Source organism: Rhinoderma darwinii, chromosome 2 (genome assembly GCF_050947455.1).
Source record: "Rhinoderma darwinii isolate aRhiDar2 chromosome 2, aRhiDar2.hap1, whole genome shotgun sequence".
In the NCBI taxonomy this organism is placed as follows: Eukaryota; Metazoa; Chordata; class Amphibia; order Anura; family Rhinodermatidae; genus Rhinoderma; species Rhinoderma darwinii.
Genome location: NC_134688.1, coordinates 37,659,443 through 37,731,531, shown reverse-complemented (window position 1 = coordinate 37,731,531; position 72,089 = coordinate 37,659,443). Strand labels below are relative to the sequence as shown.

At 44.2% G+C, this 72,089-nt stretch overlaps 1 protein-coding gene across 2 annotated transcripts; it reads left to right on the top strand.

The window, feature by feature from the left end:
- The first annotated feature begins 28,073 nt into the window (after positions 1–28,073).
- Positions 28,074–57,238, top strand: DCUN1D5 (defective in cullin neddylation 1 domain containing 5). Of its 2 annotated transcripts, none has more exons than XM_075851536.1 (10): positions 28,074–28,182; positions 29,476–29,535; positions 38,900–39,018; positions 39,129–39,217; positions 42,421–42,491; positions 44,001–44,092; positions 52,171–52,279; positions 53,424–53,528; positions 53,829–53,931; positions 55,139–57,238. In XM_075851536.1, exons 3-10 carry the CDS (start codon positions 38,948–38,950, stop codon positions 55,195–55,197), a joined length of 699 nt encoding a protein of 232 aa, XP_075707651.1. In that variant the 5' UTR covers positions 28,074–28,182; positions 29,476–29,535; positions 38,900–38,947; the 3' UTR covers positions 55,198–57,238. The 2 variants fall into 2 exon arrangements, with proteins under 2 accessions (XP_075707651.1, XP_075707652.1); XM_075851537.1 differs by lacking the exon at positions 28,074–28,182 and adding an exon at positions 28,217–28,305.
- Positions 57,239–72,089: the final 14,851 nt, after the last annotated feature.

Below are 72,089 nucleotides of genomic sequence, written 5' to 3'. Positions count from 1 at the left end.
TATATAAACTTTATTTAACTATGTTTTACTTTTTTTTTATTGGTCCACCTAGGGGACTTGAACCAGAGATCGTTGGATTGCTTGCACGCTATATTTCAATACTAATATAGTGCAGTATATCGTGATTTTTACACACTCCTATTAAGGCAGGATTTAAAGAGAACATTTCACCTGTCCATACATGTGCAACTGAGTGCAGCATGTAATAGGCAAGGCTGCACAAACCCTGGGGCACTTTAAATTTTTTTTCCTACCCTCCTCCGTTATTTAGATATCGGTGCCGTTATATTTGGCGCCCGATATTTAAATAACCCCCTGAACTGTCAATGGGGCGTGTAATGGCAAGGGGGCGTGTAATGGCAAGGGGGCGTGTAACATTGCTGTGACACTGTCCAATCAGCTACAGACAGTGCCACAGCAAATGCTGGAGAGAAGAGAGCGTGTGTGCGCACGCTCTCATTCACTCTTTAGCTCTCGGCAGACAAGGACAAGACTGTGTGATCTCTGTAGATGATGGGACAGTGTCACAGCCATGTTACCCGCCCCCTTGCCATTACATGCCCCATTGACTGTTCAGGGGGTTATTTAAATATCGGGTGGCAAATATAACGGCACCGATATCTAAATAACGGAGGAGGGTAGGAAAAAAATGTAAAGTGCCCCAGGGTTTGTGCAGTCCTCCCCGTTACATGCTGCACTCAGCTGCACATGTATGGGCAGGTGAAATGTTCTCTTTAATAGGAGCACAACGATGGCAGACCTGGGGGCTTCCATTAGACTCACAACCTGCCATGACAACCATCAGCACCCTGCGGTCAGGGAGGGCTTATGGGCCGTCGGAGGGAACCGCGATTGATGCTGTGGTCGCTATTGACTGCGGCATATAAGGGGTTAAACGAGCGGATCCCGCTTATTAATGTAAGCTGTAACATACAGCTGACACGCTCAACTTATGGAGCCGGCTTAGGCCGTGAGCCCACTCCCAACTTTCCTTCCCGGCCTCCGCTGTATTTATACGGTGGATTTCGGTAAGGGGGAAAACAATGGCACCACATTACAGACCAAGCACGGTCTGAGCACCATGGCATTTTCAGGATGCCGTTCAAAAGTGCTGAGAGGCTCCACATGGTTGTGGCCATGCACATGTGCTAAAAGAAGTCGCAGCTGTGAAACTTTGTGCCTCTAGGCCAATCAGCAGGAGGCACTGTAAGGCCTTGTTCACACGGCATGTATTTGACACGTTTTACGCGCAGAAATACGGGTCAAAAATGCATGCTTCTCATTGACATCAATGGAAAAACACATTGTAGTGCATACGACGCGGTTTTTTTATGCTCGCGTGTTTCAAAAACGCGCTGTGTAAAAAAAGAAGCGTCAGGTCAATTCTTGGCGCATAAAACGTGCCAAAAATGCGCCTAATTCCTAATAGTCAATGGGAGTCCTAATTACGCGCCCAAAAAAAACGCTGCAAAAAACGCCTGTACTTTAAAAAGCGCTTTGCAAAAACACTAGCGGTTTTATCGCATTTACACGCCTTTTTTTTATTAGAGCGCCGTGTGAACCAGGCCTAATACTGTAAATAGCAGCTGCTGAATTATTTACTATGAGCATCTTACATACAGTGAATATCCACTCTATTAGACAACTGCCGTTTCACGATTGGAGTTTCCCTGTATTGAAATTAGGCACATGACCCCAGAGTGCAGCCTAAAATTAAGTTAACAAGTTTTCCGTGGATCAGTTTCGGTGTGAATACACATTAGAATGGGAAAATCATGCAATCTGTGCGACATTGAACGAGGCATGGTCATCAGCTCTAGACTAGCCAGGGCAATGGTGTTGACATACTGTAATGGCAGGGTAAGGCGACAGACAGGTGAGCCCTAATCTACCCGCCACTCAGTCCCTGCCTACTTGCAACGGCCCGTCCTAAGCGACAGCGTACAACTGGGCGACGGTCCCTACGCTCACTAAGTGCATGACAGACAAACAGACAAGGGTACACAGAAGCTAAGGGAAATGGGGCTGTTGCCCATGGAAACCCAGTGAGCAACAAGAATAGTGAACGAGACGAGTCAAACCAGGAGTGGACGAGGTACAAAACGCAGAGCAGGAGAATGGTGAACGAGCCAAGTCAAACCAGGAGAGGACGAGGTACAAAACGCAGAGCAGGAGAATAGTCAGTCAAGCCAGGGTCAATATTGCAGAAGACAAGAAGTAAGCAGCAGCAGCAAAGCCAGGAAACAGACTGAAAGAATCACAGGCAAAGGAGGAGCAGGAAGTGGGGGTATAAATAGACAGAGGGCGGGAGCTAGCTCCGTCTGGCCAGGCTGTGATAGGCTCTCCCACTCCTCAGCCTCCCTGGCTGATTGGTGGAAGAAGGGGTCACTCGACCAGACTTAGGAGCAGGTGCAGAGTGAGTAACCACGGACGTCGACACAGAAGCTGTGTCTGGCCGATCCTTTACACATACCTCCCAACTTTCCAGTATCCCAAAAAGGGAGAACTGGCACGGCATTTTTTTTCTTTTAAGCCACGCCTCTAACCCTGCCCATACACACCCGATTCAGCCCACACCGTGTCATGTTCTCATAGTGCCTCCCCACCATATAATGCCCCCATAGAACCTGCCACACAGTATAATGCCCCTATAGCTGCCCCCCACACAGTATAATGCCCCCATAGATGCACCCATACAGTATAATGCCCACACAAATTATCCCATACAGTATAATACCACATAGCTGCCCCATACATCAAAATGCCACCATACTGTAATAGTGGGGGGGGGTAGGGAAACGGACAAGTGAGCCCTAATCTACCCGCCACTCTGTCCCTGCCTACTTGCAACGACCCGCCCTAGGCGACGGGGTACAACTGGGCGGCGGTCCCTGCGCTCAGTAAGTGCATGACAAACACGACAAACAAACAAGGGAATACAAGCAAGGGAAATGGGCAGTTGCTCGCGGAAACACCGTGAGCAACAGAGTAGTGAACGAGCCGAGTCAAGCCAGGAGAGTGCGAGGTACAAAGCGAAAAGCAGAAGAGTAGTCGGTAAGCCGTGGTCTGTATGGAGCAGGATCAAAAATAGCAGGAGCTGTAGCTGGGCCAGGAAACCTCAAGGAAAGAAATTCACAAGCACAGATGGACAGGAAGAGCAGGCTTAAATAGACCGAGGGCGGGAGCTAGCTGAGTCTGGCCAGGTTGCGATAGGCTCTCCCACTCCTAAGCCTGCCAGCCTGAGTGGAGGAAGCTGGTGTCTGTCTCAGGGATGTACACTCAGGTGTTGACTGATTAATTCTGGGAGTTAACCCCGAAGCAGTGCCTGGCAGATCCTTTACAGTACCCCCCCTTTTATGAGGGGCCACCGGACCCTTTCTAAGTGGACCTGGCTTACTGGGGAAACGCAGGTGGAACCTCCTGACCAATACCCCAGCGTGAACATCCCGGGCGGGTACCCAAGTCCTCTCCTCGGGCCCGTATCCTCTCCAATGGACCAGGTACTGGAGGGAGCCTTGGACCATCTTGCTGTCCACGATCCTGGCCACCTCAAATTCCACCCCCTCAGGGGTGAGGACGGGAACAGGAGGTTTCCTCGAGGGGGCCAAGGACGGGGAGCAGCGTTTCAGGAGGGAGGCATGAAACACGTTGTGTATACGAAAAGACGGGGGTAACTCCAGCCGGAAAGAGACAGGACTGAGGACCTCAATGACCTTATACGGCCCAATAAACCGGGGAGCAAACTTTTTGGACGGAACCTTGAGACGCAAGTTCCTGGATGACAACCACACCAGATCCCCGACCACAAACAGGGGGTTAGCAGAACGTCTTCTATCGGCCTGAGCCTTCTGTATGCTCTGGGACGCCTCTAGGTTCTTCTGAACCTGGGCCCAGACTGTGCACAGATCCCGATGAACGACCTCCACCTCGGGATTGTTGGAACAACCAGGTGAAACGGAGGAGAACCGTGGATTAAACCCAAAATTACAGAAAAAGGGAGAGACCCCTGACGAGTTACTGACCCGGTTATTAAGGGAAAATTCGGCGAGGGGAATGAAAGAAACCCAATCAAATTGACAGTCAGAGACAAAACATCTTAAGTATTGTTCTAGAGACTGATTAGTCCTCTCCGTTTGGCCATTGGTTTCAGGATGGAAAGCAGAGGAGAAGGACAGATCAATCCCCAACTTATTACAGAAGGCTCTCCAAAACAATGAAACAAATTGTACCCCTCTGTCAGAAACAATATTGACGGGGACCCCATGGAGACGCAGGATGTGTTTGATAAACAAGGTAGCCAACGTCTTGGCGTTGGGTAGTTTCTTGAGGGGCACAAAGTGGCACATTTTACTGAAGCGGTCTACCACCACCCACACCACCGACTTGCCTTGGGATGGAGGCAAATCGGTGATAAAATCCATGGAGATATGTGTCCAAGGTCTCTGGGGAATGGGCAACGAACGCAGTAAGCCCGCTGGTCGGGACCTGGGAGTCTTGGACCTGGCACAAACCTCACAGGCGGCGACGTAGGCCTTAACGTCTTTAGGCAAACCAGGCCACCAATAATTTCTGGTAATGAGGTGTTTGGTACCCAGGATGCCTGGATGGCCAGATAGTGCGGAGTCGTGATTTTCCCTAAGTACCCTTAGCCGGAATTGCAGGGGAACAAACAGCTTGTTCTCAGGAAGGTTCCCAGGAGCTGAACCTTGATCAGCAGCAATTTCAGAGACTAAATCGGACTCGATAGAGGAAATGACTATACCTGGAGGCAAAATACAAACAGGATCTTCCTCCGAAGGAGGGCTGGCCATGAAGCTACGCGACAGTGCATCCGCCTTAATATTTTTAGACCCGGCCCTATAGGTAACCAAAAAATTGAATCTGGTAAAAAACAACGCCCATCGAGCTTGTCTCGGGTTTAGCCTCCGGGCAGATTCTAGGAAAACCAGATTCTTGTGGTCGGTAAGGACCGTTACCTGGTGCCTAGCCCCCTCCAGGAAGTGGCGCCACTCTTCAAATGCCCATTTAATGGCTAAAAGTTCGCGGTTGCCAATATCATAGTTACACTCCGTGGGCGAAAACTTCCTAGAAAAGTAAGCACAGGGGCGGAGATGGGTGAGGGAGCTGGTACCCTGGGACAAGACGGCCCCCACTCCCACCTCGGACGCGTCAACCTCCACAATAAATGGCTCCCTTTGGTTGGGCTGAACCAGCACGGGGGCCGAGATAAAGCACTTCTTGAGGGTCTCAAAAGCCTGGACGGCCTCAGGGGGCCAATGGAGGACATCAGCACCCTTGCGAGTGAGGTCCGTAAGAGGCTTAGCGACGACCGAGAAGTTAGCAATAAATCTCCTGTAATAGTTAGCGAACCCCAAAAAACACTGTAGCGCTTTCAGGGAGGCAGGTTGGACCCATTCAGCCACAGCCTGAACCTTGGCAGGGTCCATGCGGAATTCATGAGGAGTGAGGATTTGACCTAAAAATGGTATCTCCTGTACCCCAAATACACATTTTTCGATTTTGGCAAACAGTTTGTTTTCTCGAAGGACCTGGAGCACTTTCCTGACATGCTCTATGTGGGAGGACCAGTCCCTGGAAAACACCAATATGTCATCAAGGTACACTACAAGAAATATCCCCAGGTAATTTCTCAAAATCTCATTTATGAAGTTCTGGAAGACCGCAGGGGCATTGCACAACCCAAAGGGCATGACGAGGTATTCGAAATGGCCTTCGGGCGTGTTAAACGCAGTCTTCCACTCATCCCCCTCTTTGATGCGAATAAGGTTATACGCCCCCCGTAGATCCAATTTAGAGAACCATTGGGCCCCCTGAACCTGATTAAAGAGATCAGGAATCAAAGGAAGGGGATACTGGTTCCTTACCGTGACCTTATTCAGGCCACGGTAGTCAATGCATGGCCTAAGACCCCCATCCTTCTTCCCTACGAAGAAGAAGCCAGCACCTACCGGAGAAGAAGAGGGACGAATGTAACCCTTGGCCAGGGATTCCTGGATATACTCCCTCATGGCTTCACGTTCGGGACAAGAAAGGTTAAATATCCTACCCTTAGGAAGCTTAGCTCCTGGTACCAATTCGATAGCGCAATCGTATTCTCTATGAGGCGGTAATACTTCGGAGGCCTCTTTAGAGAAAACATCAGCGAAGTCCTGAACAAACTCGGGTAGCGTATTCACCTCCTTAGGGGGAGAAATAGAATTAACAGAAAAACATGACGTACAACATTCATTACCCCATTTGGTTAGCTCCCCAGTATTCCAGTCAAACGTAGGATTATGCAACTGCAACCAGGGAAGACCTAGAACCAAATCGTACGATAATCCCTGCATCAATAGTACAGAGCATTGCTCCAAATGCATGGAGCCAACAAGGAGTTCAAAAACAGGGGTATGCTGTGTAAAATAACCATTAGCAAGAGGAGTGGAGTCGATACCCACTACCGGAACAGGTTTAGGCAAATCAATCAGAGGCATAGCGAGAGACATAGCAAATTCCACAGACATGATATTAGTAGAGGACCCTGAATCCACGAAGGCACTGCCGGTAGCAGACCTACCACCAAAAGAGACCTGAAAGGGAAGCAATATCTTAGTACGTTTCATATTTACGGGAAATACCTGTGCGCCCAAGTGACCTCCCCGATGATCACTTAGACGCGGGAGCTCTCTGACAGCATTCTTACGCTTGGGACAGTTGTTTACTTGATGCTTGACATCCCCACAGTAGAAGCAGAGACCATTCTTCCTGCGGAATTCTCTACGTTGTTGAGGGGACACGGAAGCCCCGAGTTGCATAGGTATTTCTGAGTCTTTAGGGGAGAAACGAAGCAACGGGACTTCGGGAGGCATCATGGGGGAGTCGGAGGAAAAAACACATAAACGTTCACGTTGTCGTTCCCTGAGACGTCGGTCAAGTCGTACCACTAAAGCCATAACCTGGTCTAAGGAGTCAGAAGAGGGATAACTAACTAGCAGGTCTTTCAGGGCATTCGACAGACCCAACCTAAACTGGCACCTTAAGGCAGGGTCATTCCACCGAGAAGCTACGCACCACTTCCTAAAGTCAGAGCAATACTCCTCAACAGGTCTCTTACCCTGACGTAAGGTCACCAGCTGACTCTCGGCAAAGGCAGTTCTGTCAGTCTCGTCATAAATAAGTCCGAGGGCAGAAAAGAAACGATCAACGGAGGAAAGTTCAGGGGCGCCAGGAGCCAAGGAGAAGGCCCACTCTTGGGGCCCTTCCTGGAGCCGGGACATAATTATACCCACCCGCTGGCTCTCAGAACCTGAGGAGTGAGGCTTTAAGCGAAAGTAAAGCCTACAACTCTCCCGAAAGGAGAGAAAAGCCCTCCGGTCACCTGAGAACCGGTCGGGCAACTTGAGGTGGGGTTCAAGGGGTGCGGTGAGGGGAACTACCAAGGTAGCATCAGGCTGGTTGACCCTCTGAGCCAGGGCCTGGACCTGTAGGGAGAGACCCTGCATTTGCTGAGCCAGGGTTTCACGGGGTTCCATAATGGTGTCAGGGACCAGGGTAGACTAGGTATAGGGCTTGTGAATTTGTAATAGTGGGGGGGGGTAGGGAAACGGACAAGTGAGCCCTAATCTACCCGCCACTCTGTCCCTGCCTACTTGCAACGACCCGCCCTAGGCGACGGGGTACAACTGGGCGGCGGTCCCTGCGCTCAGTAAGTGCATGACAAACACGACAAACAAACAAGGGAATACAAGCAAGGGAAATGGGCAGTTGCTCGCGGAAACACCGTGAGCAACAGAGTAGTGAACGAGCCGAGTCAAGCCAGGAGAGTGCGAGGTACAAAGCGAAAAGCAGAAGAGTAGTCGGTAAGCCGTGGTCTGTATGGAGCAGGATCAAAAATAGCAGGAGCTGTAGCTGGGCCAGGAAACCTCAAGGAAAGAAATTCACAAGCACAGATGGACAGGAAGAGCAGGCTTAAATAGACCGAGGGCGGGAGCTAGCTGAGTCTGGCCAGGTTGCGATAGGCTCTCCCACTCCTAAGCCTGCCAGCCTGAGTGGAGGAAGCTGGTGTCTGTCTCAGGGATGTACACTCAGGTGTTGACTGATTAATTCTGGGAGTTAACCCCGAAGCAGTGCCTGGCAGATCCTTTACACATACGGTATAATGCTACCATAGCTGCCCCCATACAGTATAACACCCACACAGATGTCCACCATATGGTATAATGCCCACACATATGCCCCCACAGCTGCCCCATACAGTATAATGCCCACACAGATGCCCCTATACATTATAATACCATACAGATGCCCCCATACAGTATAATGCCCCATACAGTATAATGGCCACACAGATGCCTCCATACAGTATAATGCCCTATACAGTATAATGTCCCCACAGCTGCCCCATACTGTATAATGCCCCTATTTCTGCCCCATGTGGTATAGTGCCCCCATTCAGTATAATTCCCCCTTAGCTGCCACTATACAGTATAATGCCCCCTTTGTTGCCCTTAGTGCCAGTGCTCACCTATAAAGTGCCAGTGCCCATGTATATAGTGCTGCAGTGCCCATGTAGATAGTGCCACACATAGTGCCCATGTACATAGCACCAGTGTCCCCTGTAGATAGTGTCCTTATAGTGCTACAGTCCCCATGCAGATAGTGCCACACCCCCTTGATGATAGCGCTACCCCCCCCCCCCCATAAATAGTGGCATTAGTGCTCCCTCTAGGAGTGAAAGGCCTATCAGAGCGTCGGCTACACTGTTGTCGGGGATTTCGCTCCAGGAGTAGCCCCTGGCATCACTGCCCATATATGGATACTAACATCAGGGGTTCCCTCTAGATGTGGAATACCCGGCCAGAGCATTGGCAACGCTCTGGCAGGGTATCCTGCTCCAGGAGTAACCCCTGATGTCACTGTCAAATGTATGGACAGTGACATCAGGGGTTACATAGTACATAGTTACATAGTTAGTACGGCTGAAAAAAGACACATGTCCATCAAGTTCAACCAAGGGAAGGGAAAAGGGAAGGAAAAATTTCTACACATAGGAGCTAATATTTTTTTGTTCTAGGAAATTATCTAACCCTTTTTTAAAGCCATCTACTGTCCCTGCTGTGACCAGCTCCTGCGGTAGGCTATTCCATAGATTCACAGTTCTCACTGTAAAGAAGCCTTGTCGCCTCTGCAGCTTGAACCTTTTTTTCTCCAGACGGAGGGAGTGCCCCCTTGTTTTTTGAGGGGGTTTTACAAGGAACAGGATTTCACCATATTTTTTGTATGTGCCATTAATATATTTATATAAGTTAATCATGTCCCCCCTTAGTCGTCTTTTTTCAAGGCTAAATAGGTTTAATTCTTTCAATCTTTCCTCATAACTTAAATTCTCCATGCCCCTTATTAGCTTCGTTGCTCTTCTTTGTATTTTTTCCAACTCCAGGGCATCCTTTCTATGAACTGGAGCCCAGAACTGAACTGCATATTCTAGATGAGGCCTCACTAATGCTTTGTAAAGTGGCATTATTACATCCCTGTCCCGTGAGTCCATGCCTCTTTTAATACACGACAATATCCTGCTGGCCTTTGAAGCAGCTGATTGACACTACATGCTGTTATTGAGTTTATGATTTACAAGTACACCCAGATCCTTCTCAACAAGTGAATCCGCCAGTGTAGCGCCCCCTAGGACATATGATGCATGCAGGTTGTTGGTACCAAGATGCATAACTTTACATTTATCTACATTAAACTTCATTTGCCATGTGGACGCCCAAACACTTAGTTTGTTTAAATCTGCCTGTAATTCATGAACATCTTCCATAGTCTGAACTATATTACATAGCTTGGTGTCATCTGCAAAAATAGAAATAGTGCTATTAATCCCTTCCTCTATATCATTAATAAATAAGTTGAATAATAGTGGTCCCAGCACTGAACCCTGGGGTACACCACTTATAACCGGGGACCATTCACAGAAGGAATCATTGACCACAACCCTCTGGATACGGTCCTTGAGCCAATTCTCAATCCAATTACAAACTATATTTTCTAAACCTATAGTCCTTAATTTACCCATTAGGCGTCTATGGGGGACAGTGTCAAATGCCTTTGCAAAGTCCAAAAACACTAAATCCACAGCGGCCCCTCTGTCTAGACTTCTGCTCACCTCTTCATAAAAACAGATTAGGTTAGTTTGACAACTTCTGTCCTTAGTAAAACCGTGCTGGCTGTCACTTATAATGCTATTTATTGTCACATAATCCTGTATATAGTCCCTCAATAGCCCCTCAAACATTTTCCCCACGATGGATGTTAAGCTTACTGGTCTATAATTACCCGGGGAAGACCTAGAGCCCTTTTTGAAAATAGGCACCACATTTGCCCTGCGCCAGTCCCTTGGCACTATACCAGTCACTAGAGATTCTCTGAATATTATGAAAAGGGGGACAGAAATAACTGAACTAAGCTCTTTAAGAATTCTAGGGTGTAACCCATCTGGTCCCGGGGCCTTGTGCACATTTATTTTATTTAATTTAGCTTGGACCATCTCTACATTCATCCAATTCAGTATATCAACTGATATATTAACAGCACTGGCACCGGCTACATCAGCTGCTCTTTCTTCTGTTGTATATACAGAGCTAAAGAACCCATTTAGTAACTCTGCCTTCTCTTGATCCCCTGTGATCAACTCCCCATTACCATTATCTAGGGGTCCTACATGTTCAGACCTTGGCTTTTTTGCATTTATATGCTTGAAGAATTTTTTAGGATTTGTTTTACTATCCTTGGCCACCTGCCTTTCATTTTGTATTTTTGCTAATTTTATTACATTTTTACAGATTTTATTAAGCTCTTTATATTTTACAAAGGCTACAGCTGTACCCTCAGATTTGTATTTTTTAAATGCCCTTTTTTTGTCATGTATTGCCCCTTTCACAGAAGGTGTAAGCCATGTGGGGTTTAATTTGAGTCGTTTATACTTATTACCTGTAGGAATAAATTTTGCACTATAATAACTCAAAGTAGATTTGAAAATCTCCCATTTATCATTTGTTCCATTATTTGACATTAGTTCTTCCCAGTCTATATCCTGAATTGCCGCCCTCATCCTGGGGAAATTGGCTTTCTTAAAATTAAATGTTTTTGCCCTCCCAGCCTACGTTTGTTTTTTACAGTATAGGTAAATGTAACTATATTATGATCACTGTTACCGAGGTTTTCACGAACATTGACATTCCCAACAAGATCTGCATTATTAGAAATGACCAGATCCAACAGAGCTTCACCTCTAGTCGGGTCTTCCACAAACTGGCCCATAAAATTTTCCTGCAACAGGTTGAGGAAATGTCTCCCCTTTGCAGTTGAAGCCGAACCATGACACCAATTAATATCCCGGAAATTAAAATCTCCCATTATCACTACAGTACCCGCCTGTGCAGCCCGCTCCATCTGTTTATATATCTGACCTTCCATCTCCTCAGTTATATTGGGGGGTCTATAGATTACACCAAAAGTAATTTTTTCAGTGTTTACCTCCCTTTCTAGTTCCACCCACAAGGTTTCAACCTCCTCACAGTCTTCACCCACTATTGTCTCTTTCACACTCGCCTTCATATCACTTCTCACATACAGACATACACCACCACCTTTCCTATTTGTCCTGTCTTTACGAAAAAGTGTAAAACCCTGCAGATTTACAGCCCAGTCATGTGAAGAGTCCAGCCATGTTTCAGCAACACCAACTATATCTATATTTTCTTCTAGTATCAAGGCCTCCAGCTCCCCCATTTTGCTTGCTAGACTTCTGGCATTTGTGAACATACACTTTAACTTGCCTGTCAGTTTTTCACTTTTATTATCAGAAATGTGATTTGACATTAATCGGTCCTTTTTATTTACACTGATGTTTTGTAACGAAAGGATCTCCTTATCTTGTTGTCTAGTCCTCTCCATACATTCTGTTTCTCCCCCCACCAATATAGTCTGACCCCTCTCTAACCTGGCTACCCCTTTTTTTTCTACATTGACCTCCCTCCTCAGCCCTAGTTTAAATACTCCGCCACCCCAGCTAGAATTCTCTCCCCCAGCACAGCGGACCCCCTTCCATTTAGGTGCAAATCATCTGCAGAATACAGTTTGTACCCCAATGAAAAGTCAGCCCAGTGCTCTAGGAACCCAAATCCTTCTCCTCTACACCAAGACTTCAGCCATGCATTTAACTCCCTAAGCTCCCGCTGTCTTTCCTGTGATGCGCATGGCACAGGCAGTATTCCTGAGAATACAACCTTGGAGGTCCTTCCCTTCAGCTTGTAGCCTAGTTCTTTAAAATTATTCTTAAGGCTCCTCCACCTACCATTTATTCTGTCGTTGGTACCGACATGGACCACGACAGCTGGATCATCACCAGCCCCTCCCAGCAATTTGTCCACCCGTTCCACCACATGCCGAACCCTGGCACCAGGGAGACAGCAAACCATTCGGTTGAGGCGGTCTTGGCGACAAATTATTCTATCCGTCTTCCTGATTATAGAATCCCCTACAACTATCAATTGTCTTGGCTTGCCTGCATTACCATCCCGCCGACTACTAGCTGGGCTGTTCTCCCGGCTGTTAGGGAGATCAGTATCCACTAGGGCTGCCTTTTCTGAGACTGACACCCTCGCATCATCACCCAACCTGGCAATTTTGCTTGGAATGCCAGAAACTGGATCGGCCTTCCTTGTCTTTGACCCCTTTCTACTGCCCCTAACTACATTAACCCAGCTACTTACCTGATCCTGCTCACCCATGTCTTCACCCTCCAGTTCTAACCCACTAACTGCATGCTCTGTGAGCAGCAAGCTCCGCTCAAAATTGTCTATCCTCCTCAGTGTTGCATTCTGCTCCTCCAGATCTCTAATACGAGCTTCCAGGTGAACAACATGCTCACATCTGCCACAGAGATATTCACCCTGGAACTCCGGCTCCAGTCGTGTATACATATGACAAACTGTGCACTGAAGAAAACCTCCAATCTTGCTATCCATTATCCAAGTTACACCAAAACAGCGAACAATTGTCAAAGAAAAAGAAGAGTACTTACTGGGGCTTCAACTCCTCTTTTCAACTCCGGTTTTAGAACTCCACTTAGTTCACAAGCCACTTAAACCACCAAGCTCAGAAAGAGCAAGCTCAAAATGAGGTCTGCTGACTAATTTATACCACCTGTGTCCAGTTAACCCCTTCCCCCTCGTCAGCTGTTCAGCTGGAACGAATCTGTGTCCAGTTAACCCCTTCCCCCTCGTCAGCTGTTCAGCTGGAACGAATTCCGGTTTTAGAACTCCACTTAGTTCACAAGCCACTTAAACCACCAAGCTCAGAAAGAGCAAAGTTCTCCCTAGGATCAGCGGAATCCCCGGCCAGAGCGTCGGCAACACTCTTTCTGTAATGTCGGGGTAGGGAGACAGACAGGTGAGCCCTAATCTACCCGCCACTCAGTCCCTGCCTACTTGCACGGCCCGTCCTAGGCGACGGCGTACAACTGGGCGACGGTCCCTACGTTCAATACGTGCATGACAGACAAACAGACAAGGGTACACAGAAGCTAAGGGAAATGGGGCAGTTTCCCATGGCAACACCGTGAGCAACAAGAGCAGTGGACGAGCCGAGTCAAACCAGGAGTGTATGTGGTGCCAAACGCAGAGCAGGAGAGTAGTCAGTAAAGCCAGGGTCAATATGAAGCAGAGGTCAATAGGAAAAGCAGGAACAGCAGAGCCAGGAAGCAAGAAAATCACAGGCAAAGGACAAGCAGCAAATGAAGGTATAAGTAGACCAAGGGCAGGAGCTAGGACTGTCTGGTCAGGCTGTGATAGGTTCTCCCACTCCTCAGCCTACCAGCCTGAGTGGTAGCAGAACGAGTCACTCTAGCAGACCTAGGCACAGATACAGGATGATTAACCACGGACGTTGACACAGAAGCTGTGTCTGGCAAATCCTTTACACTTGCAGGGTATTTCGCTCCAGGAGGAGTCCCTGACATCACTGTCGATTTATGGACAGTTTTGTCAGGGTTCGCTCTAGGAGTGAAATCCGTGGCCAGAGCGTCGGCCACGCTATGGCCGGCGATTCCGCTCCAGGAGGATCCGCTGACGTCAATGTCCATATATGGACAGTGATGTCAAGGGTTCCCTCTAGGAGCAGTATCCCCGGCCAGAGCTTCGGCAAATGGTAGCTGACGTTACTGTCCATATATGGACAGTGACGTCAGATGTTCCCTCTTGGAGCGGAGTCCCCTGCCAAAGCGTCGGCAATGCTCTGGCCGGGAATACCGCTCCAGGAGTAGCCCCTGACGTCACTGTTCATATATGGTCAGTGACGTTAGGTGTTCCCTCTAAGAGAAGAATCCCTGGCCAGAGCATCGACAACACTCTGGCAGGGGATTCCGCTCCAGGAGTAACCCCTGACGTCACTGTCCATATAAGGATAGTGACGCCAGGGGCTTCTCCAAGAGCGGAAACCCCGGTCAGAGCATCGGCAACGCTCTTGGGATTCCGCCCCTGGAGAAGCCACTAACATAACAGTCTTTATATGGACAGTGACATCAAAGACTTTCCCAAGACTGGAGTCCCCGGCCAGAGTGCTTGCATTGCTCTGGCCAAGGAACTCCATTGTTGAAAGTCCGACCTCACTGTCCATATATAGACAGTGACGTCAAGGGCTTTTCCGGGCTCAGCGCATTTTCCCGGGCTCAGCGCTTAAAATAGCGATGTGCCTGGGGAGTCCTCGATGAGTGGAGGAGCTCCTCCGCTCTGTACTAATGCAGAAGCAGGGAGCTGATGGTTCCTTGCTTCAGCAATGGATTCTACTGTATCTGAGGACGCAGATACAGTTGACACCAGGACAAACCACCGGCCGCCCGGGACAGCGGGGCACCTCCCGAAATGCGGGAGTGCCCCGCTGAATCCGGGTTGGTTGGGAGGTATGGTGTTGAGAGTTAACAGAGAATGGTGTGATCAAGAGAAAAAAAATCCAGCGTAAGGGGAACCTGTGGATGTCACAACTCATTGACGAAAGGGGTCAGAGGAGGATGTGAAGAATCGTTCTGAGAAACAGTCAAGCCAAATGCAGCTGAATACAATGCTGCTGCTCCACCTAACAAGTGTGAATGCACAACTCGTCATTCCTTAGCACAGATGTGGTATAACAGCAGACGATCAGTTCCAGTGCCATTGCTGTCTAAGGCTTCATGCACACAACCTTGCCCGTAATTACAAAACGTAATTACGGGCGTGGACGGCTGCGGACAGCCGACCGCTTATAAAGTATAGGTGCACGATCCGTAGAATAAAAATTAGGACGTCCTATTTTTTTCGGCAGGTTTCTAAGGCACGGACACCCTCCCATAGACATATGGGAATGTGTCTGTCATCCATAGAAATTAATGGGCCCGTAATTACGGACCACAATTACGGCCTTTTTTACGGTCGTGTGCATGGGGCCTCGGTGGGCAAAAGAGCACAAAAATTGGATCACTGAGCAGTGGAAAAACATTGACTAGTCAGAAGAATCCAGATTTCTGTTGCACCATGCTGATGAGGGTAGTGGCGTAGCTATAGGGGTCGCAATTGCAACCTGTCCCAGAAGCCAGTGGGGCCCGTGGCCCCCCGCACCACTTCTATTAAAAGTTAATATAGTAACTGGGGCCTATGTAATAAAGTACACGGGCCCTATGTAATAAAGTACACGGGCCCTTGTTACTATAGTGACTGACAGTATATTTACCCTCCTCGTTCCAGAGCGCAGCGGATGTCCTGACATCTCTTCGCATCATGACGTCACGACGCTGTGTGCCGCGCATTAATTCACGACGATGTGCTCCGCACACAACGTCACGACGCTGGATGGGTCAGGACCTCCGGTGTGACCGGAGCCAAAAAGGAGGGTAAGTATAACATTACTGTCTCCTGGGGCCCTGTATTAAAATATACAGTATAAAATTACTGTTTGCTGGGGCCTTGTATCTAAGTCTACCATGTGATATGCTTAGATACAGGGCCCATCAGACAGCATCACACATGGGCCATGTATCTAAGCCTACCATGTGGTAGGCTTAGATATGGGGCCCATGAGACAGTATCACACACGGTGTAAGCTTAGATCCAGAGCACCACAGGGTCCAGAATACATGCTAGGCTTAGATACAGAGCCCATGTGTGATACTGTCTACTGGGGCCTGTATCTAAGCCTAACACATGGTAGGCTTAGATACAGGGATCATGTGTGATACTGTCTGCTGGGGCCTGTATCTAAGCCTACCACATGGTAGGCTTAGATACATAGCCCATGTGTGATGCTGTCTGATGGGCCCTGTATCTAAGCATATCACATGGTAGACTTAGATACAAGGCCCCAGCAACCAGTAATCTTATACTGTATAAGATTATTGTCTCCTCGGGCCCTGTATATAGGACTACCACGTTGTAGGCTTATATACAGGGATCATGTGTGATACTGTCTGCATGTGTGATACTGTCTGCTGGGGCCTGTATCTAAGCCTACCACATGGTAGGCTTGGATACATGGCCCATGTGTGGTGCTATCTGATGGGCCCTGTATCTAAGCCTACCTTGTGGGAGGTTTATATGCAGGGACCAACAGACAGTATCACAGATGGGCCCTATATCTCAGCGTACCACATGTGTTACTAATGTTTTTTGTTTTTTTTTGCGTTTGTGCTTTTTTTAAAGGTTTGGTTGTTGGACTACGTTGAAATCGAGGACTACTTCGATGATGGCTTTTTTTATTTTTAGTAAAATGGTGAACTGGGTTTGTGTGTGGGGGGGTTTTATTTCAATAAAATATTTTTTCTATATCTGTATTTTTTTTAAACTTTATTACTGCCGCCTTAGTAATAGCCATCTGTAGTGATGGTCGGGCTACCACAGGCTGTTGTTATTATTATGCTGGGAAAGTGGCCCTTCCCACCCTGGTAATGCTAGGCTGCTGCTGTGTTGTGTCTGTCTGGTTATGAAAAATGGGGGGGGACCCCACGTCAATTAAAAAATAATAATTGGAGAAAACCATGTGGGGTGTCCCACATTTTTCTTAATCAGCCAGATACAATATAGCAGCAGCAGCAGGCTAGCATTACCAGGGTGGGAAGGGCCACGGTTTCTGGCCTTTCCCAGTCTAATATTACCAGCCTGCGCCCGCCCCAGTACCCGACCATCGCTACAGATGGTCGGGTACTGGATCGTACCCGGTTCTGCCCAGTACCCCTAGCGGCGGTAGGTACCGGGTAATAATGGGGGTTAGTGTTAGCCTCTGCACCTGCTAACATTAAGCTCCGCCTTAGTAATGGACACTGTCAGCGGCCATTACTAAAGCAGTAATAATAAAGTTTAAAAAGATACAAGGACATAGAAAAAATATTTTACTGAAATAAAAAAAAAACACACAATCCTTGTTAACCATTTTTTTGAGAATAAAAAAACCCAGTCTTTGAAGTAGTCCGCGAATCTGACATAGTCCAACAACCGAACCTGTAAAAAAACACAAACACACAAAAAAAAATTGTAACACATACACATGTATCTAATCCTATCCTAATCCTATCCATAGCTATAGGGTCACAGTGCTATAGATATGCTGTCTCCTATATACATATATATATATATATATATATATACAGTGGAGGAAATAAGTATTTGATCCCTTGCTGATTTTGTAAGTTTGCCCACTGTCAAAGACATGAACAGTCTAGAATTTTTAGGCTAGGTTAATTTTACCAGTGAGAGATAGATTATATATATATATAAAAAAAAAAAAAATCACATTGTCAAAATTATATATATTTATTTGCATTGTGCACAGAGAAATAAGTATTTGATCCCTTTGGCAAACAAGACTTAATACTTGGTGGCAAAACCCTTGTTGGCAAGCACAGCAGTCAGACATTTTTACTAGTTGATGATGAGGTTTGCACACATGTTAGATGGAATTTTGGCCCACTCCTCTTTGCAGATCATCTGTAAATCATTAAGATTTCGAGGCTGTCGCTTGGCAACTCGGATCTTCAGCTCCCTCCATAAGTTTTCGATGGGATTAAGGTCTGGAGACTGGCTAGGCCACTCCATGACCTTAATGTGCTTCTTTTTGAGCCACTCCTTTGTTGCCTTGGCTGTACGTTTCGGGTCATTGTCGTGCTGGAAGACCCAGCCACGAGCCATTTTTAATGTCCTGGTGGAGGGAAGGAGGTTGTCACTCAGGATTTGACGGTACATGGCTCCATCCATTCTCCCATTGATGCGGTGAAGTAGTCCTGTGCCCTTAGCAGAGAAACACCCCCAAAACATAATGTTTCCACCTCCATGCTTGACAGTGGGGACGGTGTTCTTTGGGTCATAGGCATTTCTCTTCCTCCAAAAACGGCGAGTTGAGTTAATGCCAAAGAGCTCAATTTTAGTCTCATCTGACCACAACACCTTCTCCAAATCACTCTCAGAATCATCCAGATGTTCATTTGCAAACTTCAGACGGGCCTGTACATGTGCCTTCTTGAGCAGTGGGACCTTGCGGGCACTGCAGGATTTTAATCCATTACGGCGTAATGTGTTACCAATGGTTTTCTTGGTGACTGTGGTCCCAGCTGCCTTGAGATCATTAACAAGTTCCCCCCGTGTAGTTTTCGGCTGAGCTCTCACCTTCCTCAGGATCAAGGATACCCCACAAGGTGAGATTTTGCATGGAGCCCCAGATCGATGTCGATTGACAGTCATTTTGTATGTCTTCCATTTTCTTACTATTGCACCAACAGTTGTCTCCTTCTCACCCAGCGTCTTACTTATGGTTTTGTAGGCCATTCCAGCCTTGTGCAGGTCTATGATCTTGTCCCTGACATCCTTAGGAAGCTCTTTGGTCTTGCCCATGTTGTAGAGGTTAGAGTCAGACTGATTAATTGAGTCTGTGGACAGGAGTCTTTTATACAGGTGACCATGTAAGACAGTTGTCTTTAATGCAGGCACCAAGTTGATTTGGAGCGTGTAACTGGTCTGGAGGAGGCTGAACTCTTAATGGTTGGTAGGGGATCAAATACTTATTTCTCTGTGCACAATGCAAATAAATATATATAATTTTGACAATGTGATTTTCTTTTTTTTTTTTTATATAATCTATCTCTCACTGGTAAAATTAACCTAGCCTAAAAATTCTAGACTGTTCATGACTTTGACAGTGGGCAAACTTACAAAATCAGCAAGGGATCAAATACTTATTTCCTCCACTGTATATATATATATATATATATACATACATACATACATACATACACGCAGCAAAAATCTTTTTTGGGGGGGACACATACGTATTGGGGCTATTGCCATTGACGTTTTAAAACCTTAGCGACGCCCCTGGCTGATAGTGCTGCATTGTTGGGTCACTTAGGAGACCCAGCAATGCAGCTGAAAGCTGCGTGCCGCCGGCCATGAGAAGAAGTTTGGGGGGTCGGCCCAAAAAAATCCTTTTGCACCCTGTCCCATGAGCCTTTAGCTACGCCCCTGATGGGGGGGGGGGGGGCTCAGAATTTGGCGCAAGCAACATGAATCAATAAACCCTTCCTGTCAGTTCTCAACAGTTCAGGCTGGTGAAGGTGGAGTAAAGGTGTGGGGAATGTTTTCTTGGTGCACCCTGGGTCCTCTGATACCTGTGGATGGACATTTGAACAGTTGGGCTTACCTAAGCATGTATAATGCCTTCATGTTTACCCTATGGCAGAAGGACACTTCAGAGACAACTACGAGAAGCTATCCTGTCCGCATGGGCCAATATTTCTGCAGAACGATTTCAAAACCTAGTGGAGTCCATGCCACAACTAATTTCTACTGTACCAAAGTGGCCTTTCAGTGCATATACAGTATGTGTATGTGATGATAGAATTAGAATAAGGTGAGTCTGGCATGGGATTTTAGTTTAACAAATGTCCAACACCACTAGTTAGCGATATGGTAAGGATATATGGACACGACAGCGAGAAAAAAATGGCCATGAAAAACTGATCAACTATCAGTTTTCATAGCCATTTTGCATCAGTGTGTCTCCAAATTTTCATCCATTTCAAGTCTGTCTGACCATTTTTAATGGCCATTTGTCATCCTTTTTTCATGGCTGTTAAAAAAACGAATGGATTTCATTAGTCAGGTTTTTTTTGTCCCAACCCCCTGAAAATACTGTAGTGCCCATGTAGATAGTGCCGCAATGCCCTTGTAGAAAGTACCACAGTGCCCACTGTAGACAGTGCCCACATAGTGAGATAATACCCACATAGAAAGTGCCATAGTGCCCACATATAAAGTGCCAGTGCCCACATAGTGCCATAGTGACCATGTAGGTAGTGCCACACAGTGCCCATGTAGATAGCGCCACAGCATCCCCTTTAGATAGTGCCCATATAGTGCAACATTGTCTATTTAGATAGTGCCACACCCCCTTCTAGATAGCACCACACCCTGTAGATAGATGCACACAAACCACGCTCTAGATAGCGCTACACCCTCCCCCCCTGTAGATAGCACCATTGGTGCTCCCTCTAGGAGCATAATCCCAAGCTAAAGCGTTGCCAACGCTTTGGCCGGTGATTCTGCTCCTGTAAGAGCCCCTGACATTACTGTTCATAAATAGTGACTCCAAAAACTCCTCCAGGAGCGTAATCCCCAGCCAGAGCATCGGCAAAGCTCTGGCCGGGGACTTCGCTCCAGGAGGAGCCCCTGACATCACTCTCCATATATGGACAGTGAGGGGCTCACTCTAGGAGTGGAATCTCCGGCCAGAGCATTGGTAAAGCTCTAGCCGAGTATTTTGCTCCTGGATGTAGCCCCTGACGTCACTGTCCATGTAAAGGATCTGCCAGACACAACTTCTGTGTCGACGCCCATAGGTAATCAGTCTGCACCTACTTCTATGTCTGTGAGACTGACTCCATCTTCCACCACCCAGGATGGCAGGCTTAGGAGTGGGAGAACCTATCACAGCCTGGCCAGACGGAGCTAGCTCCCGCCCTCTGTCTATTTATACCTGCCTTTCCTGTTCCTCCTTTGCTTGTGATTCTTCTCTGTTTGTTTCCTGGCCCTGCTGCAGCTTCTTGAACTACTGATTGACCTTGGCTTTTCTGACCACTCTTCTGCTCTGCGTTTTTGTACCTCGCTCATCTCCTGGTTTGACTCGGCTCGTTCACCTCGCTTGTTGCTCACGGTGTTCCCGTGGGCAACTTCCCCATTTCCCTGGCTTCTTTGTACACTTGTCTGTTTGTCTGTCGTGCACCTATTGAGTGTAGGGACCGTCGCCCAGTTGTACCCCGTCGCCTAGGGCGGGTCGTTGCAAGTAGGCAGGGACTGAATGGCGGGTAGATTAGGGCTCACTTGTCTGTTTCCCTACCCCGACATTACAGTCCATATATATATGTGACAGCACGACACAGCAATCTTTAGACACGCATCCTATGTTGCAGTGTTGCACTTGCTTTAAAGTTATTTTTTACCATGATGAAAGCCCCAAGGCTATATTCACACGACAGTGAAAAAATCTTAATTTGGAAAAAAATTCCAACCACTTCCCCCTGTAGTTGACTGATGGCTCTCCTTGTCTTCATCGTCATACGAGCAGAGCCATAACTAGCTCTAGATGCAGGACACTTCCTAGTTAGGCAGATAATTTATCCTAATTTGCATACGGCAGGCGGAGAAATAAGGCTACATGCACACATTGCGGAATTTGATGCGGAAAATTTACATCAAAACGCAAATAAACGCAGGTGATTCCACAGGTAAAATACGCACTTAATATTGCGTTTTACATTTTGATACAGAAACACGTGCTCAATTTATGCTGCGGATTTTGGTGCGTTTTTTTTATAAACTTATCAGACTCTGAGACGGAAATGCAAAATAAATTAACATGCTGCAGTTTTTAAAATCCACACCGCAGGTCAATTTATGCGTGAAAAAATCCTGCAATGTGTATATGAGACTACTGTAAATCTCATTTACTGTGCTGTTACTGTATTACGCTGCGGATTTGCTGTAGGAAAACGTAATATGCATCGTGTGCATGTGACATAAAAGTTATTTTTTACCCTGATTCAAGCCCTAAGATCTTCAACAGTTGTATGTTCCTGTTCCTTTACCCTAAGGCCTCATGCACACGAACTTATTTTTTCCCTCCCGTAAATACTGGCGTAAATACGGGTCCTTGGTCACACGTATTTGACCCGTATTGCATCAGTATTTACGGACCCGTGCCCGTAAATACGGGTCCGGTGTCACCAGTATTCCACCTGTATTTACGGGCACGTTTTCGCTGCAAAATTGCACTGCACTAATCGGCAGCCCCTTCTCTCTATCAGTGCAGGATAGAGAGAAGGGACAGCCCTTTCCGAGGTAAAAGTAAAAGAAATTCATACTTACCCGGCCGTTGCCTTGGTGACGCGTCCGTCTCTTGACATCCAGCCCGACCTCCCTGGATGACGCGGCAGTCCATGTGACCGCTGCAGCCTGTGATTGGCTGCAGCGGTCACATGGGCTGTAACATCATCCCAGGAGGCCGGACTGGAGGAAGAAGCAGGGAGTTCTGGGTAAGTATGAACTTCTATTTTTTTTACACGTTGATTTATATTGTGATCGGAAGTCACTGTCCAGGGTGCTGAAACAGTTACTGCCGATCGTTTAACTCTTTCAGCACCCTGGACAGTGACTATCCACTGACGTCGCCTAGCAACGCTCCCGTAATTACGGATGCACGAACGTAGTCATCCATAATTACGGGAGCCCCATAGACTTTTATGGGCCTGCCCGTGCCGTAATTACCGCCTAAAATAGGACACGTTCTATATTTTTTAACGGCCCGGGCACCTTCCCGTAAGCATACGGGGAGGTACCCGTGGCCAATAGAAGTCTATGGGCCCATGATTACGGCCGTTTTTACGTTCGTGTGCATGGGGCCTAAGGGTTTGTGCACACACAAAATCAAAGATGTCTGAAAATACGGAGCTGTTTTAAAGGGAAAACAGCTCCTCATTTTCAGACGTTTTTTAGTCAAAGTCGCGTTGTTCGCGACGTTTTTAATGGACTTTTTGGAGCTGTTTTTCTATAGAGTCTATGAAAAACGTCCGTTTTAACCCCTTCCCGCCGCAGCCCTTTTTCAGATTTTCATTTTCGTTTTTTCCTCCCCACATTCCAAAAGCCATAACTTCTTTATTTTTCCGTCGATATAGACCTATGAGGGCTTGATTTTTGCGGGACGAGTTGTAGTTTTTCGTAGCACCATTTATTTTTCCATATAATGTACTAGGAAACGGAAAAAATAATTATTTGTGGGGTAGAAAATGAAAAAGATTCCTCCATGGTTTTTTGCGCGCCGTTTTTACGGAATTCACTGTGAAATTAAAACAACATGTTAACTTTATTCTGCGGGTCAATACGATTACGGCGATACCAAATATATATAGTTTTCTATATTTTACTACTTTTACAAATAAAAACCTAAGTGTAAAAAATAAAATTTATTTTGTGCCGCCAAATTCTGAGAGCCACAACTTTTTAATTTTTCCTTCGATTAAGTGGTATGGGGCTTATTTTTTGTGGGATAAGCTGTAGTTTTTAATAATACCATTTTGGTGTACATGCGAATGTTTTTATCACTTTTTATTTCATTTTTTGTGGAAGTTTAGGTGCTCAAACAATAGAGATTCTGGCATTTAAATTTTTTTTATTTTTACGGCGTTCACCGTGCGGGTTAAATAATGATATATTGTGATAGTTCAGACTTTTATGGACGCGGTGATACCAATTATGTTTATTGATTTATTTTTTTACTATGCTCTAGGGGGAAAATGGGAAAAGGGGGGTTTTTTGAACTTTAAATGTTTAAATTTTTTTTTTTACATAAAAAAAACCTTTATTTAACTAATTTTAACTTTTTTTATTAGTCCCCCTAGGGGACTTCAACCAGCGATCGTTAGATCGCTTGCACGATATACTGCAATACTAATGTATTGCACTATATCGTGATTCTGACAGGCAAATATTAAGCCCTGCCGGAGGCAAGGCTTAATAGGTGTACAAAGATGGCGGACCTGGGGGCCTTCATTAGGCCCCCAGGCAGCCATAGCAACCATCGCCCCCCCCCCCGCGATTGCATTGTGGGGGGCACGATGAGCTGTTAGAGGGCGATGCCCCCCTCTTTCTAACGATTTAAATGCTGTGGTCGCTATTGACCGCAGCTTTTAACGAGTTAAACGAGCGCGATGCGGCTCATTACTTTGAAGTGTCAGCTGTAACAAACAGCCGACACTGGCATCATATGGAGCGGGTTCACTCCGTGAGCTTGTTCCATACTTCGCCTATCCGACTTTGGCGTATGGATACGTCAAATGTCGGGAAGGGGTTAAAAAACAGCAGCATAAAAAACGCCATGTCGGAACAGAACGCTGTTTTTCCCATTGAAATCAATGGGCAGATGTTTGGGGGCGTTCTGCCTCCGATTTCCCAGCCGATTTTCAGGCCGTTTACGGCCTGAAAAACGGCCGAAAATAACCCGTGTGAACATACCCTAAGGCAGGGGTCTCAAACTCGGCCGGGTAAATGGGCCACATATAGAAAAAATTTACTTTCAAATTTGATACACTACAAAATTATTGTTAATCAATTAGTTATTTGAACTACTATAAGGCTATGTTCACACAGAGATTTTTTGCAGGCGGAATTTCTGCCTCAAAATTCCGTTTGGAAGTATGAGGCAGATTTTCCTCTCCCTGCACGCTGATTTTCGCTGAGTTTTTCGCCCGCGGCCATTGAGCGACGTGGGCATAAAACGCAGCGAAATACGCTTTTTCTGCCTCCCATTGATGTCAATGGGAGGTCAGAGGCGTAAACGGCCAAAGATAGGGCATGTCCCTTCTTTCTCCCGCGAGCCAGTTTTACCGCTCGCGGGAAAAAGACGCCTCCGCCTCCAATTGAAATCAATGGGAGGCATTTTCGGGCCGTTTTTGACGAGTTTTGCGGCACGGTTTCCGCGTCAAAAAACTCTGTGTGAACATAGCCTAAGGTTAAGTTCACACGCTAGACTAAAAATGTCTGAAAATACGGAGCTGTTTTCAGGGAAAAAAGCCTCTGATTTTCAGGCATTTTTTTGAGGCGTTTTATGAGGCGTTTTTCATAGTGTTCAATGGAAAATCAGCTCCAAAAAACGCCCCAAGAAGCGATATGCTACTTCTTTTTACGGAGCGTCTTTTTACGCTCCGTTTTTTTAAACAGCCGCGTAATAAGACGCTCCGTATGAACTAAATTCTGTTTTTCCCATTGATTTCAATGGGCAGATGTTTGTAGGCGATCAGCTTCCATTTTTTCAGGTGTTTTTCGCGGTGTAAACACCCCGAAATACGCCTGAAAACACTGCGTGTGATCATACCCTCACACTATATTACTATAATAATAGCGCTAGGTTTAAAATTTGGGAGAATTCTCCATGTGCTTATTTCAACAATCCAGTTTAAGGCTGGGTTCACACGAGCACATTAACATCCGTAATGGACGGAACGTATTTCGGCCGCAAGTCCCGGACCGAACACACTGCAGGGAGCCGGGCTCCTAGCATCATAGTTATGTACGATGCTAGGAGTCCCTGCCTCGCTGCCGGACAACTGTCCCGTACTGTAATCATGTTTTCAGTACGGGACAGTAGTTCCACGGAGAGGCAGGGACTCCTAGCATCGTACATAACTATGATGCTAGGAGCCCGGCTCCCTGCAGTGTGTTCGGTCCGGGACTTGCGGCCGAAATACGTTCCGTCTATTACGGACGTAACATGGTCGTGTGAACCCAGCCTAAGTGTCGCTAAATGCTTTCCGGTGGCTCAGTTGGCAGACACACGTCAAGATTTGGCAGCCCCTTTTTAGATAGTACCACAGGGTCCTCTGTAGATAATGCCACACACCCACTTGTAGATAATGCCACAGTGCCCTTTGTAGATGCTGCCACAGTGCCCTCTGTAGATAGTGCCACATTGCCCTCTGTAGATATTGCCACACTGCCCTCTGTAGATAGTGCCACACTGCCCTCTGTAGATACTGCCACACACTGCCCTCTGTAGATAATGCCACACACTGCCCTCTGTAGATAATGCCACACACTGCCCTCTGTAGATAGTGCCACACTGCCCTCTGTAGATAATGCCACACACTGCCCTCTGTAGATAGTGCCACACACTGCCCTCTGTAGATAGTGCCACACTGCCCTCTGTAGATAGTGTCACACACTGCCCTCTGTAGATAGTGCCACACTGCCCTCTGTAGATAGTGCCACACTGCCCTCTGTAGATAATGCCACACTGCCCTCTTTAGATAATGCCACAGTGCCCTCTGTAGATAATGCCACACACTGCCCTCTGTAGATAATGCCACACACTGCCCTCTGTAGATAATGCCACACACTGATCTCTGTAGATAATGCCACACACTGCCCTCTGTAGATACTGCCACACACTGCCCTCTGTAGTGCCACACTGCTCTCTGTAGATAGTGCCACAAACCACTGTAGATCATCACACCCCCCTCCATAGATAGTACCACATCCCCCTTATAGGAGTGGAATCCCAAGCCAGAGAATGCCGATGCACTTGCCTGGGATTCCTTTGCTGTAGAATGGGCCCAACACACCCCACCCTGCTGACAGCGCCACACGTCCCCTCCATGTAGGTAGCTCCATTGAGACTCCCTCCTCCACCGGGGTGTGTAGCGCTGTCAAAAGTGGGGTGTGTGGGGCGCTACTACAGGGGGTTTCCACTACATGGGAATGTCGGGCCACTGCTCACCAATGCGTTCACAGTGCGGGAGGACTGACATCATGAAGGAGCGCTCCTCCTTCCGACCGCTCTATCCTCTCCCCGCGGGCTCACCAATGCGTTCGCATCGCCGGAGGACTGATGTCATGAAGGAGTGCTCCTCCTTCCGACCACTCTATCCTCTCCTTGCGGGCTCACCAATGTGTTCGCATCTCCGGCGGACTAACGTCATGAAGGAGCGATCCTCCTTCCAAACGCTCTCTCCTCTCCCCGTGGATCGCGTGTCGCAGATGACAGCCTCAGGGGCCGCGTGCTTGAGACCCCTGCCCTAAGGCTACATTCACACAAGCGTATGAGATTCACGCACGTGAAAAACGCAGGTGAATCTGGTCCGTGTGTGTAGCGTTATTCATCAGTGTGATTTGGGAGTGGCATGCATTATTCACACACTTTTTTTTTCAATCTAATTGATACGCAAATCGCGCACCGCACCCGTGTGCAGTGCGTGGTTTTCACACGCCCATTGACTTCAATGGGCGCATGGGTGCGTGAAGACGCACCAATATAGGACATGCAGTGAGTTTTCATTCAGCGGACCCCCGCTGCATGAAAACTCACGGATGTGTGAACGGCCCCATTGAAATCAATGGGTCAATGTGCTGTGCGCGATTTCCATGCGCAGCACACAGACTTTATTCACGTTCGTGTGAATGAGCCAGAAAAAGTATTCTGTTAAAAAAAATCCAATAAAAAAAAAGAATTAAAAAAAACCTATACATAATATGTATTGCCGCATCGGCAACGGCAGAATTGCTGTTTTTTTGTTCATCACGCCTTACAAAAAACGAAATGAAGAGTGTTAAAATAAAAAAAACTACATGCGGCCCCGCAAAAAACAAGTCCTCATACCGCTATGGCGACAGAAAAATTCTAGGTGGCGAAAAAAACGCTCTACATCACCGTAGCGTTCTATAGCGGTGAAACTTTGGTTCCGCAGAACTGCGCAGGGAGCGGATGATGTGACTAGTTAGCGACAAGGAATTATCTGTATCATTTGAACAATATACAGGCTTCTGTAATGGGCATAAACTAAGTTTAAAAAAAATAAAAATATTTGGACAATATGTAGCGACAGCTGGTGGCCATGGAAACCGTCCTGTCTGTATCAGCTGCAGCCACATATCTGGATGTTACAGTGATACAATGTGAGTCAGAGGGAGGTGACAGCGCGGTGACTACGCTCTATGCTCCTGTGAGGTCTTGATAGGGCCGGCGCTCCGCCTGACGTCATCAGCGCCGCGACGTTCTCATTACACGGCCGGCAGTGAATCAGTGCGCTCCCGCCTGGGCTGCTGCACGACCCGGAGCTGCCAGGTAACAATAGCGGGGGAGACCGGGGAGGGAGCGGTACATACCGGCGGACACTGCTGGGGGGAGGAGGGGGTGTTTTGGCTGTTCTCGGGATATGGACATCATAGCCCTCCCCCACCCCGGGATGTAATGTATACTAATCCACACAATCCTGTCATGTATATGTGCGGTGTATACAATGTTATATGTAGTACGTGTCACACACTGTGTATAACGCTGCGGGATCATACATCTATATACAGGGAGAAGATCTGGCCATTGTTTTCACCATCAACCCCTTCTTTTTCAGGACGAATGGACTGTGTGTGATATATATATATATGTGTGTATAATCTCCACATACAGGAAATACAAGGGTACTTATATAGCCCCATACAATATAAACAGGGGTATATGGTGTCATATATATGTGTGTGTGTCTGTATATATCTATCTATATACTCCTTTGTTTTTGGATATATATAATCTGTTCCCTACGTTTTACAAACATTTATGTGGCAGGTTAGGAAGAATCAGTCGCATTACGAAAACAAATGTTGCGCCTGATGAAATCCATTGACTTTAATGGGTTCTGTTGGGTTTACGCCGCGGTGTCCGTCATTTTGCCTGACAAAATAGCGCAGATTATGCATTGTTTTGTCTGGCAAAAAAGATAAAATCTCTGACACAGGTGTAAACCGAACCTGAGGCCACATGTGGTCAGAATCTACGCTAGCATAGGGTACTAACACTTATAGGTATTGGATTATTAGTGTACGTTTCGAAACCACACCAATCTGTAGTAAAACTGCATGCTTTCCTCCCAAACCGCGGCTTTTTCCTCTTTTAGCAGTGGCAGGTGCTTGTTCTAGTCGTTCAAGGGGTTTTTCTATTTTGGACTTTTATACCAAATCCACCGGATGTGCCACAAATGTCCTATAGATGCAGGTCCCACCCGCACCAATCTCTAGAATGGGGCCCGCTGTCCTACCTTGACCGGCTCCTACCGCTTCCCGGCCACCGTCTGACATTGTGGTCGGGGGTACGTAAACAGCTGAGCTACACTCTCTCTGTCCCATTCACTTCTCGGGGAGTTCCAGAGATTGTGCTGCTCAGCATGCTTGGCTGTTTCCTTACTTCCGACTAGCTCATTAGACAGTGGCAGGAGAGGTGTCAGAGGGCCCCGCTGTAGAGACAGGTGCGCGTCCTAGAGGTGGGACCCGCATCTATCAGATGTTTGACACATCCTGTGGATATGTAATAAATGTCCAAGTTGGGAAAGACCCTCTAACTTCTTTTTTGCTGTCTTATGTACAGGACTGTAGCCCGAATAAAGAGAAGACACCAGTAAATAGAACCTGCGAGACTGTCCATCAGGTAAGACTAGCGGACTACTGATTCATATTTAGGCTATATTCACATGGGTCGGATACGCTTTGGAAAAGTCTGCAGCATATCCGACCCACAACACGCAGGGAAATCCGGTCAAGTATGAGCGCCAAATGCTGCTTTAATTTGGTGCGTATATTTGTCTGGGTTTACCGCTGCGAAAAACTGTCACCAGAAAAAAAGGGTCTATACACCCCTCTACTAGCATTACCATAGGGGTCTTGGCAGCAGGGGGTCACGTGATGAAAAACCATAACAGGGGGTAGCCTAGACAAAGAGCAGCCGGTAGAGCAGGGATGGCACTGCTAGAAGAGGTGAGTATAGGATTTTTTTTGGTTATTTACCTGTGGAGTTTGCTGCGAATTTGCAGCAAATCCCGCAAACAATGGAATTTGTTGCAGAATTGCACTTTCCCATTGTACTCATTAGGGAAATGTTGCAACAAATGCGCAGTGAGTCCACAGCTTGTCAATTTATGCTGCGCATTTGTTGCATAATCCACACGCGGGTACATTTTTGCATGTATCGTGCAGATTTTTTACGCAGCGTGTGGTTGCGATTTGTTAAAATCTCATCCACTTTGCTGCTACTGTAATACGCTGCAGACTTTCCGCCCACAAATCCATATGGAAAGTCTGCAGTGAATACGCTATGTGTGAACATAACCGAACTGTCATGTGTTTAGTCCTCATCCAGACTTGTATGAAATGTGATTATAAGAAGTACATATAGATCTGTCAGTTCAGTGATTTTATTTATTTTTTCCTAATTTTCTTTTTTCTTCCTCCATAAAGCCTCCTTTGTTATAAGTGTATATAGATTCAAAAATATGTAGGTTATTTTTTTGGGGTATTTGTGTTGACAGTTTTTTGTTGTTTTTTTTAGCTCTGCTTCATGTGCCTTCACTTTAGGAGATTGACGTAGACTAATATCCACCACTTGTTTATTCGGAAGCTCTGACTTCTGCTCTGTCCCTCCCTTATGCTTTACACTGCATCTCAGCGTGATCACATTGGCTTCTGTGTTTATAAACATATGTAACAATATCTCAACCTCACCAGAAAGTCAATGCATGGAGAACCAGTAAAGACTCAAAGATTATAAACACCTTAGAGGAACGTTTCAGAAAAAAACTAATACTGTGTTATGCCTAGAGAAGGGCCAAAGGGGGCGGTGCATGACCAGGCATTTTTTTTTATAGGGTAAAATAATTATCTTGAATTATTGCAGTTTTCACACTGACCACCGGAGCACACAATATAGTCTGAAAGCTTTGTTGTGTAGACTGGGAAACAGTCAGTAGAGTCCTCTCATTATCATTAGAGGGCAGGAGATTTAAACCCTTGAGGATGCAGCGTATTTCAGGCCTTAACCCCTTTAGGACGCAGCCTGTTTTGGCCTTGTGGACACAGATGATTTTTTCAAATCTGACGTGTCACTTTATGTGGTAATAACTCCGGAACGCTTTTACCTATCCAAGCGATTCTGAGATTGTTTTCTCGTGACATATTGTACTTTATGTTAGTGAAAAAATTTGGTCGATAAATTCAATATTTATTTGTGAAAAACGTCAAATTTTAGCAAAAATTAGCATTTTTCTAAATTTAAATGTATTTGCTTGTAAAACAGATCGCAATACCACACAAAATAGTTACTAGTTAACATCCCCATATGTCTACTTTGTTTGCATCATTTTTTTTCAGGTACTTTTATTTTTCTAGGACGTTACGAGGCTTAGAACTTTAGCAGCAATTTCTCATATTTTCAATAAAATTTCAATAGGCCGTTTTTTGTTTTTTTTACGAAGTTGCATTCTACTTTATTGCAATGTTAGTATTACACTGACAGACAGGATATTAGGTCCTATCTTTGATATGGCCTAAGTGGCATCTAGCCATCATCTAGCCATGGCATTTGGGGGACTTTTTTAGGCCCACGGCTGCCGTGAAACCCATCTACAACCTGCAATCGCGTCATGGGAGCACGATGGAGTGACAAAGTAAAACCCCGCCCTCTGTTTAAAGAGGCTCTGTCACTCGTATAGTAATGCCCAATCTCCTAGCTAATCTAATAGGCGCTGTCACACTGATAATACTAGTGAAAATTGTGTCCCAAAACGTTAATTTTAGAAGTTAGGAGCTTTTTTTTAAAATATGCAAATGAGCTTATACTAGACAAGTGGGATGTAACATTGGCGATTCTCTTGAGGTGCAGCCTCCTCACTGCCTCTGATACTGTCCTATCAGCATGAAGCTGCTTCACACAGTGTGAGAGGCTGGGGGGAAGGTGGATCACTTAAAACAGCCATATATCTGGCTGTGGACCACCTAGAACAATGGTGGCATATAAAAGATGAGATTCTTATCTTTCATATGGCACAAGGATCGCAGTTCTAGCTGTGACACAACCGGAGATATCACCAGTTGAAACCTCAGTCGGGAATGGAAGGTGTATACTATATGATCACTCTGTGTTGCTGGGCAGGGAAGGGGGAGAAGCTGTATACTGATTGGAGAGCGTCATACAGAAAACATTACACTGCCCAGAGTGAAAAGAAAGTCACCTCCCATTTGGCTATTAGAGACACATTAGCATAGTTAGAAAAATGCTCAGAACTTTGCAAATAATAAGCGTTTTTTTTAAAACCAATCACACTGTAGTTATCAGCAGCAGAGCGCCCCTATTAGATTATTAATTCCCTATCTCCTAACTAAACTAGTGACAGATCCTCTTTAACCACGTGGATGCCGCAGGTTTATTGACCACGGTATCTGAGGGGTTAAACAGTTCTCTCCGCTCCCTTCCATTGCAGCAGGATTTCAAGGTAACTGCAATCGTCCGGTTGCCTGCTTTCAGGACATATATAGGGGTTAGGGATGCACTCACTTTTCAAGGTGTGTAACCCCTGTATTTTATAGGTTGTGTTTGTTATGGTCACACTCTTCTCTTCAAAAATTTTTTTTATATATATATATATATATATATACACACACACACACACACACACACACACACACACACACACACACACACACATCGTATTTTTCTGAATATAAGACCGCTTTTAGCAAGAGTAAATCTTACTAAAAATTCCCTGCGGCTTATAGTCGGTAGTCAAGGGACCCGGCTGCGCCAGACCCCCTGACTGCTTCCTTATTTAACCCCCTCCCGGCCCATGACGTGCCAGCATGTCATGGAGCTGGGGATGATGTTTGGAGCAGGCTCGCTCGCTGAGCCCACTCGATACACTGCAGGTGTCAGCTGTGTTTTCCAGCTGACACACTACTCTAACGGCCAGGAACATTGATCGAGCTGTTTCTGGCTGTTTAACAAGTTAATGCCGCGGTCAATAGAGACTGCAGCATTTATAGGGTTTTCCTAAAATATATAAATGTCCGATTACATTTATATATTTTGGGGGATTGTGCACCTATCTCTGGAAAGGGGCCCCCTAAACCCCGTTCTAGCTTTGTGCTTTCCCAGCCACTTACTGGTTACATGGTCGAGTTACGGAAACCGTTTAAGTCGCTGAGCTACACTGTTTCCGTAACTCCCATAGAACTGAATAGTAGTTAGGAGTTGGGAGTTACGGAATCGGCGTAGCTCAACCATGTAATCATTAAGTGGCCGGGAGAGCGCAAAAGGCGGGGTCTAGAGGGCGCTGTTCTGGAGATAGGTGCGGGTCCCAGAGGTGGGCTCCGCATCTATCTGACACTTATGACATATCCTGTGGAAATGTCATAAATGTCCTTCATTGGAAAAACTGAGGGGCCCCCTCAGTTTGGGGCCTTTTTTTTTTTTTTTTTTTTTAATTGCTCTTTGGCACAAAATTGCATGACGGTGCCTGTGTGCGCTGACGTTCTGTGTGGCATTTTGACTATTTGTGCCAGGTGCCTGCTTTCAGAAAAAATATATGTATGTGGGTTTAGTATGATTTTATTTATTTTAAATTTCGTTTTTTTTTGTTCGAGCACAAGGAACACCTTACACCTTTTTGAAATCCATTTTTTTTTTTTTATAAAAATGTCCATCAGTGTGTCCTGATGTAACTTTCTAAATACTTTTTATTAAAAAAAAATTTACTTTTTGAGATACAGCTGCTCTGTATCCTGTATATGGAGCAGCTGTGTCTTGCACTGAAACAAACATTTTTATTAAAAAAAGTTGTGCATAGCCATTAAGGCCAGCATCACACACGTAATTTTGGTGCTAATTTTGGCTCCGTCTTTTTAGCCAAACAGGAGTGGATACAAAAGAGAGAATAACGTCAGTCTTTTCATTATACCTTTCTTTCCTTTGGGATTCACTTTTTGGTTTTGGCTCAAAAATGTAAGACATAAATTGCATCACTGCGTGGGTGATCCTGGCCTAAAAGTGTGACAATGTGCAAAATATCCAAAAAAAAACCTGGCAGTAATAGAGTTAAAAGATAATATGCCGGACATTATTTGGCACAGGATTGTGGATCTAAAAAACAACAAAATTATAAAACCTAGATTAAAGGGAACCTGTCACCAGCATTTCACCTATTAAACCAGCAATACCTGGTGGAAGTGGGTGAAAAATCATTTCTATATAACCCATAATTGTCTTCTTAGTCGGCTCTGTAGCTTTAGTATTCAGTTTTTTAGTGTTCCCGCACCGTATGCTAATGAACATAAGAGTCATATCAGCGTTTGAAAAGAGTCATATCTTCATTCCTCAAGTCTTTCCGAGGTTACCCCGCCTCCTTACTTTTGATTGACAGCTCTTCGCCTTCCCCCAGCACACATGAAATCCAGCACTTGTGCATTGATGTCCTCTTCTGGTGTGTGCGCACAAAGGGACACCGGATTATTACGATAAAATGTGCAAAATGTTTGCCGACCGTTATTTACAGTCGGAGGAGGAGTTTAGGAGCGGGGATAACGGCAATGAACTTTTGATAGCAGCGGCCAGTGAGGGATAAGTAAAGTTCAATAGGTGAAAAGCTGGTGACAGGTTCCCTTTAAGCTGACATGTCGGGTCCTGGTGATGTGGACCTTACAGCACTGTGGTATAAGGTCTCTTTATTTTTAACTGGCAAGCAGTAGAAAGTGGACACCACCCCAGCAAGATGTGCAGCAGTCCGCCGGTGTGGTGACGTATGTGCAGCAGTCCGCCGGTGTGGTGACGTATGTGCATCAGTCCGCCGGTGTGGTGACGTATGTGCATCAGTCCGCCGGTGTGGTGACGTATGTGCATCAGTCCGCCGGTGTGGTGACGTATGTGCAGCAGTCCGCCCGTGTGGTGACGTATGTGTATATGTATGGATATGTATACATTGTTTACTTATGCCGGGCAGTATTCCTGCATATTACACGTCGTGCTGCTTCATACTTCATAATCCAAATGATGATACAATGTCTTCTCTCCTATGAGCAGCGCTTGGCCCTAGAAATGGAAATTGCCTGTTCCTTTTGAGAAAGCGACAGATGGGAAAGTAAATTGTTCTTTATTACAAGCGTCTCCCTTCTCGGTCCCTATAAGGCCGGGGTCACGGTGTCTGTGCCATTTGTTATAGTAGTTTAGATATTAAATGCTGCACCAGCTGAGTGGTTTATATAAAACAAATGGAGAGAAATATCCGTGTCATACACAACAGCGATGCACTGTGTGCTCTGAGCACCGCTTTCAGCTTTGTTTTTTAGGCCAGATTCACACCGTTTTCTTGACATGGAAATAGTGTCGGAATCGGCGCCAAAAAATGTCTGAAGCCGCCTCTCTTTAATTTCAAGGGGAGGAGGAGGCATTTTCCCCCAGCGGTGGCCTTTAGCGATTGCTGTAAAAAAACAAAACGCCATGCTCTCTCGCCACGGTTACGCCTCCTCCCATTGAAATCAATGGGTGGCAGAGAAAGCGTTTTTCATGGCGTTTTTTGCCCAAGGCGCTCAATGGCCACGGGCAAAAATCGCAGCAAGAAATTGTAGGCAGGTCAAAATCTGCCTCAAAATTCCTTCAGGAGTTTTGAGGCAGATATTTTTCTGCCTGCAAAAAAACTCCCTGTGAACATGGCCTTATTCTGTAGTATTTTCCATCCCTTGGGAACTTGATGGTTTTTGCCCATCAATGTTAGTGGGGAAAATATGCCCCCCCCCCCACAATTTTGTATGTTGTGTTTTTTTTTTTTATCCACAGATTTTAGGAGGGGGGTGTTGTGTTTTATTTTATTTTTTCGTTTTTTTTCTTTCTTTTATTTTCCATTTTCAAAACACAAAATCTAATGGTGCAGACCAAAGCAGCACTGGCATCGGCCCACGGGCCAGCAACTGGAATTTACAAGAGAGCAAAGAACACAAAGAAGATCAACACACCGCTTAAATCAATAAGGATAAAGAAACTCTGGTATGCACCCTGAACCCGCAGCCATGCATAATAACCCGTAAGAGAACAGGAAAGCAGTAAAGAGAAACGAAAAAGAAGGGGGAGAGAGGAAGGGGAAAGAACTGACCTGGCACCCTGGGCCTAATGAGTAAGCTCAAGAGGCCATGATGGTCCTGTATTCCACAGATCATTGAAATCAAATCCATTCACGCCATGTTTTGAGGAAGTTGGCGTGGGATCCTTTCATTGATGCCGTGAGGTCCTCCATTCTCATGATCTTCCGGAGCTTACTGAACCACATGCCCACCGACGGAGGACAAGACTGTCTCCACAGTGCGGGGACAGATGCTCTAGCTGCATTCACCAGGTGGCGAACAACCGAGCGTCGATACGTAGACAGAGGCACTTCACACAGATGGAGCAGGAAGAGGCCCGGGGACCGCAGGAGGGGGAAATCCGTAAATTTCGAGGAAATGCGCCATACCTCAGACCAGAAATCAGTCAAAATCGGGCAGTCCCAAAAAATTTGCAAAATTGTACCCACATGGTCACCACATCTCCAACACATCGGCGAGACCGCCGGTATCATCGCATGCAATCTGGAAGGCACCCTATACCAACGTGACAGATCTTAAACCCCGCCCCCTGAAGTCTGCTAGCCATAGAGGATTTATGCGTCGTGGTGAACAAACGATCATTATGTTCCGAAGTGAAAGTTAAACCCAAGTCCCTCTCCCAACTAAGCAGATAAGGTGTGGACAGGTTGGAGGGAGAGATCAGGGGAGCATAAAGTCTGGACAACGAGTGACGTACCGTGCCCGTACCCGTGCAAAGGAGTTAGAAAGGGGAGCTATCTCGTGAGTACGCCGATGGATTAGATAAGGACGCAAGGAAGTGTCTCAATTGGGTGGCCTGCCATGTAGAAAACGAGACGGTCAGGGGGGGACGACGACTGATGGATCTGTTATACATGTCTGGGCCACTAACAGCAGCAAGCATGACACCAGTGTGAACACAGAACCAATTTCTTAGATCTCTTGTAACAAGACCTCTGTCAGTAGGACATAATCAGAACAGATTTGCTGTCTTTAGGTGTAAAATATTTTTCCATTCACAGACCGCAAGTAAAATTCTAAAACTTTCTTTTTTTTTGAACGTTTCAGAACGGTGTTAGACAATGCATAAGTTTATGTACACACACAAATATAATTTAAAAAAATCCAGGATAAGGGCAAGGTCCTAGCAGACGGAGGAGGGATGTAATCACACTGTAAGGCTCTATTCACATTCTGTTTGCACTGCACATTCGCTGTGTACGCTGCACGTATGTAACATTCATGGCATATCCACATACAGCCTGAGAATACCCCTTTAAAGTAGGAAACTACGTTATAATTGTCCTGGTCATATAATAAAATCCATCTTATTTTCTAGCAGCCCGGATTAGCGTCATGTCCCCGTGTGTTTACTTCCTGAGGGGATGTGACGTTAACACATTTCTCTAATGAAGAAGTACATTGTATATGCACCGACGTAGCCAAGAAAACAGCAGATCGGCCTCTTGTACTTTTTGCTGTTTGCAGATCCTGGCATCACACTGACCTTTAAGGCCCATATGTGGATAGTTATGTACAGACCCAATTTACACTTGCACTGAAAGCTCTTGTCTATTCTTATTTCTGACTTGTGGGGTCACTAGAAGTCCAGTTTTATCAGGTATTTCTGACGGGGAGATGTTGACCCTATTCTTCTATAGGAGCGTAGAGGTCCAGAAAAGTCTTCCTCTTGAAATAAAGCAGGAATCCATAAGAAAGGAGGGTGCTGATCGCCTCCAGAAACCTTAAAATAACTGTGATATTAGCAGCTCTTTTAAAAAAGGTGTCCCTTTAACTGTATGTGTGGTAAGAAAAACAAAATGTATGATTTAAAGGGGGTTTTAAAAACACCTGCAGATGTGATTTTCCCCAGGTGATCCAGCGCTGACCCTTCGGCAGTCCTCCCGATCTGTGTTTTCCAATGATCAACCTAAGACCGCTGCAGCCAATCGGAGAACTCAGTGGGAGTACAGCATGTGACCGTTGAGCACTCTGGCTGCAGTGGTCACATGTTGACCACTTGTAAACATAGACTTGGAGGACTGCCGGACCGGCATCGCTGGGGGGGGGGGGGGGCTTGGAGTCTGAGTACCGTTGTGTTTTTTTTGTTTTTGTTTTTTTCTTTGAACATTTGCAGCTGTTAGTAGAACAAATGTCACTAGTCGGATAACCCTTTAAAGGGATTGTTCACGCAGGGCTACCCCTTTTATGAGGCAACTCCCCTGATAATTTCTCTTGGATTTGGCCACTTAAAGCTTCTGGTAATCATCTCGTCATTGGGAAAAGCTGCCGGTGACCACGTTGCTGCAAACAAAATGTAGTATTAGGGTATGTGCACACACACTAATTACGTCCGTAATTGACGGACGTATTTCGGCCGCAAGTCCCGGACCGAACACAGTGCAGGGAGCCGGGCTCCTAGCATCCTACTTATGTACGATGCTAGGAGTCCCTGCCTCGCTGCAGGACAACTGTCCCGTACTGTAATCATGTTTTCAGTACGGGACAGTAGTTCCACGGAGAGGCAGGGACTCCTAGCATCGTACATAAGTATGATGCTAGGAGCCCGGCTCCCTGCACTGTGTTCGGTCCGGGACTTGCGGCCGAAATACTTCCGTACATTACGGAAGTAATTAGTGTGTGTGCACATACCCTTACATAGAAGTCAATGTGCAAATATGTAATACATGGTAGCACAGAGTCCTCAAGAGTGGGAAGATGATCCTTGCAGCGACCGTCTGCTGAGCAGGTCCCCCGCCAAGATGTCCATATACACTAATTGGGCAGAAATGAACAGGGATTGTCTTATGTTTTGTGGATTTTAACTCTTAGTTAAATTTTTAATTTCATTATTGTTTAATTCCATTTTTAGTTAAATTTTCTCCACTTTTTTTTTTTTTTTTTTTTTTTTACAGACGTCCTGAGGATATTTCATTATACTTCATTCATCACCTTGTGAAAATATGCCTGTCAAGAAAAAGAGAAAATCCTCCTCTGCCGATGAAGTGAATCTGAAGAAATGTAGAATAACTAGGTACAAGTAAATCCAGAGCTCTACTCCTAAACTACGGCGGTCACGGACTTTGTCTTGTTCTTGTGGCTATAATCGGGATTCTGTTCATTGACTACTTTGTTTTCTCTCAGCTATTGCAGGACACCGGCACCAAATAGAGTAATAAGTGAAGATCTATTCTCTAGCAAGAAGTGCCTGGCGTGGTTTTACGAGTATGCAGGTCCGTATGGTAGAAATTGTATTGTGTGCTTCTTTCCATCCAATGTGGCTGCCATATTGAAAGAATAGGAAGCGTTGGTGCCGGTGGAGACGTTTTGGAAATTTTACATTCATTTTTGAAAACCCTAGGTGTAACACTTCCACTTGAATCTTCTATAGGATATACTGAGGGCTGTTTTCTATAGAAGAAATTAACCGGTTTGCTTATTATTGCTGACCAGTCTTCTCATACTTTGCTTAGGAAACCAGGATCAATTATAAGGATTATTCTCACCCCACCAATGGGATATGCCACAAATGTCTGATAGATCTGGGTCCCAGCTCTGGTACTCGCACCTATGTCCAAAACCAGGTCACCCGACCACCGTCCTCGTGAGGTGGGCGTAGAGTCCAGGCAGAGAATGAATGAGGCGGCTGTGCAGGCGGGCTCAGCGGTTTCCGTAACTTCCATAGGAATCAAGTCACCCCTCCTCATTTTCCGCTTGAATACGCCGTCCACCTCACCAGGCGGGATGGTGGTCGGTTGACCCTGTTCTGGAGACAGGTGTGGGTCCCAGAGGTGGGACATTTGTCATTTTCTGTGGATATGCCATAAATGTCGAAGGTGGGAATAACCCCTTAATGAGCAGCCTATTTTAGACCTTAATGACCAGGCTATTTAACTTTTTTCCATCGTCGCATTCCAAGAGCTATAACCTTTTTATTTTTGCGTCGACATAGCTGTATAAGGTCTTGTTTTTTGCGGGACAAGTTGTATTTTCTAATAGCACCATTTTGAGGTACATATTATTTATTGATTAACTTTTTTATTAACTTTTTTTTGGGGGGAATAGAAAAAAATCACCACTCTTTTTTTGTGTCCTAAATCTACGCTGTTTACCGTGTGGTATAAATTACACAATAAGTTTATTCAGCGGGTTGTTACGATTTGCAACGATACCAAATTTGTATAGATTTTTTATGTTTTACTACTTTTACATGGTAAAAACGCTTTTCTTTCAAAATTATTTGTTTTTGTGTCTCCATATTTGAAGAGCCGTAACGTTTTTATTTTTTCGCCGATGCAGTTGTATGAGGGCTTTTTTTTTGCGGGACGACTTGTAGTTTTTATTGGTACCATTTTGGAGTAGATGCGACTTTTTGATCACTTTTTAATCACATTTTTTTAAAGTCAGGATTCACAGAAAACAGCAATTTTTCCGTAGTTTTTTATTAAATTTTTTACTGCGTTCACCGTGCAGGTTAAGTAATGTAATAGCTTTATAGTCGGGGTCGTTACGGACGTGGCGATACCAAATATGTGTAACTTTTTAACTTTATTCTGTTTTTTTTTAATAGTAAAGCAGTTTGTAAGGGGAAAAAGTGTGGTTTTTTTTTTTCACATTTTTTTTTTATCAACTTTATTAAACTTTTTTTTTTACTAGTCCCACTAGGGGACTTCACTATGCGATCCTCCGATCGCTATTATAATACACTGCAATACTTTTGTATTGCAGTGTATTACTGCCTGTCCGTTTAAAACGGACAGGCATCTGCTAGGTCATGCCTGCGGCATGATCTAGCAGGCATTCATTACAGGTAGACCTGGGGGCCTTTATTAGGCCCCCGGCTGCCATGGGAGACAGACACTCGGCTATCTTATCGCCGGGTGTCAGTGGGAGAGGGAGCTCCCTCCCTCTCTCCAAAACCACTCAGATGCGGTGCTCGCTATTGAGCACTGCATCTGAGGGGTTAAACGGGTGAGATCGATACTAAAATGGATCTCACCCGGCAGAGCAGGGACGCCCCCAGTCCTAAGCTACGTCTGGCAGCTGAGAGCAGGGAGATTTGACAGCTCCCTGCTCTGTTTACTTATTCCGATGCCGCGACGTAAAAAGTCTATGGCATCGGAATAAGCCCCGTTCGTGACCGACGTAAAAAGACTATGGGCCGGTCACTAACGGGTTAATGTCTGCTGTTTAGTAATTACGTGGAAGATCTAGTAGAACAAGTAGTCAATCACTGTTCCCAGGCTGGGAATCTCAGCCGACCAAACCGTTAGAAGCTGTGGATGTTTTCCTAACATTTATTTTAGGGATATGGCTTTTTGCACAACTCGGATGACTAGGGAATCTTCTCTTTGGAGCCTGTTTCCTACATGTTCCAGACGTAGAGATTGTGCTGCTTCACTTTAGGTCTCCCAGTTTGTTTTAGAACTTGGGCCTCGTTCACATCTGCATTAGGGCTCCATTAGCGGCCCCCGTCGCAGATCTGGCCGACCATACCGAAAACAATATTGTTTCCGACAAAACCATGGACACTCCGACGGAAGTCAATGGGTTCCGTCAGCGTCTGTGGTGAAACAGAACATATAGACTTCCATAAAGTTACAGTATCCCCTGACATATGAAGACCACACAGGAGAGATTTTTTTTCTTTCCAAAACGTATCCGAGCCAAAGATTTTCTTGCTAATCTCTTCCCGGCGTGACAGGGTTCCTTGGTACTGAGTTGAGTCTCACCTCCTTTTCTCACCCATTATATTAGCCTATCCGACTGCTCTGGTACAAAATCAATTCAATCGACCACTAGCACAGGGAGAAGTGAGAAAGTTGCTGCCTGACAGTGACAGGTTTATTTCCAAACAAAAGGATTGGGCATTTGAAATACAACATGCCCGACCCTTCTCTCTCCTGACATCAGCCATTGGGGGAAGGTCGGGATACCACCATACATATTAGATCGTCAGACGAAATCGGGGGGTTCAGTCGACATACATCTAATGTGTATAGCCACCCTAAATAAATACTCTGCTCAAAACGTAAGCATTGTACCTAGTGCAGGGCCAGAGGAGACAGTGCATGACACAGGAATTCATAGAGCACCAAAGAGAATCCCTACATTAGGCACGTCACGGTGTATTCGTTATAGGTGGAGTGTTCCTCTAAATCCGCTATAGTCTGAGCTACTTTGAATATTTTTTGATTTATATAGTAGAACTAGTTTTGTACCAGAGCAGATGGAGAGGGGTAAGAAAAGGAGATGGAAGACCCAACCCAGGGACAAGGAACCCTGGCACGGTGAAATAAATCCCTTCTTGTTAACGCTGCAAATTAATTCATTGATATCTATTCCCGGCTACAGTTTTATTATTTCTATAATAGTCACATTTCTCACAATCGCAGTAAGCTATCTAGTTTTACAAATCTTTTTCTTCACTGGACAGGTCCAGATGAGATTGTTGGCCCAGAAGCGATGGAAAAGTTCTGTGAGGACATTGGTGTTGAACCAGAAAATGTAAGTATTGTAATTCGTCGCAGATCGTAACTAATAGGACTGATTCTTAACCCCTTTGTTGTACAATCGAGGTATTGTATTAGTTATTTGGGGGTGGGGTATGCAGCTGTCAATCATAGCCCCATTACTGATCTCACAGCCGAGAACAGAGAGACAATTGATCTTCACGGTTTAAAGCCTCATGCACACGTCCGTATTCTGGTCAGTATTTTGCTTCCGTATTTGGAAGCCAAAACCAGGAGTGGGTCCAAAACACGGAAGAGGTGCAAATCTTACAACTATGGCTGGTATTGCTGCTTCAAGTGAATGGGGCTACAATAGCAGACACAGGCCATGGACTAGAGGGACTCTGTTTCCTTAACAAAAGAAATACTCTATATAGTCTAGCTATGTGGTGATACATCCCCAAGTTCCATATTGCTGTATAACCAGTTAGGATTGCTGTACGTGAATGTTGAGAGGCCGGATCACCCAGATTTCCTAGAGCATTTTGTTTTATTATTGCACAACATTGAAATGACTGTCAGCACCCATCGAACGGTTCAGGAGAAAAACCTGCGGCCTGTGATGTCGTTCTGTGCGGCCCCTGACAATCAGGACACAGACATGGTTCAGAAAGACACAGCTGTCAAATAACAGATCCTTCAGATGCAGAGACTTATAGTGGCCATATACATCAGATGCATATTGTCTGAACCCACCGTGTTCAGCGGGACCAGACGACCATCTAACGTCTATGCTGGAGTCCCGAATCTCTCCCGACGGCAGATGTCAGCGGAGGGACTGGTTGGGATGTTGCATTTCAGCTTGTCCGATCTGTTTCTTTATAATGAGAGGAGTCTGACATAGTAGCTTCTACCTATTAAAAACACATGCATGCTCGGCCAAGTGTACATGTGTATGGGGGAGTCATTAGGAACAGTTGTCAACCGAACGATCATCTAAAATGTATGGCCAGAGTCATTAAACTGCAGCTAATCAGTGCTGGATTTGGAAGATACATGTGAGCGCCCTCTAGTGACTGATCATATGAATCTTCCATGTTAAAGAGAAGAGGCTTGGCAGCTGTATTGGGAGCAAGGACAGGTAGGTACTTATGTTGCTATGTTATTCCTAGTACAGACCTTGACTGGTATTCTCTCTTTGGCCCTCTGAATCCCTGTGTCATATGCCTGGTGCTGGGCCTGGTACAACACAGTGCATCCGCATTACCCAGATTGCTTTTTTTAAAGAGAGATTCCCATCTGAGACATTTAAGACATACCGACGGGATGAACTCCGGAGACGAGGTGGCGGTGCAGTCCCCTCCATTGTAGTTTATAGGAGTTTGGAATCCCTTAGGTAGGAATAAGTCTATATGGTGGCTCTTGGGAGCGGTCCGATCGGACCATGTGCCCTTGGACCTTAAGATTGTGCTCCCCCTCCTGTACAGCATCCCTTCATTTGCACAAATCAACCAATTTTATTTTTTTTCATACTTCTTCTTTTCTGAACTCTTGTCCTCCCCAGATAATTATGTTAGTTCTGGCTTGGAAACTAGAAGCAGAAAGCATGGGCTTTTTCACAAAGGAGGAGTGGTTAAAAGGAATGACGTCATTACAGTAAGTTTATTTTCAATTATTACCATTACTGAGGTGTGTCTGGTAGTTGGGTATCCCTGTTACCAGCATTAAAATGACATGTCTGATTGGACTACTCTAATGGCCATGTATAGTTGTTGACTAAGATTATTCTCGCTCTATGGCTAGTCCAAGAGAGGAATTCTTCATAAAGTAACCTCTTCCCTGCACCATGACGTAACTGTACATCATAGCGGGTGGGGGAGAGTAAGGAGCGGGCTCACGGGCTGAGCCCTCTCCATACCACTAGTTCTATGATGTTAGATCTCCTCTTAAAATACCATACACTGCAATTCGTAAGTATTGCAGTGTTATGGTACTAGCGATCAAACGATCGCATGTTTTTTTAAAAGGCTTTATTTTATTAACTTTTTCCAAAGTACAATCAAAAGCAAGCCGAGCATACTGACCAACCAAAACTAGTTGGCAATAACAATCACCATAGAATATAAGACCTTCACATTGCAAAAGACAGCATTTAGACAAGAAGTATCGCATAAGGATATATGTAAATTGCAATGAAAACTGGATCATAAGGTGACCATTATCATTGCCCAGAACCAACAAAACAAACACACATTCACTCCACTCATCTCCCAGTGCTCCCATTCCAGCCAGTAAAACGGAGATTAGATAGCAGTGTCCAAGGTCTCCAACCACCTAGCCCAAATCTTCCCAAATTCCTGTTCAGGTATAACTTTTAATACATGGGTACATACTTATTCACCAATTGCAACCAGTGTTCAAGACTAGGACACACCGTGGCTTTCCATGCCATAATCATAACCTTCCTAGCACAAAACAAAGCGGAAAAATATTTTGTCGTCATAGCCTTGTACTATCTCATTCATAATGCCCAAGAGGCACACCTGAGGGGAGAGAACCCGAGGAAACTCAAATTTATCATGAAGGAACTCCACAACCATAGACCAGAATAGTGAAATCTTAGGACATAACCATAGACAGTGGAGGTACGTGCCAACAGCTGATTGACACCTAAAACCGCTATCGGACCCCGAGGCCCCAATTCTTTGGAGTCTAACCGGAGTGTAATAAATTTGGTGTTTTAACCGCCACTGTATTAAAAAATCTCTTGCACTAATAACGGAGTCAAAGAATGAGAGCTCCACCTCCCTGCTCTGACAAATCAGAAATATCTCTCCCCCCACCCCATCAACGCCCTATCAAATGGTCGTTTTTCAGAAGACAACAGTAAGGCATATGTTTGAGTAAGAGTTTTAGGAAGGTCTGGGGTGCCAAGCAAGTCCTCCACTTCAGAAAACCCCAAAGCTGGCGTAACAGCCAAACTGAGCCACACAGGCATGCCTTAATTGGAGATAGTGATAGAAAGCCTTCTTCGAGACCCCAAACCTCCCCTCAAACTCAGAGAAGGATACAAAACCACTATCCACAGAGTATGACTGACCCAAAAATCGAACCCCCACATCATCCCACATCATTGCTCCCGGCAGGGACACCAGGTGAGGCAACCATGGATTGTTCCATAATGGGGTCCTAGGGGAGTGAGAAGAATCTGCATCATCTCTCAGTAATACATGTGCCTTCCTCCAGGCACTAGCTATAGTTTGCAACGGTAGTGGCACCTGACACGGGTATTTAAACTGATATAAGTTGGTAAGAATCTCATAGGAAGTCATAAGTGCTCCTGCCAACGCGGTGGCCGCATTACTTAAATCAATGTCAATCCACCAGTGAGCCAGCACCAGCTGCGAAGCCAAGTAATCTAGATAAAGGTTGGGTGCTGCCATCCCCCCCCCCCCCCATGCTCTTTGTGGCCTGTAAAAGACTGAGACTAAACCTAGGTGTGTGCCCCCCCCCCCCCTGCCAGTAGAACTCCTGTAGAATCCCATCCAGTTGTCCAAAAAATTTGTTTGGCCAATATAATTGGACAAATATGGAGGAGATATAGAAATTTAGGCAGATATATCATTTTTAAAAGATTTATCCTACCATATAAAGAAAGGGGAAGGTTCTTCCATGTTTTTAACTGCTTCTCAGTAGAGGCCTCCAGCGGACACCGGTTAAATTCACGAAAACGTTGCAAATTAAGGGAAATCCGCACCCCAAGATATGTGAATTGAGATACGACCTGTAACTGGACAGGGAGACCCTGCCGGGAGCGATACTCCGCAGAGAGAGGAAACCTAACCGACTTGGACCAATTAACCGACAAATCCGAAAAGGCCCCAAACGTGTCAATCGGCTGTAGGAGCGAAGCCAACGAAGGACCATCATCCGCCAAGTACACCAACGTATCATCTGCATATAGGGATATTTTCTCAACTATAGAACCTCGATGGACACCAGTAATGGAAGAGGAATGCTTAACTGCCGGCGCCAGAGGCTCAATCGCAAGAGCAAACAACAAAGGGGAAAGTGGACACCTCTGACGAGTACCTCGTCCCAAAGGGAAGGTTTTGGAGCGCTCCAAATTTGTTCTCACTCTAGGAATAGGCCTTTCGTATAAAAGACGTACAAGAGCAATAAATCTTGGACCAATATTTAAACGGGAAATGAGTATCCAAAGATAACGCCACTCAACCGAGTCAAAGGCTTTATATGTGTCAAGAGAGAACAAAACCAGGAGAGGTATCATATTGCGCAGCATCAATATTGAGAAACAACCTATGCACATTAATGTCCGTACCCTTGCCAGGCATAAAGCCGGTTTTGGCCAGGGTCAACCAGGGACAAGATAAATTTGTTCAATCTAGTGGCTTATATTTTGGCTAGTATTTGACATCTGAATTAACGAGCGAGATGGGCCGATAGGAGTCCGGAAGAGTCGGATCCTTCCGCGGCTTCAACAACACCACAACAAGAGCCCCTCTCATGGATGCCGGCAGAACCCCCATCTCCAGAGCATTAGAATATACTTTCTGAAGTCTGGGTACTAAAACCTCACAGCTATCCTTATACCAATCGGCCCCCAGGCTATCAAGTCCGGGAGTTTTACCAGAAGGTAACGACTGAATTGCATTTGCGACATCGTCCGTAAGCGGGCTGTCCAACTCCTTTACCTGCGCATCAGACAAACGCCACAAGGGGAGGTCATCTAGAAATCGTTCTAGGTCTTCCCGGGCCCCCTACATCTGGAGCTATATAAGGCAGCATAAAAGTCACTAAACACTTATGTACTGTCCCAAAGCACTTGAATAGAGTCAGAAAGAATGGACTGAATAGAGGCACATGGGCGCTCCGACCTAGTCAAGTATGGTAGAAGTTTGCCATTCTTCTCCCCGAATTCAAACACCACTGCCTCCGTATACAGCATAAGCTTTTTTTTGTTTGTTCAACCTCTATAGTATAGAGTTCCCTCTGGGCCCCTGCCCATCGACTTTTAGTAACTTGGACGAGGATCTGCAATATATTCGCTCTCCGCCCTCTGAATCTCCCCCATCATAAACCTCTCCTTCTCCCGGGACACTGCTCTACACCTTGCGACCCCTGACATAAAAGAGGAATTGTGATCCCAATACGAATTATGAGAGGACTCCACGTCAGATCGAACCTCAGGAGAGGTCTGCCAGGCCGGATGAAGTTTCCATATTTTGGCGTCAGCTGGAGGACCAGCTGAAAATGTCAGTATAAGAGCTGAATTATCAGAGATTCCTCGAGGAGTGATGTCTAGAGAAGTAACGGCGGATAAGAAGTCCTGCGACGCCATGGCAATGTCAATTCTAGAGAAGGTTTTATGGGCGTAATATGAGTACCTTTTTTCAAACTGGTATTTCCAGCGCCACACATCTGTCAAGTGAAGGATTGAGGACCAAGAGTTAAGGCGAATAGAAGACTGGTCTGAACCTCCCGTACGATCCATTGATAAGTCAGGGACCGCATTGAAGTCACCCACACAACACTGGGCCAGCAGGGAACTCTGATCATTTCTGAGCTATCAAATCCATCCGTGCAGGATCCAAAGGCGGGGGAACATACATATTAATTATAGTAAAATGCAGTGAACCGTGTATGATATAACGCCCAAAATAGTCACATGCTACTTAACACCTCCAGGCGCTCACTCTTGGCTATGAGGATTGACACCCCTCTAGAATAGGAGCAGTGATACCCTCTAGCAATCCAAGCCCGCTTAAGGTCCAACATTTTTTGTCCAGTTAAATGTGTCTCTTGTAAGCAGATAACATGGGGCGAGTGTGTCTTCAGAAAATTGAAAACAAGAGACCGTTTTTAAATTTAGAATTAAGCCCACAGACATTCCGGCTCAAGACTTTAATTAGAGCCATATTACGCCTGAAGAATAGAAAGCAGCAGGAGACCTAGAGCTAACATATGAGGGGAATGGAGAAGAGAAGAGCACACAAACATTCACACACTAAATCATCTCACATAACATATTAACGGTACAATAAAATACAATAGGTTAGACAACCAACAATCCCTGTCAAGCACGAAACACTGCTAGTGTAGACCTTTACCCACTAACTGAACTACAACAGAGAACTGGTCCCTAACTAAGCTAACAGCTAACTAAGCAGCACAGTCCCGAGACCTGACTCCACTGAGAAAAGGGGGAGAAAAAAGAAAAGTTGAGACAAGCCACATAAGAAAATGAGCATTACAACAATGCAAGACCTCAGTATCTTTTCATAGTAACATTGCAAATACAAATGTTAAGTAGTAACCGACCCATTACAGTAAGTAATATTTCAGGAAAGAGAGAAAAATATCAAAACGGGAAGTTCCAGACAGAAGCTCTCCGCAATCAGGGGGTCCAATCTTGGGGCTCGAAGCGCAGCAGCCGCCCAGTCCAAGGCCTCGGTGGGGGAAAGAAAAAAATCTGTCGGGCCATCAATCACCCTCAGTTTGGCAGGGTATAACATAGCATACTTGTACCCCTTTTCTTGGAGTTTCTTCCTGACCTCCGTAATTCGAACACGCTGCTTCCGAAAAGTCCGGATAAATGGAAATCCGCTGGGAATTATAAAGGATAGATCCTTTGTGCCTTGCTGCCTGAATAGCATCTCTAGCCCTGAAAGGTAGCAGGCGAGGCGGGCCTCCCGACAGCACGGGCCTAGCAGGGACCCGATGAGCACGTTCAATAGGGAAAAATGCTGAAAAAACAGTAGCATCAAAGGTCTCCTTTAGCCACTGTTCCAGAAAAGATACTGTATCTGCGCCCTCCGACTTTTCCGTCAGCCCCACTATGCGGATGTTATTCCTGCTAAGCCTATTCTCAAAATCATCAGCCCGCTCGACCGAGGTCTCCACTTGCCACCTTAAATCCGCGATCTGAGCTGGAATAGGATGTAGAGTATCCTCCACCTCCGAAATCCTGCGCTCCTGTTTCTGTAGTGCGTTCCCGCACTTTTTGCACATGCCTCAGGATAATGTCTTGACGCAGTTCATCAACCTTCGTAACCAGCAAGGATTGGCAAAAGGTAATTGCAGACATTAATTCAGCGAATTTTGTATCCACATGTGAGGAAGAGACAGGTTGGTCCTGTGGTGATGATGGTCTCTGAGGACCCAGTGAGCCATCAAATAGGGAAAGAGAGGAGTCCGGACAGGCAGGGAGACATTCAGGCCTAGTAAATTACTCCAGCTTCTTGACTGCGTTAGCTTTGATTTTTAGCCACGGCAGCGCCAGAAGCACTCTCCTCCAAATTGTCTAAGTATTCCTTATCAGAAGGGGGAATGTAGCTGCCTTGCATGGATCTAGTCTTCCCCTTTTCAACAGCCTTACTACCTCCCATGTTGTAAACGAAAGGCTGCAGGTTATACACAAGATGGCGGGTCAGCAGAAGCACAGGATGGAGCAAGTCCACAAGCTAAGGGTGCGTGGCGTCCCAGAGAACCAGCGCCGGGCCCAGTGCAGCGTAAGTAGTAAGTACTCAGTATTAAGTGCACAGATAGTGTAGTCTGATGAGATATATACGGCACCTGGGAAGAATCCTCCCGTTTCCAACGGGACACCTTCCACAAACGGCAGCACAGCACCCACCTCGATAGCAATAACACACAGGTAAGGTGTGTCACCGGATCAACAGGCCTGCCGCCAGCAGTCACCGACACCAACCTCCTCCAGCTCCGACCCAAATAGGACGACACTCCAGCAGGCAGCCCTTCACTTCCACCTGCCACGCTCTCAACCCGAAGTGCTGCTTGTCGACAAGCGCCTCGCTCCAGGAAGGCCCCGTAACATGAGACCCCGAAACTACCCACAGGTAGGGATACAAGGGATGATATAGTCACTTGTCTTGCCCTAATGGGCGACTTATCAAGCAGGATGGCAGGGATTTCAGCAGGATAAGGAGTCAGGGAGCTCAGGAGCGCTGTGAAGCACGTCTACTCAGGCAGACATCCGGCCACGCCCCCAATGATTGCATGTTTAAGTCCCCTATTTCGGCAAAAAAACTAAATGTAAAATTAAAGTTTTTAACAATTTACAAAAAAAATGAAAACAAAATATTGGTATCACCGCGTCCTTAAAAGTACAAACTATTATAATATTCAATCCACAAGGTAAACGCTGTAAAAGATAAAAACCCGCCATAATCACTGGTTTTTTTTTTTGGTCCCCTCGCCTCCCAAACAAAAATTAACTAAAAAGAGGTCAAGAAGTTGTATGTACCTCCAAATGGTACCAATTAAAGAAACTGCACCTCATCCCACAAAGAAAAGCAGTACATCATACAAAAAAAAAAAACTTGCCGTCTTTACCGCGGTGAACGCTGTTAAAACTGAACCCAAAAAACAATGGAAGATTTTACATTTAAGTATTTGCATGTACTTAAAGTGGTATACTGACTACAAACATTTTATAGTGTCCATAACATATGCCATAAATAACTGATAGATCTTCCCACCTTGGAGAAGAGGGGTCTCCTGATCCCTTTTGTACACTAGAAGCTGGATGTGGCCATAAAGGGAAGAAGCAGCAGAGGAAAGCCAGCCACGCCTGCTCTCCGCTGTGCATTATAGTATATGGGAGTTAGAGATCTTAAGGGAGTTAACTACTTAAAGGGAATGTGTTGCCAGAAAAACATGTTTTTTTTTTAAAAAATTAAACATTTAGTGTGTGGGTGATTAAACACTGTTCAAATTTTTTTTATTTTTTTGCACGAGTCCAGGTAATATTATAAATTTTTTCTAATTTATAATACTACCCATTTTTGGTCACTAGATGGAGCTAGTTCCCAAAATTGCAACATTGGGTTAAAAGCCCTCGCTCTAGTGAGCTCTCAGCATCCCCCCCTCCTTTATCCTGGCTAGTGCCGGGATAAACGAGGGGTTTGAAAGGTTTAACCTCCTACACTGTGTGTCGCCATTTTTTGAGGTAACCCACAGTGTAGTAGGTTTACATACAGTAGTAAACACACACAAACACTAACATACATTGAAATCTCTTACCTGCTCCTGCCGCCGCGGCTCCCTCCGGCCCGTCCGCTCCCTTTGCTGCCGCTGTTCCATGTGCACAAGTCCGGAAGCCGCGACCGGAAGTAGTAATATTACTGTCCGGCCGCGACTTCCGGTCCACAGGAAAATGGCGCCGGACGGCGCCAATTTCGAATAGGACTGTGTGGGAGCGGCGCATGCGCAGTTCCCACACAGACGCCGTACACGGCAGTCAATGGGACGGGAGCCGTTCGCAGTCCCTATGGGACTGTGGCTGCCGTATTCCATGTCTGTGTGTGTCGTTAATCGACACACACAGAAATGGAACAAAAAATGGCAGCCCCCATAGGGAAGAAAAAGTGTAAAAATAAGAAACAGTAAAACACAAACACACAAATGAAAATAAACGTTTATATTAAGGCACTAACATCTTTAACATATAAAAAAATTATTTGTGATGACACTGTTCCTTTAAGACCCCCACTATAAGCTAAAGTGGAGTGCCACTCACAAGCAGCAGCTCTCCCTCTGGCGGACTCCGGACGTCCATTTGGTCCATGAGGGGGTTACGTCTGACTGGTTGCGGCTCCATTATTAAAGGGGTTGTCTGTGATGAGATCACTATTGAGGGGTATATGAGCCAGGCGATTCTGATACTGATGTACTTCTGCTTGTGTTTTAAGATCTGACTGTACAGAGAAGTTACAGGGTAAATTTGATTATCTCCGCGCTCAACTGAACGATAACACTGCCTTTAAGAATATTTACCGATATGCTTTTGATTTTGCTAGGGTAAGTACATGCATTATCCGCAGTAGGCACTGGTTTTATATGTTTGTGTGAGATAAAGTGAAGTCATACCTCCGTGTTTTATATTATATAATCATGTCCGCTAAATGGGAAGGTCTATATGATATTCTACAATGTCTGAACACTGGATATATAACATGACCGAGGAGGCGGGTATACAAAATGTATTTCATACTCTCTAATAGACCGTCTGCAGATAACTCTTCATTATATTTCTCGGCCTCTGTTCACATCCCGTCTGAGCCTTCCGTCAATGTATACGTTGGGAGTATTGCCCACATAGAAAAGCATAGTAGACCACGCATCTCCTGAAAGCATGGAATGAAGCACTATAGATCGGTTTGGTGTATATGCTGAGTTTTTCCTGGAGTATACACCAAACGTGGGTCTTTGAGGATGTGAGACGAGCCTAAGACCTCGTTCACATCCGCAATGGAACCTACGTTAGTGGCCTACGTCGCAGAACCGGATGAAATTACAGGAAATGGCGCAGCATTTTGTTCGGTTTGCGGTAAAACCACGGACTCCCCGATGGAAACTTCATGGAACCCATTAAAGTCTATGGGTTCCATTAGCCGCCGGTGCAACAGAACCAGTGTGTCCGATATTTTCGTTGCTGTGCTCCTATGACGGAGCAGAGGAACAGAATTGCCGAACGCAGATGTGAATGAGGCCTTCGGCCCTGTTCACACACTTTTTTTTTTTTTTTTTTTTTTTTGCAGGCTGAAAAATCTGCCTCAAAATTCCTGAAGGAATTTAGAGACCGATTTTTGACCTGGTTGCGAAAAATGCTTCCTCTGCCTCCCATTGATTTCAATGGGAGGTCAGCGGCGGAAACGTGGCAAGAAACAGCGTGCCGGTTTTTGTTTTTTTATCGCGCGTGGTTAAAACCGGCTGCGGGAAAGAAAAAAAAACTCCTCCGCCTCCCATTGAAATCAATGGGAGGCAGTTTCGGCCGTTTATTTGCCGCGGATTCCAACACTGTTTCCGTGTCAAAATCTACGTTAAAAAAAAAAAAAGTGTGAACTGGGCCTTACTGTTTTTTTGTTTTTTTTTGTTACATTGAATCTTTATTTACAATGGAAAGCATAACTGAATTTTGGAATAATTTTATGCAAAATCCTAGGATAAGGACCAACGGAGTCTGGATCTTGATACAGCAAAATCCATGTTGGCACTTCTACTAGGAAGGACGTGGCCATTGTTTTCTGTATTCCATCAGTATTTAGAGGTAAGAGAGAAGATAAATGGGGACTGCACGTTCCTACCACAACATGCGTCTCTTTCCAGCCGTTCTATAGTCTAACATTGCCGTGGGAAAGAGATTGTAACCGCATGAAATTCACCGCTCTATTGGGGGCTTATGATATTTCGGGATGTAATATTAAATATCTTTGTGTGAATATTTTTGGTTTCTTTCGGCTGAACGATCTAAAAAACTATTTCGTAACATCTAGTGAATATCAGATACAAATGTCCTCTGAATAAAATCCCACCAATGCCGACGTCTTTCCTATTTTCTGCTTCACAGCAATCAAAATACCGAGTTATGAACAAGGACCAGTGGTACAACGTTTTAGAATTCAGCCGCACTGTGAACGCCGATCTTAGTAACTATGATGAAGACGGTGCCTGTGAGTATTTATACAATTTTCAGGACCTAAATTTGGGAGCGAGTTATAGGAAAGTGTAATCCTTCGTATACATGCGTGTGAATAGAGAGATGATCTACAGAAGAAGTTGAGTAACTTGAGAAATATATTACATTCGTTATCTGGCACTGATACAAAGTTGCAGTCTGTATTATTATAATTTACAGTTGCATGCACAATTCTGCTGGTTGCTATTTGAAACCGTCAGCAAGCTTGTCGACAGGAAAACCCCTAACCGTTCAGTTGAGCTCCTGTAATGTATTGGGCCGGTAGTTTTTCCTACATCGGATTACCATATAGTGCGTAAGGTAAAAATGACATTCTCCAGCATGCAAATCATTCGAACTAGTGCTATACAAGAGATGCTGGGAGATTTCAAATCCTGCAGAATTGAGAATGCAGCTCTGGAGTATAATATAGGCTATAAATCAGGATCAGTAGAAGATAAGTAATACAATAAAATTACAAAGCTGCCCAATTTCAATGGTGCTTATAGGTACTGCTGCACCCATCATACTAATTGGGCAAAAAGTATCACATGGCATACAACATACATAAGGTTTTCTGTTCACATTATTCTTCTTGGCCAATAAGCTGAGACGACAGTGCCATCGAATTGATGAGTCGTTTACTTATGTGCATTATGTCTCGTGACTGTTTTTATAGTTTTGTTAAAGGGAACGTGAAGTTAAAAATTGTATCTGATCTGCCGGCAGCTTGTTACAGGGGAGTAGGAGGAGCTGAGCAGATTGATATTTCGTTTTGTGGGAAAATATTCATTCTAATTTATTGATCTAAACCTCTGCTCTATCTTTACTTAGGAGTCCAGTGGGTGGTCCACCACCGCTCCATTCAGACTCCTCTCTGCGATCGTCATGTCGGGAGAAACCGGTTGCTTGGGACCCCATTCTAGTTCCCAGTGGGGATCCCAGTGGCGCGGCCTCCAGCGATCAGACATTTTATTACCTATTCTGTGGATAGGTGATAGATGTCCTTCGTGGAATAACACCTTTTATGTTTTGGCTGAAATGTGTATCAAACTGTTCCGCGCCTCCTGCTCTGAACAGGTAGACAGATCTGCAGGCAGCTTGTTATAATGTGACCGGTTCCCTTTAAAATTTTATTTTTTAATTAATTTTTTTTTCGATTTAATTATTAAACAAATAACAATCACTCCTAATCTGTGCAGGGCCTGTTCTCCTGGATGAATTTGTGGAGTGGCATAAAGTCCGCCAGACATCATTATAGCAAAATTTGTTCCCGAAAAAGAAAAAAAAAATTAACTTTCTGATGCCCTAACATGAAGTGTTTGAAGAATTCTCTCATCTTTACGGAAGCCTTCTACTTTTTTTTTTTTTGCATTTTTGTTGTTTTTAATGGAACTGGTTTTCTTGTTACACTTGGAATCAGGAAGATCCTGCGTCAGACGGATCACTGAAGTTTCTCTGTTTTAAAGTCTAATGACGTTTACACTTGTCTTAATACAGATTAAGGGTCGTCATGGTAAATACTTTGTGTTTCCCGGGTTACAACTATTTAAGCCGTTATTTGGCGCATTGTTGTCTCCATACTATTTACATCTGTGCACCAGCGAGGGTCTTGGTTGAAAATAACTTCTGCTTTGGGTTAGACGTCACATCTGTATTACAACTCCTGAGCCTCGTACACCTACAATTTTTTATTTTATATTTGTGCAGACAGTTTTCAATTGCAATGTTATAAATACTATGGCAAGACCATTTCAATAACTGGACACAGCGTTTTCTTGGAAGGTCTTTAAATTGTTATCGATATTGGCGGCTTGTTACTTTCACATCAAGTACCGACGCAGAGGGTCTATTAGCAGGTGAGGGGTAAAAGAATTTAACAGAATAATGTGCTCACTTTTACAGGCGTCCAAGATTTGAAAAAATAGGTCTGCTTTTTTCCATAAACCGCGCCACTCTTCTCCACTGACTGTGTATGGTATTGCAGCTCAGCCCCATTACTAGTGAATAAAGAGAAGGTGCAATACTGGATAAAGCCCTTGGACAAATGTGGTGCTATTTCTGGAAAAATGCAGACCCCTTTTTTCAAATCCTTGATTCCCACTTTGACGCATCTTGGCATATGGATTATCAATAATTCTCTAACTTGTTGTTAGTTCCCATTAACGGGTCGTATTTCAAGCATTTTGTCCTTCATGCTCACCCTAAGGAAGTACACTAAGATGTTGCCTGAGATTTTTTTTTTATTTTGTTCCAGAGACAGCGCCACGCTTGTCCATGGGCTGTATCTGGTATTGCGATTCATCTCCGTTCAAGTGAATAGGGCTGTGCTGCAATACCATAAACCGCCTTTGGACAAGTGTGGTGCTGTTTCCAGTAAAAAACAAAGCATACTCCTAATTTCATCAAAACCCCTTTTTAAAGACCTGATCAACTTTTACTGTTTTTGGGAGCATTACTGAAGTACATCCATGAATTCTTCATTGTATATGTATTATATAGGTACTCCATGACTACATATGTAATATACTTGTGATGGGGTCATGCTGCTTTACCCCCAGCACAGGGATGGATGTACCTGCATAGAACATATCCAAAGCAGTCCCATTAGTTTCCTTCAACCATAGTGCCCGTATCCCTATCTACGTGACTAGCCGCAGTATTGTTCGCTGTGATGGCCGTCTGTCCTATGATGCACATGGATATGAAATTCTTACGTGGTGTATGGTGATGAATAAAATAAAGATACAATATATTCACTGCGTATTGGATCGGTAGAGTTTCATATGAATTATGTGTGTGCGTGCAGTTGGCTCCGTGTTATTTTAGAGGCTTTGATGAATATTTTCCTGTATGATCCATGAGAGGTTTTTGGATCGTTTCTGGAGATAGTAATTGTCTGGATCACTAATGAAACTTGGTGTCACATAGAAGGATCCTTTCTTTTTGAGCTGTGTCTTGTCTACTCCTGGGCCCCATTCATCCTGGCACTGAGACGTCCTCTCCTTTCCGAGCTCCACGGCTATAGGTCCACTTGTTGGTAAAGCAGATTTTCTCGTTTGCCAAAGTTCTTCCAGTGTCATTTATTTATTGTTCATTTTCAGAAGTCATTATTAAACTGAGCAGTGACCCAACCAGCGGCTTTTCATGGAAGTCTCGGAGCGGGTTATAAAAGGGAGATTAAATATGATATATATCACTTGCTCTTAACTTTTGTTTTTTCTCCCATATGTCATGTAAATTGTCCAAATGTTTGTTCAGTTTTCATGAAACATTAAAGATTTTGTTTTTGGAATCGTTAACGTGTTTTTTATGTTCCTTTTTGTGGATTGTGCTTTGATTGCGTCACCTTTCACTAGTTTTCAATGACTTTTTTTTGTTTTCTTCAGTATATAGTGTTTTGAAGTGGGTGGGGATAGAACACTCTGTAGCCAATCGGATCATTGGACAGATCCCAGCAGCAGGAGAGGAGTGCGCTAATCTTGTGGGAGGCAGTGACCTGATCATTCATCGGACTGTCTAAATTGGGTTTAAGTAGTAATCATCTTGAGGGCAAAGCAGACAGACCGCGTTTGATGTGGCTAAATAGTATGGACAGGGTTTTACAACCACACAACTGCGTGTAATTTGCGGTGTTCTCATGACTTGTGGGGTGACTTCTATGATTCTCTCTGAAAATAAAGATGCAAGCAACAATGTAAAAATACAGTTTTCCAGTACATCCCTCATGGCAGCACCACAGGAGGTTGCCCTATTGACCTCTATAGGGACAGGAAGACAGAGAGGTTAAAAGGCCCCTCCCACCCCCCACGGGTCAGGAGCAGAGAGACGTCGCTCCTGTGGTGCGGTCAGGAGAAAACTCGGGCAGGGGGCAAGATTGGGGAGTCCGTGCACTCCCCCCTTCTATTGCTCCTAAGCCTAGGCTAATACCCCTCTAACAAGAGGTACCTTAGCTCCCAACCTAAAACACCTAGCTTAGGAATCCTAGGTAGGATTCCGGTAGTATGCGGGGTTCGGGATTCCCAAGCAGGCTTCGGGCTGTCTGCGTGACCATGCGGGGACCGGCAGCTCCATATGGTTGGAAGCGCCGGCAAAACATCCTCGTAAGCGCCGCATAGCCGGAAATGACGCGGCCGCACCTCAATCGAATAGCCGCGACCGGAAATGTCGGGCTACTTCCGGTCCGCGGCCATCTTGGAAGGCGGGAAATTCAAAACGCCCGTATTTAAAGGGACACGCGCAGGTATGTAGTTAGAGCTGATACCGCTAACTTGGATTTATATCTTGTTGATTGGATATTGCATTGTCTGTTACTTGTTGCGGTAATGGAATTTCCTCGTTCTGACAGAATTCCGGATATGTCCCATGGTCACGTAAGTCTCACCCTTGGGGTAAGGGTTATGACTCTTCATGTAAGTACACCATACTTTACCTGCCTTCTGTTTTCTTTAGGATAAAGATTCCTCTGAGACAAACTGATAAAAAGGTTAAAAAATGTGACTTGTGCGAAAAAATTGTCAGTCACATAGGAAACAATTGTGCCCAGATTGTGTTGCAAAATTACTAAAAGAGGAACAACCGACATTTATGTCTGAACTTAGGGCTGTGAAGAAGTGTCAGTTAGTAGCCTCCCTCTTCCCTCCTCAAGGAACTCCCTCACACTCCCGGGCAAAAAGGTCACGGACTGAAGTGGAACAAAAAATATTGCCCACCAGTGTTATTACTTATCGGAGGGTGAGTTAGAAGGAGAGGAACTCTTGCCTTCAACTTCATCTACTCAAGAGAAAAAAAAAATTCTTCTCTTCTGAGATGTCCGATACCTTAATCCAGGCAATACGGGAGACCATGGATATTCCCGAAGAAGACCACCCCCATACCATCCAGGATGAGATGTTTGGGGGCTTATCGGAGAAGAAAACAAAGATTTTTCAGATAAACTAAAATCTCAAGAGAATGGTAACGACTGAATGGGAGGATTCGGAAAAAAGACTCTTAATTTCAAGAGAATTTAAAAACAGACTTCTCTTTGATCCAGAAGACACAATCTTCGGATGAGATCCCAAAAGTAGATGTCCCAGTAGCCAGGGTTGCTAAACAAAAAAAAACACAATCCCATTTGAAGATTCCTCTCAGTTGAAGGAACCCATGGACCGGAAGGCAGACGGGCTGCTGAGAAGAGCTTGAGAATCTTCATCCGCTTTGATCTCTACGAGTATTGTGGCCACATCTGTAGCAAGAGCAATGTTTTTATATGGTTAAACCATCTGGAGACCCATTTGATGATGAAGACATCACGACAAGATCTATTAGAATCTCTACCCTTTAGCAACAGGATTCTCGGTAGATGCTTCAGCAGAATCCATTAGATTTGCTGCCAGGAATGGAGCGCTCTCAAATACTGCTAGAAGAGCATTATGGCTCAAAATGTGGTCAGGAGATACGAAGTCCAAGAACAAGTTGTGTTCTATCCCTTTCTCTGATGTTCGGTCCTCTCCTGGATAACATGCTGGAGAGCGCAGCGGATAGGAAAAAGGGGTTTCCAGAAGAGAAACCTAAAAAACCCCCTCAGTTTCGGAGGTTCCGCCAACAGAGTGAGCCAACCTTACAGAGCTACAGTGGGAAAGGGAAGTCCGGTCGCTGGAGTTACCCCAAGGGAGTAAGGGGTCAAGCACATCTCCTTAACCCCAATAACTAATTTCAGCCCTCAAAGCAATGACGCCAAGAGTGTGGGGGGAAGACTCCTAAATTTTTATTCCAAATGGACCGGAATAACCCAGAACCCTTGGGTTCTAAAAATGCTAAAAGAAGGGTACAAATTAGAATTCTCCTACATTCCTCCAGAGAAATTTCTAATCAAGTACCAAGCAAAAGAGCTTCATCAGATTATTATCCTGGACGTCCAGAAACTGCTCAAATTGAGAGCAATTACTCCAGTTCCCCACAACGAAAAATTCAAGGGCCATTATTCAAAAATCTTCTTAGTCAAGAAACCAAACGGTTCTTACAGGACAATAACCAACCTGAAGTTACTGAACAAATGGGTAAAATATTGCAAATTCAAGATGGTCTATCAGATCAACTTCCTCTAATAAGGGAAGAGGCATCAATGTGTGTGATCGATTTTTAAAGGATGCGTACTATCAAGTCCCTATCCAACTCGCTTACCAGAGATTCCTCAGATTCGCGATTTCTGTACGGTCCTTCCATTCTCCACTTCCAGTTTGTCTGCCTCCCCTTCGGCATTTCCTCCGCCCCCAGAATTTTTACAAAAATGATGGCAGAGATTATGGCATTCTTAAGAAGTTAGGGCATAGTAATTATCCCATATTTAGACTATTTCCTGTTGACAGCAGACACTCCGTCTATCTTAGACAGTCATCGGTCACAGGTTCTTTCCCTACTACAGGAATTGGGTTGGATAATCAACTTCCAGAAGTCAAGTCATCCTCCCCAAAAACAGAAGGTGGTCTTAGGAGTGCTACTAGACTTCTCCCTTTTAACATTCCTTTCTCCCAAGAGAGAAACACTTCTACTGACAGAAGTGAGGAAATTTTGGAGGAAAAGCTCCTGTTCCATAAGGGAAGGAATGCAGATGTTGGGAATGAGACCGTCTTGCATCCAATCTATTCCATGGAGTACATTTCACTCCAGACCCTTACAGAATCTGATCCTATCCCAGTGGGATCGAAAACAGGACTCCTTGAATTCAAGAATTCAAATTTCTGAAACTGTGAAATCATCTCTCCATTGGTGGGTCTGCACAAACATAAGCAAGAGGGTCCCCTGGAGAACTTCTCCTTATGTGGTAATTACCATAGATGCCAGCAAACACTGGTGGGGGTCGGTAATCCAAGACAGGCACTTTCAAGGCAACTGCATGTTCAGATGAAGACTATGTCCTCAAACTTCAGGGAACTAAAAGCCATATGGGAGACGTTTATAAGAGCTTCACCCATTATAAAAGGGATGCATATAAGGGTTTTATCGGACAACACAACAGCGGTGTTCTTTCTTTGCCATCAAGGGGGAACAAGACACGCTCTTCTTCAGGCCCTCTCTACACACATTTTCAGTTGGGCAGAAGAAAATGTCCTACCTGTCTCTGCAGTCCACCTAAAAGGCTCAGATTTTCTGAGTCGGGAAAAAGTAGACCCTGGAGAAAGACTTCCCTGTTTAGGGACCATTCTGTCCTTAACCCGAAGATAGGGTTAGCCACAAATAGAACTGTTTGCCACCAGGAAAAACTCCCAGGTAGAGACCTTCTCCCTAAATCTCAAAGACAACCCATTGGGGGTAGATGCATTATCCCATCCCTGGGACATGGATCTGGCCTATGCCTTTTCTCCGTTTCCTCTAATACCAATGGTATTAAGAAAAATCCAGGAAGATTTGACAAAGCTCATCATTATTCTTCCCTATTGGCCAAAAAGAAGTTGGTTTCCAATCGTAAAGTACCTAGCATTGGAAGACCATATCATGCTCGCAGTCAAGAAGAATCTTCTCCCCCAGGGTCCCTTATTCTTTCAGGGAATAGAAAGTCTGAAGTTGTCAGCGTGGTTTCTCAAGGCAGATCTTGAGAAACTACGGTTTGTCAGACGAGGTAATTTCAACTATCTTATCAAGTCCTAAAGAAGTTACCTCAAAAAAGTTGGAAGAAATTCCGTTCCTGGTATGGAGATCCAGGACCAGACCCCTTTACTCCCAACATCGCGAAAATCCTAGATTTTCTACAATCTGGATTCAAAAAAGGGCTTAGCCCTAGTACCTTTTTAAAAGTGCAGATTTCATCCCTAAGTATTTTTTTTCAATACTCCTTTAGCTGAACATCGATCCCCCCTTTTGAGCCGCTCGACACGATTAATATGCATTATTTTTTAACTCTAAAAGCTGCTTTCTTAGTCGCTATTACTTCAGCAAGAAGGATTGGAGAAATCCAATCTCTGTCGGTCATAGAACCCTACCTAAAAGTACAAGAAATCAAGATCATTCTAAAGCTAGATCCTTCCTTTATTCCGAAAGTATCTACTGCCTTCCATAGGGAACAAGAAATAATTCTACCTTCCGTTTTGTCCAGATCCTAAAGACCAACAAGAAGAAAAATTCCATTGCCTGGATGTCATGAGAACAATTCTTCAGTATCTGTATAGAACCTCCTCCTGGAGACCAGATAAAAATCTATTTGTCCTGTATGGGGGAAAGAATTGAGGAAAGAGAGCCTCAGACTCTCTAGCGAGATGGGTAAAAACTACCATACAAGAAGCCTACAAGGACTATGTTCCCCACAAGGCATCAAAGCCCATTCAATGAGGGCAGTTTCGGCATCCTGGGCAGAAAGAGAAGCCTCTATGGACCAAATCTGCCGAGCTGCCACTTGGTCAAGCCATCATACGTTTTGCAAACATTATAGGCTCGATGTTCTGTCAGATACGGATTTAAGTTTTGGACGGAAAGTCCTCCAATCCGTAGTCCCGCCCTGAGCATTATAATCTGGTATTGCTCCTGTGGTGCTGTCATGAGGGATGTACTGGAAAGTAGGAATTAGACCTACCGATAATTGTATTTCCAGGAATCCATCATGACAGCACCCTTACATTCCCTCCCTTTTATTGAAATTTGATTTGTGCAATTAACATGTCAGTTATTATCCATAGAGATAAAATGGGGTTGCATCCATCCTGGTGTAGTAATTGAAAAACACTGGCAAGTGGGTGTTGGGAGGGGCCTTTTAACCTCTCTGTCTTCCTGTCCCTACAGAGGTCAATAGGGCAACCTCCTGTAGTGCTGTCATGATGGATTCCTGGAAATACAATTACCGGTAGGTCCAATTCCTACTTTCTAAACGTCACAATGTTCCTTGCGGCTCTTTTCTATTGGGAATCGTTGAAGTCACCAATGAGTCCGCAGGTGATGCTACAATATAACTGTGAAATGCTGCCAACTCCATGTTTACTTCTAATGATGCTGCAATAACCCAACTTTTATAGGCAGAGTAAATCACATACTGTAAAACCTATAAAAGCCACCAGATGTCGCTGTGCTCTCCGTAATCTACAAGTTTTCTGCATGTGATAAAATCTGGAGAATGTCGTTTTAGTGTAAACCTCAATGTGTCTGTTTAACCTCCTTATGGACAGAGGTACTTTCTTCCTTAATGACCAGGCAAAATGTTTCTGTTTTTAGTACACACTGGTTTAACCCGTTAGTGACCGGCCCATCGTGTTTCTACGTCGGTCACTAACGGGCCTTATTCCGATGCCATAGACTTTTTACGTCGCGGCATCGGAATAAGTAAACCGAGCAGGGAGCTGTCAAATCTCCCTGCTCTCAGCTGCCAGAGGCAGCTGAGGGCTAGGAGCGTCCCTGCTCTGCCGGGTGAGATCGATATTAGTATCGATCTCACCCGTTTAACCCCTCAGATGCAGTGCTCAATAGCGAGCACCGCATCTGAGTTGTTTTGGAGAGAGGGAGGGAGCTCCCTCCCTCCCCCACCGACACCCGGCGATACGATCGCCGAGTGTCTGTGTCTCCAATGGCAGCCGGGGGCCTAATAAAGGCCCCCAGGTCTGCCTGGAGCGAATGCCTGCTAGATCATGCCGGAGGCATGACCTAGCAGATGCCTGTCCGTTTTAAACGGACAGGCATAATACACTGCAATACAGAAGTATTGCAGTGTATTATAATAGCGATCGCAAAATCGCATATTATAGTCCCCTAGTGGCACTAGTAAAAAAAAAAAGTTTAATAAAGTTAATTAAAAAAAAATGTGAAAAAAAAGAGAAATCCACTTTTTCCCCTTACAAACTGCTTTACTATTAAAAAACCAAAATAAAGTAAAAAAAGTTACACATACGCGTCCGTAACGACCCCGACTATAAAGCTATTACTTAACCCGCACAGTGAACGCTGTAAAAAAATGTAATAAAAAACGACAGAAAAATTGCTGTTTTCTGTGAATCCTGACTTTAAAAAAAATGTGATTAAAAAGTGATCAAAAAGTCGCGTCTACACCAAAATGGTACCAATAAAAACTATAAGTCGTCCCGCAAAAAAAAAAGCCCTCCTACAACCGCATCGGCGAACAAATAAAAACGTTACGGCTCTTCAAATATGGAGACACAAAAACAAATAATTTAGAAAAAAAAGCGTTTTTACTGTGTAAAAGTAGTAAAACATACAAAAACTATACAAATTTGGTATCGTTGCAATCGTAACAACCAGCTGAATAAAGTTATTGTGTTATTTATACCACACGGTAAACGGCGTAGATTTAGGACTCAAAAAAGAGAGGCAAAATTTCAGATTTTTTTCTATTTCCCCCCCCCCCCCAAAAAAAGTTAATAAAAGTTAATCAATAAATAATATGTACCTCAAAATGGTGCTATTAAAAAATACAACTTGTCCCGCAAAAAAACAAGACCTAATACAGCTATGTCGACTCAAAAATAAAAAGGTTATAGCTCTTGGAATGCGACGATTGAAAAATGTAAAAAATAGCTTGGTCATTAAGGTCCAAAATAGGCTGGTCGTTAAAGGGAATGTGTTGCCAGCAAAACATGTATTTTTTTTTTTTAGTTAAACATTTAGTGTGTAGGTGATTAAACATTGTTCAAATTTTTTTTATTTTTTTCACGAGTCAGGAAATATTATAAATTAGATTCTAATTTATAATATTTCCCAGTGCTGGTCACTAGATGGAGCTATTCCCAAAATTGCAGCATTGCATGTGGTAAAGCAACCACATTGCTTTTTGCTGCAAAATTGGGAAAAAAGCACTCGCTCTAGTGAGCTCTGAGAATCCCCCCCCTCCTTTATCCTGGCTAGTGCCGGGATAAACGAGGGTATTGAACGGTCTAACCTCCTACACTGTGTGTCACCATTTTTTGAGCTAACACACTGTTAGAATAGTTTTATTTTAAATTTATTGTTACTTCATGTAATAGATATTAAATGTGCATACAGGGTTCTCAGAAAATGCTTTAGCTAACAAAAGGTTAAATATGTTATATTCTTAAGTGTGTAAGTCGGTTGGATTTCTTAATAAAGATTGCAATCTCCAGAGGAAGTCCAACTGACCTAATCTCATTCTGAAGTGTAAGACATTTCATATGACAGGAAAGCCACAAACGGTTTTCATTTGGTATATGTGTATATAAACCTATGCTTATGTAATGACGGCAGACAACTGCTGATTTTGACTTGTCTCCTCATCGATGAGAATAAAACTCTTATTGGGATGAAAACTTGAATCATTATTGATAAGTATGGAAAATTCTTCTAACATCTTGGTCCTTCGAAGCCGGAAACCAATATTTCCAGACCCTCGTCCACCCGAGGACTGTACACCGTGCACGGGGTGAGTCATCAAAATACTCACTTAATTCAAAGACCTCCGGTTAAATTACCGTTAAAAAGAGGCCAGTCAGACGGAGGGACGAGGTGTGGAATGACGGTTTTTAAAAGAACATAGTAAGGAGAATTGAGGATTCGAGTTTTCATCTGAATAACGGTAATATAATTTTGTATATATGTGTTTTTATTATTTTTCATATTTAGATGTTATAAGGTTATGTGAAAAAAAAAAACAAAAAAAAAGAAAACGTAAAAAAACCTAAGTTGGAACTTAGGTACTAAGACTGGGTCTTAGTTATATTAAGCACAGGTCTTAATATAAAAACCTGGGAATAACGGTTCTCGAGGTTAGTAGTCCATAGCCTGTGTGAGAAGGCTACAGGTAATAAATAACTCCGTGCAGCACGTAAAAGATAAAGTACTTGGAGATTTGGAGGATCTCCTATAGAATAAGTATTATGATTGTTTCTTATAGAGTATTAGGATTATTTGTTTTATAAAGTTTATGATTGTGACTAAAAGTATTGAATGATTGAGATAAACTAAATCCAAAGTTAAAGAAAGATAAAGACTTTCAAACTGTGGTGTAAAGACACATCCAGGACATCTGCTGCTGGTCTGACCAGCCTCTTATTGTCTCTGGACGTCCCGGACACCAGAAGTTTTAAGGTAATCAAGTATTTCTTTGGTGAAGTTGAAAGAAATGGTTGTTATAGATGAAACATATATGAGACTCCTTGACTGTGAAGATTGAATGTATGAGGGTTAAATAAATAAAACCCTGTGTGTATAAGGGAGTTCAATTAGGAATGGTCCTTTGTAAAATTGTTACAAGGACAAATCAGTAGGAAAAATACTGTAAAACACCCAGGAACATGAAGTATATGACTGATCAGCATAATACTTGTAAATATTGTTGTGTTTTGTGTGTGTACTGTGAAACTTTGGTGAAAATACCTTGTGGTCAAGATATATGAGGTATGCAGAAATATAGAATATGATAGTAGGTTTTGTTATTCATATCGAATTTGTCTGTTTGTTAATCGTTAATCATGTGTCTTGTCTAAATGTGGTAAAAGTGAGAGTTGAGACAGTCTTTCACATTTGCTCGTCGTGGTCCCCTTGGGTGAGCGACATTACTGTCTTGGGACTGTGCTTTGGTAAGAGGCTCTAGGTATCTAGAGTGCAGCGAGTCCTACAGTCCAGGGAGAATAACGTTTTGGTAAGCGGCCTTATTTATAAGGTGCAGCGAACATTGTTATTCAATATTCCCAACTGACCATCAAAATTCTACAAGACTCTTTGAATGAGATCAAATTAGAGTCAGATCATAGAACCAAGAACAAATAGAACAAAGGGATAAATTAATATTAGTAAGTCAAATTGTCACGTAGCAAAAAAATGGATTAACATCTATTGAAAATATTAGAAAAGAACAAAGGCCCACCAGATTGTTTTAAATCTCTTGTCCTGAGTGTCTGTTTGGATTAATGTGGCTATTTGTACTGAAGGTTGTGGAATAGTCAAAATAATTGATAAAGGATACAAAGTTAATCAAATCTTTTCATATTAAAAGTGCTCGTAAAACTTCTATTCTAGAAAAAAGAAAATAAACTATTTAGGTGTCCATTAAATAAATAGAGAGACATATACTAAAATTGCTAAATTAGATTTCCTTTCAAAAGGACACTGCTTGTAACGTGTAACGTATCAGGAACAGCTTCAACATGTGGTTGTTTGTGTTAAAAAGTATTAAAATATTCCTTTAGAAGGGGATGTTAAGTATATGCACAAATTTGATATGGTGAATGTACAATGATGATGATGATAAAGGTGTGGCAAATTTGGATTTAAAAGGACTTTGAGGGTAATTGAATGCTATAATTTAGTGAAGGAAAAAGAGAAGTGTGGTTTTGATTGTGTAAGACCATGGTTGGAAGAATCTCACAAAGGAGAACAAGGTAGAAGGTTGACAGAATGTTAAAATGATAAGGAATGTTAAAGAAGGTTGTTTATATAGTTCAAGATGAAAAACTTTCATAGAACAAAATGCTGGCTGGTTGAAAGACCATGAAATGATCGGAAAAGCAGAACTATAGAAGAGTGTGTCAATAAATGTTGATATGTATAGTATGTGCATAAAATAATAGCATTCAATAATAGTGACTGTAGTAGTGATAAAGAGTAATACAGATAGGTACATTGCAATGAGTAAGGTGGATGATAACGAGAAGTATGATGTAGACCTGTATACAGCGTGTGCCCCGTATATACAGGGTGTGTGTTCGTATATACAGGGTGTGTGTTCGTATATACAGGGTGTGTGTTCGTGTATACAGGGTGTGTGTTGCAGATTAGTCTGAGGAGGAAATGAAATTGTGTACTGTTTGATGTGAGATGTTTTTCTCAATCCAGATTAAGAACTGATTTAATTGAATTTCAAATTATTATTATATGTAAAATTAGTGTGTAAAAAGTCCTAGAACATTGAACTAAAGTACAAGATTGTGTAAATAGACTGACTTTTTAAGAAATTAAAGTTAGCTGTATAAAATCAGGTTTTAAAGTTATAAATACCGCTTCCTTAAATCTACAAACTTGCAAATGACAATGTCTTGTTTGATATGGAACATGAGTCTGATTGTCACAGTTTAATGTAACTTGACGCCCAAGGGTTACCAGGTGTCACTGATGTACCTCTGACTAACTATGATGTTCAGTATTTTGTAGACGGATCCAGGTACTGGAATGAGCAGACAGGACATTTCAGCACCGGGTATGCAGTAGTCCAGGAAGGTAAGACAGTGCTGCAAAAGTCACTGCCCTCCAGCAGTTCTGCCCAGGAGGCAGAACTCATGGCACTCGCAGAAGCATGTAAGTTGGGCACAGGTAAAAGGGTGAATGTCTATATAGACTCGAGGTACACCTTTGGAGTCACACATGATTATGACACAATATGGTGAGCAAGAGGCTTTCTGACTTCAGCAGGGAAACCAATACAACACTGGTTTGCACCTGGATTTCAGAATGCAGCTGCTCAACATGTAGAGGGTGGCCTGACATGCGTCAGACACAACCCCGGTAAAATGATAAAAACACCCAGTAAGCGCACGCCTTGCCTTGATTACCTCTTCCAGCGACTGCAGGTGGACTACATACAGCTACTCGAGGTAGGTGTATATGAATATGTCCTCGTATCTATTGAAATGTTTTCAAATTGGCCTGAGGCATGGGCAGTAACCAAAAAGATAGCTAAAAACACTGCTAGGGAAATACTCAGTGAAGTAATATGCCGATATGGGGTCCTGAAGTAATTGAGAGTTACAGAGGAACCCACTAAACAGGAGAAGTATTAGGGCATATACTTACTAGCCTCGGCATCACACAGGCATTCCATACACCATATTACCCAAGAAGGTAAACATCTAGATGAAGGAAGAAAGTCAGCAATACTCCAAGCACCGAAACCTCTGACAAAAAGACAAATGATGTCCTTTTCGGGTATGACTAACTTCTGCAGGAGTTGGATATGCTGATATTACAGGACCATTGATGTCTTTGATTTATGAAGAGGCCTTTTTTTTCAGATAAAACCGGTTCTTGTAGGATCTTCAGTGCTTGGACTAACTGATTATTAAAAAAAAAAAAAAAACAACAGATTTTTTTTCAAATCCACAATAGATTGTAAAAATGGATACATGACTTCAGTGCTAACACAGGAGTGTGGGGGAAAGGATAGACCTCTAGCTTACTACTCATCAAAACTCGACCCAGTAGCTAGAGCCTTACCTCCCTGTGTTCAATCAGTTGTAGCTGCCGCAGAAGCTATAAGAGCTTCACATTAGTGTTATTTATGATAGAAAGATGTACCACTTTAAATTTTTCGACCTTGATGTCTACTGCGGAGGATGGTGCACCACATGATTGCCGATCCTCCATAGCAGAAAGAGTGTTACTAAGATCAGATCTTAAAGACATTCCACTACTAGATAGTGATCTCATACTGTTTGTAGATGGATCTTGTAAGAACAAATACATCCTACCCAGCAACAGATATGAAGCTATATTGAGCAATCGGACAAGCCATGTCTCAACAGGGGGGATGGTAGAAATCATATCTAAAGTGTTCACGGCATATGGCTTTACTAACTACTCTAAAAAAAAAAAATTTGTTTAACATGCGCCAATCATAATCTACAGGGGAATGTAAGACCAAAGAGAAGACCGTTCCCAAATCCACAATATCCATTCTAACACATTTGTATGGATTTCATTGAAGTTGTTTTTGCTTCCTAAGATATTAGGTATATGTATAAGGGTGTTGATTTGAAAAAATTTGGCTTGAGACACTTGTCAGATAAACTATCTGTGAATATTATGGTATCTATGGTATCTGTGAATATTTCTGTGAGTAGATGTTACAGGTAATAAGCTCAGATTAAGGTACAAATCCTGCTGAAAAGTGTAACACCATGTGTGACATAAAATGTACCCAGTAACTACATATTTCTACGTGCCCTGTCCAGAGAGACAGAGAAGTTTTTCTTATATAAAGGTGTTTGTTTGATTTGATATACAGGACTTGTCAATGAACTGATGACACCCAAACATGAGGGGTGATAGCATGAGATTGGTGATAGTATTATTTTCTTAGTTGAGGCCCTATTGTTTATATTGTCTGAGGTTTATAATTATAATGTATGTAAATATGTCAAGGTAATGTGAATAACAACTTGAGGTTATTTTATGTGGAGTTATGAGGTGAAGGTCACTGGTTGTTGTCACTCATAAGTAAGAAGTACATGGCAGCAATGAGAGCCCAGAGGTCATGTGACCTGGGTGTCTTTAGGTTTGAGGAAGATGCTGCCCACGACCTGTTATATCTGCAGGGGTAAAAGTCGAATTAGGACAGTAAGTGACAGTGCGACAATTATGACCAATATGTACCGTGGAGGAGAAGTTTGGATTATTGACAATGTTAGTGGGTTTAGCAGTAAAGAATGCTCATAATGTAGAGAAAGTGGCCGACAGATTGGACACTGCTCCCTTGGCATTTGCCAAGTAGTTGGCTCAGCCTGTTGCCACTGTATAGACCTTTTTGGCATTATGCAGGACAAGTATGACCGTAGAGCAAGCTAAGAAAATAAAGTCCGTAAGGGGGATAAGCCCTCTTTTAAGTACCTGGCTTGAGTACAAAATGTCCTAAAATAAACAAAAGGTGGGAAAAATGAAAGTGATTAAAATAATGTTTAGATTCATTTATTTTGTGCAGCAGTCATCTTGTCTGGAAACCCCATCTTGTTCTTATGTAGTGAATAACAAAGACATTGTTCCTTTAAGACAATTATATTAATGCTGATTTCGCATGTTATTAAAATTAGTTATTTTTGACCTTAGTTCTTATGCGAAACTCAAAGGGAAGAATTATTGTTTAGTGATTATTGATGTATTCACCAAATGGTTAGACTATTTGTAATACCGCAGTTACATCCATTCTCTAGGATGGATGAAGAGTTTGATTTTACACTTGCTGAATTTATGGCAAAATTGCTAACCAACAAGGAAGTTTCTATCTCTAATTTGTATTCCAGGTGTACCTGTACCTGAACCTGAACCTGTGAAGCCAGGAAATTGGATATTATTTTCATTGAAAAAGATCATATCAGGTTCTGCTTACCACACCTACGGCCGTACAGATAGCCGAACATACCTCTTGGATACACTTATCACACTGTAAGGTAGTTAGGAAATTGCCACTATCCTCCTAGGCTATAAGAGACTGATTACAAAGGGTGGTCATTTGTTAGAAGTGACTGGTCTCAAACTTCAGCGAAGAAAACATCCAGAGCCTGGGAGGAGACAGGGCAAAATGTTATATGTTATTCTAGGTATCCTATGGGGGTCCAAGGTGTGTCAACCAAAGGTATGGCATCCCTGGGAAACAGGGTCAGAATATGATTTCTTAAAGACTTAGCTTAAAGAGTTAAATATTTTAATTTCACTGAAGGTAAGACTGCAACATATGAAATAGATTTCCGCGCTGTGTTATAGATCAATGCAAGGATAGAAACATAGCTTACAAACTAGCGCATATTCAGATAAATACATTTGTACTATCTATGTAAATACCCTAATAAAAAGGATAAGGGACTATATGCTATATGAATTGATGTTTCAGGTACTGGCCTATAGGGCATTTCTTGCAACTGAAAGTTTTTTAGTTCCAAAGATAGACCTACCCTCTAAAGTTTATCTGGCCAACTTCACTTATAAATTGACATTAGAAACAGGTTGCAGTGATAAACATGAATGGTTAGCCTGGATGAGATACACTGCAATCCAAAATAATAGAACTAACTGTATCGCTTGCGCAAAAGCTAGGCCTCATCTGGGTACTATACCTTTTAGGCTATCAGATAAGGAGAACCCACAATGTCTGCAATGCATGTTATCTTTATATAATGCATCATATAATCCAGGTGATAAATTATGAAAGACATTCTCTTTATTGTACCCACCTGTGGGGAGAGATGAAATCCCTCCCTTAGTAGTTGTTTACCCAGGCAACTACACCTGCTTTCTGAGGAATGGGCAAGGTAAGAAAGTAGGGAACCTCACTGGACAATTTTGTGACCGATAATGGTAATTACTCCTCTAATTGGTTTACCAACCAGACAAGGGCAAGGACTGATCTCTGGCGGCTATGTGGAGAAGGAAGGCCAAGTGGCAGGGAGGCTGTACTCTGGTTCAGCTTCTGATGCCATTCCACTTGTTTTTAGCACCAGAGTTTCAGAGAATGAGAAA

Coding starts and splice junctions, on each gene's coding strand:
- DCUN1D5 (XM_075851536.1), top strand. CDS start 38,948: ATGCCTGTCAAGAAAAAGAGAAAATCCTCCTCTGCCGATGAAGTGAAT. Junction 39,019..39,128: donor AAGAAATGTAGAATAACTAG/GTACAAGTAAAT, acceptor GTTTTCTCTCAG/CTATTGCAGGACACCGGCAC. Junction 39,218..42,420: donor GTGGTTTTACGAGTATGCAG/GTCCGTATGGTA, acceptor TTCACTGGACAG/GTCCAGATGAGATTGTTGGC.